General features: G+C 38.0%; 4 protein-coding genes and 1 long non-coding RNA gene across 5 annotated transcripts in view; all 5 read left to right on the top strand.

Annotated features, from left to right (window-relative positions):
* LOC118557519 overlaps positions 1-6307 on the top strand; it is a 12852-nt gene extending 6545 nt beyond the window's left edge. Inside the window, exons 2-6 of the mRNA XM_036127652.1 lie at positions 3563-3889; positions 5028-5375; positions 5470-5595; positions 5947-6008; positions 6088-6307. Coding sequence (XP_035983545.1) covers positions 3563-3889; positions 5028-5375; positions 5470-5595; positions 5947-6008; positions 6088-6204 — 980 coding nt within the window. The 3' untranslated portion in view covers positions 6205-6307. The remainder of the gene's footprint in view (positions 1-3562; positions 3890-5027; positions 5376-5469; positions 5596-5946; positions 6009-6087) is intronic.
* A 5965-nt stretch (positions 6308-12272) lies between these two features.
* Positions 12273-14969, top strand: LOC105922835. Its single transcript, XM_036127651.1, has 6 exons — positions 12273-12315; positions 12419-12745; positions 13644-14000; positions 14093-14209; positions 14718-14773; positions 14853-14969. Exons 1-6 carry the CDS (start codon positions 12273-12275, stop codon positions 14967-14969), a joined length of 1017 nt encoding a protein of 338 aa, XP_035983544.1.
* A 16791-nt stretch (positions 14970-31760) lies between these two features.
* Positions 31761-33856, top strand: LOC118557518 (signal-regulatory protein beta-2-like). The gene is made up of 6 exons (XM_036127650.1): positions 31761-31803; positions 31938-32264; positions 32790-33140; positions 33316-33441; positions 33521-33564; positions 33672-33856. The coding sequence occupies exons 1-6, from the start codon at positions 31761-31763 to the stop codon at positions 33786-33788; spliced, it is 1008 nt and encodes a 335-aa protein (XP_035983543.1). The 3' UTR covers positions 33789-33856.
* A 3716-nt stretch (positions 33857-37572) lies between these two features.
* Positions 37573-51947, top strand: LOC110367789. Its single transcript, XM_021314340.2, has 6 exons — positions 37573-37678; positions 49747-50070; positions 50684-51034; positions 51129-51254; positions 51654-51709; positions 51789-51947. The coding sequence occupies exons 1-6, from the start codon at positions 37573-37575 to the stop codon at positions 51903-51905; spliced, it is 1080 nt and encodes a 359-aa protein (XP_021170015.2). The 3' UTR covers positions 51906-51947.
* A 16863-nt stretch (positions 51948-68810) lies between these two features.
* Positions 68811-70022, top strand: LOC118557343. The gene is made up of 5 exons (XR_004927817.1): positions 68811-68831; positions 68919-69036; positions 69155-69280; positions 69600-69661; positions 69769-70022. It is a non-coding gene; the product is annotated as an uncharacterized LOC118557343 (long non-coding RNA).
* Positions 70023-72089: the final 2067 nt, after the last annotated feature.

Below are 72089 nucleotides of genomic sequence, written 5' to 3'. Positions count from 1 at the left end.
AACAGATTACCTGTCCATTGAAATGACATGGAAGGCCGAGGTATGTTTGAGAAGCTGCTTGATTATGTCTGGTGTCAGTCGTGAGCGTTGGAGGGTGGACAAGCAGGTGGAAGTTGATGGAGGTGAGCGGTTGAATCCGAGTGGGTCATCCAAGGAGAGACAAATTGAAGGAGGTAAGCGGTAAGTTTTTCTGAAACCTTCACAGGAAGATGAGCAGAGGGGCTTAAGAGCGACTCAGCTGAAGATTTCATCCTGTGAGAGCAGAGCGTGAGAGGTAAGCGTATAGATTGAGGAACAAGAAGTAGAAGACATGGAGGCCTAAGTACCACAATAAGTGAGAGAATTGTCTGGCATCTCCATCTGGAAATCCACTTCTCTAAATACTTCTCTTTTCGATCATGATGAGGATCAAGCTGCAGATTGTGTATAAAGATTGGTAAACACATAGACAGACACACGTATGCACGCATGCACAGCCTGTACACATCTCTGTGGATGCAACAATCATATGTCAGATGATAATTCCAGAGATTAGGCCCAATCCCTTGAATTTGTGACTGCCTCCAAGTACTGACAACAGCAAAAGGTCAGTTGACCTAAGAACACAAGGTGGCATGTAGGACTGTAAAAGCTCTAAGATGTACAGTGGAGCAAGGCAAAGAATTAAAAAATAACATTATTTTAAGATGGATCCTAAAATAGTTGGGTTAGTTGACAAACACTCAGATTTGTGTGTTTGTTAAAAGATGTGCAGCAGCATTCTGCACCATCTGCAGATGAATAATTAAAGACTCACCAACACCAAAATAAAATGTGTCACAGTAATCTCGATGTTTAGTCACAAAGGTGTGGATTACTGTCTCCAAGGGCTTCTTAGTAAGCATGGGCTTTATCTTGGCCAGGGCTGCCATGGTTGACACACCTCTTCAATGTGGCATGGAAGACTGGGATAACACCACTGGAGTGGCAGAATGGGGTGTGTTATAAGAATTATTATTCTGAAGTCCCTATGGCCTCACAATAAAAGTGCTGGAACTATATCACCGCCATCTCCTCATTTAGTAAAGATGGGAACTCAGTTACTAGTGTTTAGAATTCCACCCAAAACTCCCATAACAGGTGGTAGTTAAATTTTTTTAGAAAGAGAAACGGAGATTGTTTCAACTATACAGGGATCACACGTCTCAGCCTCCCTGGGAAAACTTACTTTTAACCGTGGAGAGGAGGCTCTGACCGATAGCTATAGCTGGATGGTATCTCAAAGCATAGTCACAGAGATGAGTCTGTCTGTTAAGAATATTGTTTTCTTGTTCATAAATGACGGTGGGGTGGAGCAGGAGATGCACAAAGGTATTGGGGCTGCATCTGTAGTAATGAGGGCCAAGCTCTCTGGTCTGGTGAGGTGAAGAAAGAGCAGAGCAAAAACGCAAAGCTCTTGATATACCTGTCCATCTATGATCCAACAATCACCTATGGTCATGAGATATGGATCACCACCAAAAGAACAAGATCCCTGACACAAGCAGCATCAATATGTTTCCTCCTGAGAGCGGCCAGGCTCAGCCTTACAGATAGGGTGAGCAGACGTTATCCAAAAGGGAGTTTAAAGTAGAGGTGGTGGTTTTCTGCACACATGCATCCTCCTCCATTTCGGATAATCCACCTGTGAAGACAAAAAGAATAAATAAGCACAACCAACACCACCGTCTGCCAGCCGCAGCTATCTTGTCTTCTGGACTCATCCTCTTCTGCCAGCCACAAGCCACTCATACTGAATCTTAATCATTGCACTCTTCAGCTTCCCTCTTCTAATCAGGCTCTGATTCTCTCCTGAGTTCATGACCAGTGCCTTCCTTACGCCTTGACATTTTTCCTTTTCTACCACTTATTTTGAATAAGTCATTTAAACTTTATTTCTAACTCTGTGTTTGTTGCCCGGTAAGAGTTAAAGAAATAACAAAAATGATGACACTGATATATAAATAATATTTAATTGTAACTGCTTTGAACTTTGCAAAATATATGTGCCACTGCTCCCCCATTTTTATGCCTCCCTTTACATTGTTGCACTGGTAAGGTTTTTTTTTGACACATATTATTGTTTGACGAACACATTTTCCATTGGAACTTAAACCTGAAGAACTTACCACTTCCTTTGTTCCCCCAGCAAACAGCATATATGCACAACTTCAGTGTGCATAGTTCAAAGAAGCCATACCTTTCTGTATGAGAGTCGTGCTCTAGTATGGTGCTTGCTTTTTTTTACCCGTAAGGTTGAGCAAACCATGGATAAGCTAACACTGTTGTTCCTGAATACATGACCCAGAAATGCTGCCACAATGAACAATAACCATTGCAATCTCTCCTCTTCACTTCCGTGCATGCTAAAAACAGTCTGAGAACTCTCAGACTCCACCACCTTTGAAGGGAAAAGCCTGACAATATATAATTTTACATATTTTATCAAATCTAATGTCAGAGTAAAAGTAAATTAAGTTATTTGACCTGGAACTTGTACTGTCAAAAACATTTCTATATAAGAACAACAGAAAGCTGACTGAAAAAAAGAAGTAAATAGTTACCAAAAGGAAAATCATTCACAAATGAGAGCCACTTAACACTGGGGTTTTCAGTAGAAATGAATGAAAACTTATGCTGTATAATGCTACTGATTTCCCTTCTTATTTGTATAAGAACAAGTAGATAGAGGCAAGAAGTGGCTGTATTGACAGATGGATGAAGGAGGGATGGTTTCATTATAATACAGAATATAAAATAACAGATTAAAGTATTAGAATGTGATTGACTTTCTCTTTTAAGCATGGCCTTCTGTGTATAATAACATTGAAAAACTGATTTAGAATGAAGAAACCATAAGGAAAACATACATCGTTTCATCTGATTTTGTGTTGGGTAAAAAAACCAAATTGTTTAACTAAAACACAGACCCTAAGATTGTTCTTGAGCAATAATTCAACCCCACAGTGCTCCTGATGTGTTGTTCATGTGCAAATAAATTTTAATGAAAGTGTGTAAGAAATCAAACCTTTTTTTACCGCTTTGTCTCTACCTGTCTCTAGCTTTATTTTTTTTTGCATTTTTGCTCAAAATTAAGTTGTAGGTAATAATTGCATACAACATCATGAATGTTGTATACAGTAATTTGAATTCTGCATTGCATAATAATTTCCTTAAAACTATCTAATTTTATGAAAAAATATCTAAATTGGAGAAATGCTCGTATAGCTGGAAAGCCCCAAATTGGTATACTTTGAGACAACCAATCAGATACCTTAAATCAAAAGACCACCTCCTACTTAAATATGAACAAGTGCTCAAACAAAGACAGTCTCAAAATGATCAGGCTCTGGATCACACTTCTTCTCCTTCATAAAGGATGTGAGTTACACAGTGATTTAAATTTCTAATTTCAGTGTTTGCACGTCTATCAGATTTGTACCTGCTAATGCTAACATTTTCCCCTTCTTTTTTCATAGTATTAGATGCACTTCCTTTACTGACACAATTGTTTACCATTTTCTTATTTTTTTGTCAAATGCAGGTGCTTTGCTTCCAGTGATCACAGTTGAACTTGGTGAAGCAGCAACACTTGCATGTGATTTGCCTGATAATAAAGATAGAAGTGGTAAACTTTCCTGGTACAGGCAAACTGTGGGAGATACTCTGGAACTAGTTGTAACATTTGTGAATCATGCAAATCCCACGTACGGACCAGCTTATTCTGACTCAAGAATGAACTATTCACATAGTGACAAAACGAGCAACCTAACAATTTTAAAAGCAGCTCACGAAGATGAAGGAATGTATCACTGTGCTTTCATCGACTGGAGCCAAAATATTTGGCATGGCACCTACTTGTTAATTAAAGGTACTGTCTTTCTTTAGATATCCGGCTTTTTTATGAAAAGAACGGCACATTTCAAAAGGGATTTTAAGATGTTTTTTTTTTAAATACAGGGACATACACAAATTGGCATCAGTTATGTGTATTTCTTCAATGCTAAGGAAAAGAACAGTTTTATGTCCACTTTAGTATAAAGAAAAATATCTTTTTTTAAAGTATGATTTATTCAGTCAAAAAATATGCTTTCTGTTGCAACTCATTACATGCATATTAAGGTGTAAATGTAATCTTGAAGACAAAATCAAGAAATGTTTTTCTTGCACATAAAAAAGTTTTTTTGTAAAATGTAGTGTGAGTAAAACAACACACTTATATCTTGCTGTAGCCAGGGGATAAAATATTGAGCTATGATTTAGAGTAGCAAAACTTTTATTTTGAGTTAAATTTCAATGTCTGAAAATTACAAACTGGTTTATTTCTCTGGTGTTGAATATATTATTTGATTGGTAGTTTCTTCCAGAAGACGGCAGAGGAAGAAAAGTCAGAAATTAAAATGTAATAGATTCTATTGTATTCTTTTCTTTTTTATTCTTTCTTTTTGAAGAAATTGGTCCTTGAGAGATGCCGTATACCCATTTAATAATTCTAGTCCTCAGGAGCCTGAGTAAAAACTAAATTTTACCCTTTAAAACTGAATAATGTTTTGGGGTTCATACATAAAGTATTGAGAGATTGTGAGAGATTTTGACTATATTTTTTAAAGGGCAAGTGTCTGTTGGTAAGTATTTCATAGGATCACATACCAAATGTCATTTGATGAAGGGCTTTATTTAAAAGACATGATATCTTGAGACCTATCAAACTTTAAGACACAAATCTTTACAAATGTGAGCTCAAACTGTTTTAGGTCCTAGCAAGAATCAGATGTCTTTTAAGATTTTTTATTTTTTTTCCTAATGTTATCACACATCTGCTAGTTTGAAAACTAATTGATTGTTATTTTCTTTTAATACACACAAGAGTTACTACCCTACCTTAGTGTGATCCTTAAAAGTTTTACATTTTAAATGTCTCCAAGCCTCTCTTACAATTCCAAAAGAAGTCAAATGTTTAAATTGCATTTTCTAACTTTTTTTTTTTTTTTTTTTTACAAATTCTACAGGAAACACTGTGGGAACATCAAACTACAGAGTAGTTCAGAGCTCCACGGTATCAAATTCTCTCCATCCAGTGGAATATGTGACTCTACAGTGTTCGGTCCTCTCAGACTTCGAGAGCAAGACGTGTTCAGGGGATCTTAGTGTCTTCTGGTTCAGATCAAATAACTCTGACACAGATATCATCTACATTGATGGAAACAAAATGGACAGATGTCACAAGAAAACTGATCAGACTAGATGCGTATATAACTTCTCTAAGAACATCAGCTCCTCTGATGCTGGGACATATTATTGTGCCGTGGCCACATGCGGAGAGATTCTGTTTGGAAATGGAACCAAGCTAGAAGCTGGTATGATTTTATGTTTAGCACTGAAGATTATATTTGTGAACGTAATGTTTTCCAAAAACAATGATTTTTGGCTAATTTTGTCTTTGCTTCACAGAGCCAACAGCAGACGCTGAATTCCCTGTACTAGGGATATCTGTATCCTGTTTAATCATTTCACTGATCATAAATACTGTTTTCATCTGTTTCAAAACTCCAAGAGCAACATGTAAACAATCTGAAGGTAACTATTTCTCACTGAATTTTGCAGATTTAGAAAATTACCAGAAGCTTTAATTGTTTGGTACTCTAAGTCGATAATATAATCTCTGCATACTAAGACTGAAATAACGTCTGATACATTATTTGCTTTGTGTGTCTGATAAAAGTAAACTACAAGCAGACAAAAAAACTGTTATAAAAGCATTTATATATATATATATATATATATATATATATATATATATATATATATATATATATATATATATGGTTAATGTTAAGTGCATTAAGATATTTGTGCACATAGATGACAATATGAAAACGCAAAGTCTGATAAAGCACATGCTATTCTTCATTCTCTCTTTATATTTAGTAGTAGAAAGTGCCTCTTCACAAGAAAGAAGGATGAACTTGAGCCAGCAAAATGATCATTCTGTAAGTAAAGTTATAAACTCAGGTCAATGGTTGACTCTGATCGGTATGCTATGTAATAATAATTTTTTTCACTGTACAGAATGAAGATGGCCAGGATCTTAACTATGCTGCACTGCACTTGACTGCTGGTAAAGCTAGAAGAGGAAAAAAATTTAATGAGTCGGAGGACAGCGTGTATTCCCATATTAAACTCTAAATTTGGGATGTTTTCAAGATCTGACCACTGAAAATGCGAATGAATAAATTTTGCATTAAACATTTTTTTGTTTTGTCATTTTTAAATAAACCCTTAAAAACAAGCTTGTTTCGTTACCTTTTGTAAAACAAAACTGTAATTAAGTATTTGGACCAGGAAACTACAATAGCAAGAGTGCTGGTAAAACTTAACCCTGAAATCTTGCATTTATCTCCTTTAATTTGGTCATTGTCCTTTTTTTTAATTTATCAACGTTTCCTGTTTATACTCACTCTCTGAATTTTTTTTGTGACTTTTATCTGGTCATAAAGAGCTAAATCATTGAAGTGGCAGATCAGCGAGATTTTTCTCACAGATGACGTCCACATAGCTATTTATTACTTCCAATAATTTTTTTTGGTCTCCTACCCACATCACACGTATTTACCGTTCGCAACATCCATGGTTCCAAAGTGATCTCGCTAGTGACGCCAGATCATGAGTCACCAATCCGGAAATTGGCACCTGCTATACTGTCTAAGTACTAAATCGAAAAAGTTATTTCGCTTTCACGGCTTTTTTACAAGATGCCTCGTTGTGTCGCTATGCACTATTCCCATGAAGATGGAAGATTGTATGAGTGGCCAAAGGACACACTTAGAGCCTGTTTGTGGACGAAATTCATTCAGACAAAACGTGTGGACTTCAAAGTCAATCGGGAAGTTGGCACACTTCCATTTCTCTGCTATCATCATTTTAAAGATGACTGCTTTCTAAATTTAAAACAATATCAGTCAGATTATGCAAAAAAGTAAGTTGTAACATTGATTTCCCCCACTCTTCCTCCTTCAAGACCCCCTGTCTGCTCCTCACCACCTCAATCCACATCCACCGACTCCACCCCTCCCCCCTTCTTCACATCACGTCCTCCACAACCTGAGGACCTTCCCCCTCCCCCTACTGTTACCACTACAGTGTCCTTCACTCCTGACCTGGTGACAAGACAGCTAACCAGACTCCACTCTGGCAAAGCTGCAGGCCCCGATGGTGTATTCCTCATGATGCTCAAAGCTTGTGCCTACCAGCTGTGTGGAGTACTTAGCCTAGTCTTTAGCCTGAGCATGCACCTCCAGAGAGTCCCCGTGCTGTGGAAGACGTCGTGCCTCGTTCCTGTGCCAAAGACACCGCGTCCCAGCGGCCCCCAGGACTACAGACCGGTGGCACTGACGTCCCATATCATGAAGACCTTTGAGAGGTTAGTCCTGGAGCAGCTGAGGCCCATGGTCAGGCCCTTCACTGATCCGCTACAGTTCGCCTACCAGCCCCGCCTGGGTGTTGAGGACAGCATCATCTTCCTGCTGAACAGAGTCTACACTCATCTGGACAAGCCGGCGAGCACTGTGAGAATCATGTTCATTTCTCCAGTGCCTTCAACACCATCCGTCCGGCCTTACTTGGTGAGAAGATGACGGCGATGCAGGTGGAGGCCCCCATCGTGTCTTGAATTGTTGAATACCTGACGGGCAGACCACAGTATGCACGCCTACAGAACTGTGTGTCTGACAGGGTGGTCAGCAACACTGGACCCCCTCAGGGGACTGTCCTCTCCCCCTTCCTCTTCACCCTTTTCACCTCAGACTTCAACTATTGCACTGAGTCCTGCCACCTTTAGAAGTTTTCTGATGACTCAGCAATAGTTGGCTGCATTGAAAAGGGTGATGAGAGTGAATATAGGACTGTGGTGGGCAACTTTGTCACTTGGAGTGAACTGAACCATCTGCAGCTCAACGTGACAAAGACTAAGGAGCTAATAGTGGATCTGAGGAGGACAATAACACCTGTGACCCCTGTTTCCATCCAGGGGGTCCCTGTGGACACTGTGGAGGAGTATAAGTACCTTGGAGTGTACTTTAACAACAAGCTTGACTGGTCCAGGAACACCGAGGCGGTCTACAAAAAGGGCCAAAGCCGACTCTTCTTCCTGAGGAGGCTGAGGTTCTTTAACGTCTGTGGGACGCTGCTGAGGATGTTTTATGAGTCCGTTGTTGCCAGCACGCTCTTCTTTGCTATCACATGCTGGGGCAGTGGATTGAGGGCTGCCGACAACAACAGACTGAACAAACTGATCAGGAGGGCTGGTGATGTTGTGGGGGAGGAGCTGGACACTCTGACGACTGTGGCAGAGAGGAGGATGCTGTCCAGGCCTTAGTCCATCTTAGACAATGTCTCACATCCTCTCCATGACACACTGACCCAGCAGAGGAACTCCTTCAACAGAAGACTCCTCTCACCCAGATGCACCACAGAGCGCCACAGGAAATCATTCCTGCCTGTGGTCATCAATCTTTACAACGCCTCCCTCAGTGATTCAGACACTCCCCCTCTGTAACTGACATTTATGCATTCTTTGCACTGTCCTTGCACAAGTCACTACCACTTTACTTGGATCTGTAGTTATACATATGTATATACTATATATATACAAATGTATATAGTATATACATATGTATAACTACATATGTATAACATATGTATAACTACATATGTATAACTACATATGTATATATGTATATATATATATATATATATATATATATATATATATATATATATATATATATACGTATATAGTATATACGTATATAGTATATACATATGTATAACTACAGATCCAAGTAAAGTGGTATATCTATCTATCTATCTCTATCTATATATATATATATATATATGTATATATATATATATATATATATATATATATATATATATATATGTATGTATGTATATTGACTTATATATGTATATATTACATTACCCTGTGTGTATATCTGGAGTATGTAACAAAAGTAATTTCCCTCTGGGATTATTAAAGTATGTCTGATTCTGATTCTGATTCTGATGACTCTATAGGCCTACTCAACATTTTAATTGGATTTTTATTTATCTCTCTTTTCCAATTATTCACAGACTGCTTCTTACTTACATAAACACTTATGTTATTTGGCCTAACAATCTGATTTGGACCTCAGCTAAAGAACTTGGACTCTTTAACACGATAAAAAAAAGCTAAATAATGTAAACTGTCAAAGCGTCTGTGTTCATGGTTTGTTGGCCCTGTTAAAAACATCTCTAGAAACAGGAAAATAGTGTCCAACGTAAATGACCATAATCAGCCGACAGAGAGCTGTGCAGAACCACAGGCAGCCTCGTCTTGCTGAAAGAGATGAAGTTTCACTAAGACTGCAGAATGTTACATCCAGAGGAAAACAAAAAAAAGACAGAAGAGGATAACCCTTTATCATTTATAAGCAAGCATTTACGAAATTGATTAAAAAGCAAAACATCTCTAAGGTTAAAGAAAAACATAATCCAGCTTTTTAACAAAAGCTAACAGGATGAAGGAGTCATTGTCAGTTTTTTTTTAACCACAGTTTTTCAATATCAATGTTTAAGCTGAGTATTGGCCAATGGGCTCAGTCAGCAGCAGAGACCGGTAGCTGATCACAACAACAAAGTCATAAAAGTCAAATAAGCTTCTACTCTGGAACTGGCACCAACTTGGAACAATGGGTCATAAACTCAGGAGGGGCCTTTGTGTGTAGGAAAAGATAGGAGAGGAAGAGAAAGATGGACAAAGAACAGTAAAATAAATCAGTACCCAGAATGCAAAGACTGTTATTATTACAGGTAAATTTGTTGATCCACTATGCAAAGGTGCCGTATATAAGGCAAAATTTACCTTTAACTCTATAGATAGATGCTTTTCCTATTTTATGACGTGTTGTAGTGGGCTGGGGGAAATTGGCTGTGTTGTCAACATGTTGTTGCCATAGACTGTTGCAAGAGAGAGGGACAAAATCTCAAGCGACCAATGCAATTTGGTGTGAATGCACCTTTGGCTCATTGCTGTGTGGAGCTGTTAGAAAACATATACAAACGACACAATTACGATCCTAAACTGTTCATCTAAACCTAGATATTAATCTTGCCTAGACAAAAAAGAAAAGGGAAAGTTTCCCTTGGGTTGTCCTGTGGGAGGTTGATTTGTCCTTGTGTTGCTCTGTCTTTTAGCCTGCAGCCTGCTTTGTCTCCTTGGGGGAAAAAACGGAACGTTAGCCACTTTTAGTCGACTTTCAAGGGAAGGAATACCATTTCCTTCTGAAATCTGTGATCAGATTCAAGAATGCTGGATGGTAGGCTGCAGATCTACATTCTTTGGTCACAAATGTACATTTTAAGACAGTTTAGGATTAATAGTTTTTGTTTTCAATAAAAATAACTCTGTTTGGAGACAAAATTCTACCATTTGTCTTATTTTATAATCATTTGATTGACATTATACTGTGCATAACGGTATTGTATTTCGATGAAACACAGGGTAACTCTTATGACCAAAGGCTTTGTCATATGCAGAAGGTGTCTTACAATGGAAATCTGCACTTTTATCTAGTGTTGCACCGATACCGATACCAGTATCGGCCGGGGCCCCGATACTGCACTAAAATGGTGGTATCTGTATCGGCGGGTATCAACAAATAGGGCCCCGATACCATTTTGATGTTTGTATGTCACCTGAACGCAGCCTTCTCTCTCCCGACACTCACTAGTTCTACTGGATTCACTTTGTATTAGTCTTTTTCCTGCTTTACAAAGGTAGCAGCTTGACAAAGTCATGATGGCAATTATTTTACATCCAAGTAGTTTGCAGTTCTTCATATATACACACACACATCAATTTCAAACAGATGGTATCGGTATGGAATCGGTATCGGCCGATACTGCACAGCCAGGCATCGGGTATCGGCATCGGGGCCAAAAAATGGCATCAGCGCAACACTACTTTTATCTCACCAGAACCCTTTTTATGGGTCAAAAAACACAAAACGGGCACAGTTTTGGCCAATTTTGGCACAACTGTGCCAAAATCACATGTCAGCCAGGCACACTACCCACTAAAACCTTTGTGGAACAAATATGCTTCAACTGATGCAGTCCAGATTGGTTGCCATTATAGTCAAGATGTTGATCTATAAAGTCTGAGGCTTCTCTTATATTTTCTAAGGGGCTTCCATGGTGTGTTGCAGTGTTTCTATGGGATAAAAATTATACAAGGCTCAAAACCTTAGATTTTTTTTGTTTAATCACCTACATGTCATACATGATGACATTTGCAGTAGTGTTCCACCTGAAAAATATTCTTTAATGCCTTTGTGTCATACAAAAACAAAAATTTACATCTCCACTTTTTGACTTTGGAACTGTACTTGATTTAAATCACATATTTAAATTCAGGTGACTTAAGCGGTTAAAACACAAAGTGATTTTCAGCTGTATATTGCGTTCTCTGATTTTCTGGTGCATTAATAATTATGCCACAGTGTGGATGGAATTCTAAACAATATTGCATGAAGTCGTGTCTGCAGAACTAATCTGTGTTTGTTGTCGAAGGTTGTCTGATGCCAAAGTCATATTCCTGCCATTGTCCATTTTCAGTCCAATGTCTGAGTACAGCGGCACAACATTCTCCTTCCCTTCAAGAGGCCATCCTCCAGTCCTCACGCCTGCAAACAGAATGAATTCTGCCAGTATTTTTTGCCAAAGAAACGGTCCATAGGTTGAAAAGAAACTACAGCAAAGCAGTCACAAACATTTTAACTACAGTGTTCCCTCTAAAATGGCAAACATAACATAGACGTTTTCTGTTTTTCTTTTCTTATGTTGTACTATGTACAGCATTTTGTGTTGCACACTGATGTGTTGGTGTGCAATTAAATTTGTATTAATGTGCACATTAAATCAAACCTATTGTACCACTTTATCTGTACCTTTATTCTCAGAGTTTTTGCATGAGAGGAAAAGTATGAAATATAATAATATTATGAATATTATAAACAATGATTTGACAATTGTGTAGCATAATAGTTACGTAAATAATCTAATTTAACGAAAGACATCTAAATTAGGGAAATGCTAGTGTAGCAGAGAAGCCCCAGGGTGGTGTATTTTGAGACAACCAATCAGACGCCATGAATCAGAACACCACGTCCTACTTAAATGTGAACAAGTGCTCAAACGAAGACAGTCTTAAAATGATTCTGTTGTGGGTCACACTTCTTCTCCTTCATCAAGGATGTGAGTTACCCAGTAATTTGTTTTATTTATTTTCCTCTTACACCACAATGTTCTTCCTATACCTAAATTGTTTACCATTTTCTTTCTTTTCCCTCTAATGCAGGTGCCTTGGTTCCAGTGATCACAGTTCATCTTGGTGAAGCAACAACATTTACATGTGATTTACCAGAGGATAAATATGGAAATGGCGCACTTTTCTGGTACAGGCAAACTATTGGAGACACTCTGGAACTAGTTGTAACATCTGTGAGTTATACAAACCCCACGTACGGACCACGCTATTCTGACTCAAGAATGAAAATTTCACATACTAAAAAAATTAGCAACCTGACCATTTTAAAAACAGTTCAAGAAGATGAAGGAATGTATCACTGTGCTTTCACCGACTGGAGCCAAACTGTTTGGCAGGGCACCTACTTGTTAATAAAAGGTAATGGCTTTCACGTGTTTAAATATTCAAGATTTTTATGGAAAGTTTTATAGATCTACTGGTACACATTTCACAAATGATTTTAAGATTTATTTAAAACAAGAAGATATAGCAATTGAGATCAGTTATATTTATTCCTACAATGCTAAACTAAACTAGGAAACATAATGACTTATGTCCACTTTAGAATGAAGGAAAATAGCATTGTTGTCACATGTCAGTTTGTTTTCTAAACTTTGCAAAAGCCCATTGCATTCATTTTTAAGATGTAATTTCTAGAATAATAATTTTGAGATAAAGAAAATAAAAATGTGCATATAACAAATAGTTTTTGTGAATTCTACCAAAAATAAAACACTAATTCCAAATTTCACATTAGCCATTGCAAAACATATTTAACTGAGATTTGGAATAGCAAAACCTTTACTTTGAGTGTAACTGGATATGCTAAAAACTAAAAAACATATTTTTTATGTGGTGTTGAATAAGTAATTGGAACTGTATTATATTTCAGAAGACAACGAAGAAAGCAAAATCAGAATCTTGAATTTTATACATTTTATCCTTTCTTCTTGGAGCGATTGGACCTTGACAGACCTAGACGCTTTGGGAAGCCCTGTGTCCATTTATTAATTGTAGTCCTCAAAAGGCTAAGTAAAAAAATTATAATTTTTAGCCTTTCAGACTTACTGGTGATTTAGGAATTCTAGATAACTTTTGATACTTACTTTTCTTCTAACGTACACAGATTTCACCACCCTACCTTATAAGTGTGATCCTTAAAATTCATACATTTTAAACGTCTCCAAGTCTCTCTTACAATTCTAAAATAAATCAAGTGTTTAAACTGCATTTTCCAACACAAAGATCTTCTAAAATGTTGTCCAATAATCTGCAGGAAACACTGTGGGGACATCAAACTACAGAGTTGTTCAGAGCTTGACGACTTCAGATTCCCTGCGTGCAGAGGAATATGTGACTCTACAGTGTTCTGTCCTCTCAAACTTTGACAGGACATGTTCAGGAGATAGTATGTTCTGGTTTAGAACAAATACATCTGACCCAGAAATCATCTTCATTGATGTGAACAAAACGGACAGATGTCAGAAGAAAACAGATTATCAGACTAGATGTGTATATAACTTCTCTAAGAACATCAGCTCCTCTGATGCTGGGACTTACTACTGTGCTGTGGCCGCATGTGGAGAGATTTTATTTGGAAATGGAACCAAGCTAGAAGCTGGTATGATTTTATGTTAATCACTGAGAAAAATATATTTACAAACCTAATGTTTTGCAGAAACAATTATTTTGGCTAATTTTGTCTTTGCTTCACAGAGCCAACAGCAGATGGTGAATTTCCAGTACTAGTGATAACTGTATCCTGTTTGATTATTTCTCTGATCATAAATATTGTTTTCATCTGTTTAAAAACGCCAAGAGCAGCATGCAACCAATCTAAAGGTAAGTGTTTCTCACAGAATTTTGGAGATTGAGAAATCTACCAGAAATTAGTTATCTGGTAATCGATGTTATAATATACTGAGACTGAAATAACCAGTGGTGCATTTATTGTTGTGTTTGTGACTGTTTAAAAGAACATGGGGAAAGCATACCACAGGCTGAGAAAATAAATATCGAAGGATTTTTGAACGTATACAAATATGATTTGCAGTTTACAACTAAACTGGTTAATAAGACTGCAAAAGCCCTCTATAGCACTTATATTCCCTTGAACCCCTTGCATTGCCAAACATTTTTTCCAAATAACAATTTTATAACAGTTCAATCACCTGCAAAAAGAAGCGCAACTTTTAGTATATACTATAAACTAAAACAAACGTGGTTTATGTTAATTCCTTTTAAATATTTGTGCAAAAAGTTTTAACAGGTGTAAATGGGTATAAAATTAAGATACAAAATCAGATAAAGCACATGCTATTCTTGTTTCTCTCTTTATATTTAATAATAGAAGGCACCTCGTCACAAGAAAGAAGGATGAACTTGAGCCAGCAAGATGATCATACTGTAAGTAAAGTTATAAACTCAGGTCAATGGTTGACTCTGACTAGTATGCAATGTAACAAACTTTTTATTTACTGTGCAGAATGAAGATGGTTGGGATCTGAACTATGCAGCATTACACTTCTCTGATGGAAAAGCTAGAAGAGGAAAAAAAATTAATGTGACTGAGGACAGTGTGTATTCCCATATTAAACATTGAATCTGTACTTGTGTGGAATGTTTTAGTTTAGCACTGAAAATGAAAGTAAATAGATTTTTGATTAAAAAACATTTGTTTTTGTTATATTTACTTTCAGAATAAACCCTTAAAAATAAGCTTCTGTTCTTATAATTAGCTTCATTTGTCATTACAACATAGATTCCGATGAAATGTGTCCTCGGCATTTAACCCATCCCTTAGGTAGTAGTGGGTTGCCACTGTATGCCCTGAGAGCATTCTGGGGCTTGCTCAGGGACCCTGAGTGTCAGTTTGTGGGATTCAAAGCTATAGCCTTGTAGCCTCTGCAAACTTATTTTTACAGCATAGAGTCCATTCACAATTACTTGTCCTCTCAAGGCACTTTGAAAAGGAAATGCTTGTCGGGACTTTGATGCAATCAACTGGGTTCCCTTATATAGGAAATGTTTGACCAATCTGTATAATCTGACCCAATCTGTACAATATGATTGAATTTGACTTTGTAAAGTGCCTTGAGTTGACATGTTTCATGAATTGGCGCTATATAAATAAAATTGAATTGAATTGAAAAAAATCAAATCAAATCATACAGACAGATTGGTTAAAAGATTTTCTAAGTAAACCCAGCATTTTGCATGGAGTCATTGACTTGCAGTATTCATTCCTACTACAAGCGTGCCTAGCGACAGTGTGAAGTCACTTGCAATGTGTCGTTGACTTTGCAGCAGTCTGTCATGCTGAGCATGCAGTGAAGAGGGGAAAAACACTTTAACAGGAAGAAGCAAGCAGAACCAGGCTCAGTATGAACGGCCATCTACCATGAACGACTGGGGTTTGAGAAGACAGCATACACACAAAAAAAAAACACAGAAGCACTGATCCAACGAATACTTTATATGTTAAAGAAGATAAAAGCTTCATAGGTGGTCAAGTCTAGAAAAGAAACACAGTTAAACAGAAAAGCTCTGAGCCAGTTTTTGGTCAAGAGGATGAAAAAGAGCACATACATATAGTTACAGTAAATGCTCAACCAAAAGCTATGCATAGGAAAGAAAGGTATGGACTCTGAGAGACGAGGCCAGACAACTTCTTACAGATAAAGTTGTTGATTTTTAAATCTTGCATTTGTTTTCTTTCATTTTGGTCATTGGTTTTTTTTCTTTCATTTTGGTCATGGTTTTTTTAATTTCACCTGCTATTCCTGGTTATACTTCATTTCTGACTTTCTCTGTGATTTCTATCTGTGTAATATGCTATTTAAATAAAGATAACTTTCTTAAACGTGATTATCACCAAGTATTTTTTTTACCATTTTGAAATAAAAAAATGTATTGTATTTTACGGACATCAGTGAGATAAAGAAAATATTTTTTTCATACTCTTTATTTACATTTCAGATCTACCTCTACAAAGCTATTTGGGTTACAGTGACACCTGGAAAACTTCTCCAGTTCTTTAACCCTAGTTGAAACAGATTTTAAGTTTTAAACTAGGGTTGAAACAAGTATCTGTTTCAACTAGGTAACTGTTTCCATTTTCAGCTAAGGAAGTAGCCAAGTTTAGAATTTTGTTTAGAGTGGTAGGATTTTGAGATGGCAGCGCATGATTTATTTAATTTACTGGTGTAATTGTAGCTGTTTAAGGAAGAAAGCATTTGACCTTCTCCACATGTTACAGAGCTATGCAGAAAAGTTTTTATTTATATTTTCCATGAAAAGAACTTGTATCACTCGAGGTTGTGCATCACTGCATTGAAATCAGTCTGAAAGTTTTTATTCTAACTTCTAGAGCCTTAAACCGAAAAGCCCTTTTTTATATATCAGATATACCTCAGGTACAAAGAAATGGAGTTTAGAGTCATGAAAAGACAATCATCTTATAACTGATTTAAAGACTTTTGGACTATGGATGTGACACAAACTCCAAGCAAGTGAGTTGAACCTGAAGAACTCACTATGTGATGCTGAATGGTCAAAGTTGCTGGTTCTTATTTGTAATGAGTGAAATGGTGAACCCGATACTCAAACCAGACAGAGTATGTTTTAAAAGTTTATTAAAAAGGATGGAGTAGATGACAGACAGGAAATGGCAGTGTAGACCGGAGATGTTTGAGCAGGCTGATCATGGTGATGGCAGGTTGGAACAAATAAAGATAGCTGGTGGTCATGGAGAATGGGCACGAGGAAACCTGTCCAGGTATGAACATAATCACAGGCCAATGGCTCACCAGAAAGGGCAGAGCTAACAGCAGAACCACACAGGAACACAGAGCAGTTTTGACTAGCACACAGAAACTGGAAAACCTTTTTCACTGAGGGCAGGTTATTTGCAGACGCCCAAGGTCTGGCAGGCTGAGCACACAAGACCTGGGAGAGGCATATAGGCTGTGCAAACAAGATGTTCTGGGAGTGAGTGTCTGTGAAGGGCAGGTATGAGTCGGTGGAGTGACAGATGAGCTGCATTGAGTCTGATTACTGCAACAGATGGAACCAATCAAGATGGCTGATGAGAGTGGAGTAGAAAATGGAGGGAAACAGACCGACAACATAAACAAAAAGCCCAAATCGTGACACTTATTTACCTTATTTGTTAATAATTTAGCCAATAATTATTGGACCACATGATGTCACTCACTGGATATTGTAATGCTACAGCTCTGTGTGTGTTTTGCTCATGCCTGCTCTGGCCCTCATGCTCTGCTTCCATCGTTAGCTCCAAGCAGCACAATACATATTGTCACTAATTAGTGGTAGTGAGGAAACCTGCACTCCGCCCTCCCTGTTTGTTTATAAGATTAGATCTTATAAAAAAAAACATTATCGTAGTCATTGTTGGACTATGGGTACACAAATTCCTTCCCTAGAATGTAACAACCTCTGTAGCAGAAAATGCCCTTTAATCACACATTTTGAGCTAACCAATCAGCAAGTCTGGTAAAAAAAGGAATATGCAAAAAAACAAAACAAAAAAAAAAACAGTTAGATGACTCTGTTTTGCTTCATACTGCTTTTCATGCACCAAGTAATTAAGTGTGATATATATAACAAACACCGCTTTTGCACTTTTTTGAAAACAAGGTTTATGCGCAAACTTAAGTTGTACTTTGAAATGTGTTTTTTTCCTTTTTCAATCTGAGCTGACTAGGGATGGGTACCGAGTTCCGTCGATATCACCAGGTACCGATTCATGTAAAATTTAAATTTAAACATGTTTCAATACCTAAACGCATCACTGTGACATTGAGGGAGAAGAAGAGTGGGTGATATTCTATGCTGAACATGAACACAGCATTGCACGCACAAGAGCATAATGACGTCTGTAGCTACTGTTCCAGTCAATAAAGCATGGCTGATAAAAAGAGCTTTTCAAAACGTGCTGCAGATTCAGATTGCTGCAATATTTGTGAGGCAAAGTACAAGCCCAACCGTGGGAATGCTTGTAATCTGAGGAAACATCTAGTGACTGCTGCCATTTTTGTGAATTTCTTGCATATTTACCGACTTTTCAGACCAATCCAGTGACCATTTTTCAAAAAAGCTACCAGAGAAAAATCTAGCGACTTCTTCTGAATTCACCGTGAAAATAACAACCATTCTGGAGTTATTGTCTTTGGACAGCCAAGCATTCTATAAGTTTCCCCAAGCACTGTCTCCCAGACAGACAGCTGCCTCGTCCTGAAACTCACCTGCAGTCAGAGCAAAGAGAGCAAAGAGGAAAGCTTCTTCCCTCATTGTAAATGTATACCGCCCTGATTTACAAAGCGAGATAAAATATGTTTTTAATATGTTTTTTTCTTGTCTGAAAACAATTCCCTGAATTTAATTCATACACAGCTTCAATCCCTTATTCGCCTGGTTCCCTCTGTGACTCTGATAACTGTTGTTTTTGTAAAACTTTGTTTTATTATTACATTGCTTTAATTATTTTCCAGATATTGTATTAAGATTAATAAATTATTTAATAAGGTTCATTTGTAGTTCCAAACAAGATTATCTTTTGAGAAATAAGTATTTTAAATGAATATATTTAGAGAATTTATTAATAAACTGACATTTGTTACTACATAAACACGCCAAGGTACTGAAGATAGAAACCGTTAAGTACCGGTATGTATTCCCAGGTACCGAGTATTGGTACCGTACCAGTACAAATATGCACCCATATTTACCCACTGACCGACTTCCAGTTGCTAGAATTTCAAAATAAGATGAGAAGAGAGACTAAAAACTCAGTTTTGTATTATTTGTTTTCACTATAAAGGAACAAAATAGGCACTTAAAGTAGTTTTAAGTGTCTTTAAAAATAACGATGTCAGTAAAGCATAATTATTGTCAATTTAAATATAATGGAAGGGAAAATGCAGTTAAAGCTGTATGAATAGCACACTAATTGTGACCTAAGCCAAGTAATTGCCTAATATAATGTAAGAAAACAGAAATTTAGTTATCAATGTTCCCCCATACCACCTTCTTCATGTGTCTCAGCATTCACTGGACCTCTGTGAGCAATGTCACACGTGCAAACTGAGGCTACACCAGTATTACGCCTGTCCAAAATCTGAGATTATAAGAAGTTACATGGCTTACTAAAAGAATCAAATTACAGCAATACTTTCTTGTTAGATCACTTACTTTACATACAACTGATTTTACTCAATTACATGAAAAATATACAAATCTTAGAATTTTTTATGAGCTGTATACTATGTTTTATGTTAGAATAGGGATCCTGCTAAGGAAGAACTGAGAGATATGTACATACCTCCCTGCAATGCCCAGGCGTTGCAGGGAGGTAATACAGGCTACTGAACCTCATTTTGACTTGTTTTAAGGACATTTCATCAAAGTTGGATCCGCCTGTAACGTTTTTTCTATTTTAATTTTGAGTGTGGCTCAAAATCCAGACCACCGTGGGTTAATAACTTTGATTTCAAGTGAATTTGTAAAGAGTTTAGGTAATGCATAGCTACAGGATATAAACCAGGGGTCATCAATCTTTTTTAAACTGAGAGCTACATCATTGGTGTTGTGTCATATGAAGGGCTACCAGGACAGACCTTTGAACTAGAAAATTCAAAGGTCCCCTTAAATTTATGTGAAATAAACCAATATTTTGCTTTATATATTGTCATTTTTAAATCTATATAAAATGTGAATAAACAGGAAGCGTAACGGAATAAACTAAACTTTCAGATGCAGCACACTGGTGGAGTGTGCTTTTTTTTAGGACAGACTCACGGGCACCACATGTGGTCCTTGGGGTCTACTTGGTGCCCATAGGCATCATGTTGGTGACCCCTGATATAAACCATTCAGCAAATCCTAATAGACCTCTATTATTTTGTGGAGAAAACTGACAACTGACTGATGGATGAGATTAATCACAAACCCGTTGTGGAGTTTTGCAGAAATAAATGCCACTTTGCCTTTGCAACTGTGATAATTAAAAATATAGGCATCTATCATAACAACAATTTGTGTGAATGTGTGAAATGTAATTTTCATGTAGTCAGTCCTTGTATTTTCATTTATGTAGACTGTACGTACACTGTTAAGCAAAATTTTTATTAATATACATTTTTAAAAATACCTATATTTATGGAGGGATTTCTGAGTGCATGTTAGCAGAAAACATTGCAATTCAATTATTAGCACTCAAACTGTTGAAAGACAAATTTGCGCTTGAAAATGCTCTCAATTTTGTGACCTACAAACCATATTAACATCAGGCCTGCCTTGCTGTTTATGTGGACCGGCTTGAAGCCTCAACCCTGTCTGCCTTTCTGCTCTCTGGATCGGTAGATTCCTGTAAAGGTTTGCCTTCCTGCACCAGGGCTTGATTAATTTAAATAAACCTTTTAAAACACAGTACAGTGTTGAGATAAATATGGCGTTCACTGATTATCTGGCACATTACAATAAAAGCCTGAAAAGTTTAAATTTTATGTTAAAAACAAAATATGGACCTGAGAACATTCAGACTGTTTAATCTCATGTTTTTAATCACTTTAAACTGTTAATAGAATTCCCCCATTTCAGTTTGTTGTCAAAATTTTGTTTCATAGGTCAGAAAACAAAATTCAGATTGCCTAACTAAAACATTGACACAAAGATTGTTCTGGGGCTATGTGTTAAACCCCACATTTCCCTTGGTGTGTTGTTCATGTGCAAATAAATTTGTACTAGAGTGTGTAATAAATCAAACCTGTTTTATCACGTGTTTACCTATCTCTACCTTTATTCTCAGCATTTTTCCACAAGATAAAGTTGCATGAAATAACTGCATACAATATTATAAATGATATGATATCATAAGATTTACCAAAAAATTCAAATTGAATGGAAGACATCTAAATCAGAGAATTGCCAGTGTAGCACCGAAGCCCCAGGGTGATATATTTTGAGACAACCAATCAGACACATGAATCAGAACACCACGTCCTACTTAAATGTGAACAAGTGCTCACAGGATGACAGTCTCAAAATGATCCTGTTGTTGGTTTTGCTTTTTCTCCTTCATCAAGGATGTGAGTTACCCATTAATCTAACTGTGTTATTTCAGTTTTTGTAACATGTTCCTCTTACTTCACAGTGTAGACTGCTCTTCCTTTACTTACACAATTGTTTAATATGTTCCTCTTTTTTCTGTCTAATGCAGATGCTTTGGTGCCAGTGATCACAGTTCACGTTGGTGAAGCAACAACAGTTACATGTGATTTGCCCAGTGATGAATATAGAGGTGGTAAACTTTTATGGTACAGGCAAACCGTGGGACATACTCTGGAACTAATTGGAACATTTTGGAAGTATGCAAACCTCAATTACGGACCAAGTTATTCTGACTCAAGAATGACAATTGTAGTTACTGACAAAATGAGCAACCTGACCATTTTAAAAACAGTTCAAGAAGATGAAGGAATGTATCACTGTGCTTTTCCCGACTGGAGCCAAACTGTTTGGCGTGGCACCTACTTGTTAATAAAAGGTAATGTCTTTCACTAATTAGATACTTAGATTTTATATGACAAGCATTGTAATACTGCACATTTCTAAGAATGTTTTGTAGATATAGGAATTGGGATTAGTTATATTTAATTCTGCAATTCTAAAGTAAACTAAGAAAAAATGAGAAGTTTTATGTCCACTTTAGATTAAAGAAAAATGGCATCGTTATCATATGGCAGTTGATTTTCTCGACTATACAAAAACCCATGGCATTCCCATTTAAGATGAAAATGTTATCTTAAAAATATTTTGAGACATAGAAAATATTTAAAAAATTTATAACATAAAGTGTTGTAAATTGTAATGTTAATAAAACAATGCATTTTCTACATTTTGCACTAGCCATGGAAAGAAAATCACCAAGACTTGGAGTAGCAAAGCTTTTATTTTCAGTGTAAATGGATATGCTAACAACTACCTTTTTCATCCGGTATTGAATATCTAACTGGAACTACAATATCTTTCAGAAGACAATAAAGAAATGCCAGAAACTTCTAGCTTCTATTCTGTTTTTTTTTTTTTGTTTTTGTTTTGTTTTGAGGAAAGATTGTTCCTTAAGAGAGTTTCTACATGCTTTGTATGCCCTGTACCATTTAATAATTTGGATTGTTTTTAAAAGCCATAAAAATGGACGTTGTGTGAATGTCTGTTAGTAACATTTCATAGGTTCACTTAAAGATATAATTCAATAAAGCGCTTAATTTAACATACATTAAATAATAAGACCTATCTGACAAACTTTAAGATGAGTGGACCTTGACAAAAGAGATGGCAGTAAGTTCAAACTGTCCTAGATGTTAGTGAGAATTGGACACTTTGTTTTCTAATATTAACACATATCAGCCAGTTTGAAAACTAATTCACTGTTGCTTTCCTTTTGACGCACACAACTACCTTACCTTATTAGAGTGATTCATATAATGCATACATTTTAAATGTCTCCAAGCCTCTCTTACAATTCTAAAAGCAGTTAAGCGTTTAAATAGCATTTTCTAACAAAATTCTAAAATGTTGTGCAATAATCTACAGGAAACACTGTGGAAACATTAAACTACAGAGTCGTTCAGAGCTTGACGGCTTCAGATTCCGTACGTGCAGAGGAATATGTGACTCTACAGTGTTCTGTCCTCTCGGACTTTGACAGGACAACGTGTTCAGAAGATCTCAGTGTCTTCTGGTTCAGATCAAATACACCTGACCCACATATAATGTTCATTGATGGGAACAAGACAGACAGATGTCAGAAGAAAACAGACTATCAGACTAGATGTGTATATAACTTCTCAAAGAACATCAGCTCCTCTGATGCTGGGACTTACTACTGTGCCGTGGCCACATGTGGAGAGATTTTATTTGGAAATGGAACCAAGCTAGAAGCTGGTATGATTTTAAGTTTATCACTGAAAAAATACATTTACAAACCTAATGTTTTGCAGAAACAATGATTTTTGGCAAATTTTGTCTTTGCTTCACAGAGCCAACAGCAGATGGTGAAATTCCTGTACAAGTGATAACTGTATCTTGTTTGATTATATCACTGATCATAAATATTGTATTCATCTGTTTCAAAACTCCAAGAGCAGCATGCAAACAGTCTGAAGGTAAGTGTTTCTCACAGAATCTTGGAGATTGAGAAATCTACCAGAAATATTAGTTATCTGATACTCTAAGTCGATGTTATAATCTCTGCATTACTGAGATTGAAACAACCAATTGAATATTTATTGCTGTGTGTGACTGTTTAAAAGAACAGGCTGAGAAAATCAATTGTGCAATCAAAGGATTTTTGAACATAGGTAAATATGATTTGCAGTTTACCATGAAACTGTTCAATAAGACTGCAAAAGCCCTCTATAGTACATATATTCTTTTAATTCTTTAAAAGTGCAAATGGGTGTGAAAATAAAGATCCAAAGTCAAATGAAGCACCTGCTATTTTTGTTTCTCTTTATATTTAGCAATAGAAGGCACCTCGTCACAGGAAAGAAGTATGAACTTGAGTCAGCAAGATGGTCATACTGTAAGTAAAGTTATAAATTCAGGTGAATGGTTGACTCTGACTAGTATGCAATGTAACAAACATTTTATTTACTGTGCAGAATGAAAACGGGAAGGATCTGAACTATGCAGCATTACACTTCTCAGCTGGTAAAGCTAGAAGAGGGAAAAAAATTAATGTGAAGGAAGACAGTGTGTATTCCTATATTAAACCTTGAAACTGTACATATATGTTTTAAAGATCTAACCACTGAAAATGAGAGTAAATAAATTTTGGATTAAAAATCTGTTTTTGTTTTCTTTACTCTCAGAATAAACCCTTAAAGGCCATTGTTTGTTTTTATATTTATCTTTATTTATCATTGCAACATGGATTCCAATGAAATATATCCTCTGCATTTGACACATCCCTTAGGGACCAATGGGCTGGCACTGTGCAGAGCCCGGGGATCATTCTGGGGCTAAGGATCTTAAAACAAGCAGAACCAGGCTAAGTATGAACGGCCATCTGCCATGGCTGACTGGGGGATTGAGAAGACACAGCGGAGACACAAAACAAACAGAACCAATCTAGGAATACTTTCTATAGAGGGGTATCAAGTTTGTGGACATCTCACAGTCAAATATTCAAAGATGAAGGAATTATTTATTAAATGAAGAAGGCTTACAAAATAACAAGGATGACAGGAACCAGAAGTACAGCACAGAGGACCTGACAACTGACAACGGCTGAACTGATTAAACTAACGAAAAACAAGCGGAAAATTAACATCTAACTTAACTACTGAAATAATGAACAGAAACTGACTAAAAAAAGGAACTGAATCTAATAGATACAATAATACACTAATAACATAAATACTGAACAGAAAACTAAACTAATGACATAAAGTTTCAGCTGTACCATCTATAAAAGGAAGTTGTTGATTTTTATATCTTGTATTTTATATCCACAAATTGGGTCATTGTCTTCTTCTCCAGTCATTGAAGTTTAGTTCGGATACTAGTTACCATTTTCAGCTACAAAAATAGCTCAGCTTAGAATTTTGCTTTCAAAGGCAGGATTTGGAGATACCAAAACATGCTTTCTTTTCTTTTAAAGAGTAATCACAATTATTTAATTAAGCTCTAGCCCTTTTTAACAATTACAAACAATTCAAGTAATCATTATATTAATAATTATGCTTTTCACAAATTTGACATTTCTGTGGATTCCATACGTCTGTGTTTAAAATGCAACTCACCCTAAAACAAAATTTTTCTGCAGATCATCGGTATAAACTGGACCTAAGGGTGCAACTTTAATGTTACTATTCCTTTCTTACATCTTTGTATAAACTTGTTTAATTCTTCAATATCTGTCTTAAAACCATCTTAGTGCTGCCCTTTTAGGATTGAAGGGTGGCTACTGCAGTTGAATTTTCCTATTGGTTGAAACGGTAAATGCTTTCCTCACCATATCCCTGGTGCTTTATACAGAAAGATGAGCCGGCAGTAGGAAAAGGCATACAGCCGCTGCCTTGTACCACATGAGGTGGATGGATGGACATTTCCGAGACAAAACTAAAACAGGTTTCAGTGTCAAATTAGAGAAAGTCTTGATAAATCCACGGATCTGATACAGCTCGTCTGGGTATAGAAAGCTGAAGTTTCAGTTTTCTTTTTCTTTTACCCTTCTTGCGTAAGTCATGGTTTGAAAATAATAAAATAATATTTTGGTATGACTGACTCTGTTCATTGTGCTCTTTATTAATGTCATCACTCTTCAGTTTTTCTGGACTGCCTCGGAAAAAACCTTCTCATTTCTCCTTGCCTTGGGCCCAATCACTGAAGTGAGCTGCGTTCACTCAAAACTCCTCTCGAGTCGGCTCGCATTGGCTTTACTCCTCAGCAGACCTGCAGAAACCCGCGCTGGCCCTGAAAGAAAAACAATTGCTCCTGGAACACTTGAAAGTGAGCAGAGCTGTGCGGTGCAGTCTATTACAAGCCAGTGGAACTGGACCTAAATTCAGCCAGTGGCTCGAACTCGAGCCCAGCAGTGACGAGGGGGGTGAAAAATCCTCCACCTCAAAAGACTGTTCCATGACTAAACCACCCAGTGTCGTATTTTTCCCTATGTTTCAACAAGTCACCTTCCCTCATCCTGACTGCAGCCCGAGCCCCACATAACGGAAGGGCTCCAGACACCTAGGGGGAGTTGACCACCAACCATTTCGGGACCAGACCCACTGGCTTTAGTAAACATTAATGGGATATCCAAAGGAGACTTGGATAGAAGAATGTGGTGGACCATTTAATCAAACCTTTGGTGCTGTAAGTTGTCAGGCTGCCTACCTGAACAGCATCCGCTTTAAAACAGCATTAGGTGGCAGCACCTTTGAATAGGAGACCAGTAAGACACACAAAACAGTTATGTATTTAATTTTGACTTTGCACATTTTATTGCCGTATTATTAATTAAACAATACAGTTGAAACAATACAATCTAAAATATTGTTATACTAATCGGTATCAACATTACAGACTTTTAGAATTATTTTCCATAAGATGATGGTTTGTAAAAAAAAAAAGATTAGTTATTAGACACTGCAACTTGGAAATGCTTCGTAGAAAATTATCAAAAGAACATTGACTGGGTTTATACAGGAATTCCAGAGATACATTTACTACCTTTTACTACCTATTTTCCTACCCCTACAATATTTTTACTGCCAACATAAAATTGAGCAGCAGCCTATTTTGGGGAAGTGATGGATAGTATAGGACTTATGTATCTACCAAGACCTCACACGTAAATGTTCCATAAAACACATTTCCAAAAGACTTGGAAGATTTGTTTTTTTAAGAACATAAAAAATGCCATAACGCTTACAAGCCAATGTTTTATGTCCAATAAATATCTATAAAATTGCAAATGCTCAACTAAATAATCAGCTGGAAGAACATGAAGCAACCAACATCACCAATTGCAATGCAAATAACAGGTGGCAGTGTGAACATGCCCCAAAATGAAAATTCCATTGCAATTTTAATAAAAATGCTGAAACTTTTATGAGTACAAATAGAGCATTCAACAGCTGACACCATTTAATATTACAGTAACATTAAGGAGTGAGAGATACCATGGTATGGGGACTGAAATGGCAGAGGAAAGGAGACAGTCCAAATAGAAGAGACAGACAGCTAACAAGAAGTAGAAGAGAGAAAGAGAAACACACTCCCTCTCACACAGACAGATGCACAGAGTGGAAAACACAAATAAAATCAGAAAGAAAAAGTACATAGATAGGAGACAAGCAAAAGACGAATGGACAGGGAGGGGGACACAGGTGGGATGAAGAATGAGCTCTAAGAGAAGAAGTTTACTTCTTCCCACTGCGTAGTACCTGATGCTGGGTTTTTAGGTCCAACAGCTCCTCCTCTGCTGCCTTCCTCTTCACATCCTGTGTTGCATACTCATTTTTACTTTCATTTTCCAGGTACAGTGTGCATTGAGATCTTGCAGAAGCAGCAGAGAAAAGGAGCTTCGTCAGAAGCCCTTTAAAAACACCCCACAACTGCAGGAGATATCCTAACCAGATGCCCGAGCCACCTCAAATGGCTCCTCTCGACGTGGAGGAGCAGCAGCTCCACTCTGAGTGCTCTCCGGATGACTGATCTCCTCACCCTATCTCTAAGGGAGAGCCCAGACACACTACGGAGAAAACTCATTTCAGCCGCTTGTATCCGGGATCTCGTTCTTTCGGTCACGACCCAAAGCTTGTGATCATAGATGAGGGTAGGAACGTAGATCGACCAGTAAATCGAGAACTTTGCCTTTTGGCTCAGCTCTCTCTTCACCACAACGGACCTGTACAGCGTCCGCTTCACAGCAGACGCAGCACCAATTTGCCTATTGATCTCCCGCTCCATATTCCCTTCCATTAGTGAAGAAAACCCCAAGGCACTCAAACTTCTCCATTAAGGGCAGCACATCCTCCCCAACCCGGAGGAGGCACTCTACCCTTTTCCGGTTCAAGACCATGGTCTCGGATTTGGAGGCACTGATTCTCATCCCGGCCGCTTCACACTCGGCTGCGAACCGCTCTAGTGAGAGCTGTAGATCACACCCTGATTAAGCCAATAAAACCACGTGATCCGCGAATAGCAGAGACGCAATCCTAAGGCCACCAAAACAGATCCCCTAAACACCTTGGCTGTGCCTAGAAATTCTGTCCATAAAAGGTATGAACAGAATTGATGACAAAGGGCAACCTTGGTGGAGTCCAACTCTCACCGGAAACAAGTCCGACTTACTGCCGGCAATGCGGACCAGACTCTGACACTGGTCATACAGAGACCTGACAGCCCTTATTAAAGGGCCCGGTACTCCATACTCCCGGAGTACCCCCCCCACAGGACCCCTCGGGGGACACGGTCGAATGCCTTCTCCAGATCCACAAAACACATGTAGACTGGTTGGGCAAACTCCCATGCCCCCTCCAGGATCCTGCTGAGGGTGTAGAGCTGGTCCAGTGTTCCACGGCCAGGACGAAAACCACATCTGGCCCTCCCTACTGAAGCTGCTACCCCTGCGACTCGACCCCGAATAAGCGGAAGACGATGGATGGATGGATGGAAATTCATTCACTATCTCAGCCATTTCATTCAGGGTTTTGTCATTATATACAACATATTCAGAGTGGGTAGTTTTAGAGGAATTATCTATCATCAAGCTCTATAATGCTTTCCATATTCCTTTAATGTTTTGTTTATTTACTTATGTTTTTTAATGACATTAAAAAACATTCTGACATACTTTTTTATATAATGTTAGTGCCCTCATTTACTTTTCTGCAGACCCCTTCAAGGATCACACAGCTTGGCAGATGGTCGCTGATAGCATTTATAAGAAGTCCACTCTTGAACTTATTTTCCATAAATATATCAATCAGAGTTGAACTGTGTGTCACTATTCTGCTTGGTTTTGTAATATGTGGATGTCACCCTAAACTGTGCAGGGTATCAATAAACTCTTCTGTCCTTTTAACCTTGTTGGAATACAACACATCTATTTTAAAGTCATCACAGATGAAAATGACCTTTTGGTAAATCTTAGGAAATATTGTTTTCATGTAATTTCTAAACTTTAGTGCCAGGTGATGGTGCTCTGTACGTCTAGCTAATGATGATATTTTTCTGCTCCTTAAGCTGAATCTCAATAGTAATGCATTCCATTACATCATCTATTGACATTGAGATATTTTCTACAACCTTGTATTTGACTACATTATTTATGTACAAAGCTACACCTCCCCCTTTTTAATTCATCCATCCATTCATTTTCTGACCCGCTTAATCCCTCATGGGGTCGCGGGGGTTTCTGGTGCCTATCTCCGGCATTCACTGGGCGAGAGGCGGGGTACACCCTGGACAGGTCGCCGGTCTGTCCTTTTTTATTCTTTCTGTTTAAATAATTTAACTCTTAAACCCTCAGAGGGAAATCTGCTCCCTTTTCAGAGTTGAGTCAGGTTTCTGATAGTGCTACAGCACTGAAGGACCTTTTTAGTTGATATAAGTACTTATAGTTGATATAAGTAATTAAAAACCTTTTAAAATGCAATATCGTGTCCAGATGAATATCAGGTTCTCAGATTTTCGGTCGCATTAAAATATAGGCCCAAAACCAACGTTTGATTTCATGTTAAGGACTAACTATGAAACTAAAAGCATCCAGGTTCTTTGAAAGACCACTGTTTTTGAATTTATTTAAACTTAAATGAAAAATTGTTTGTTTAAGTTTATAGTCCAATTTTTTTTACCTGCATTGACAATGCCACTGCAATGCAGTTTTCTAAGTTTGTCCTTCCTTATATTCAATTCATGTACAGCACTTTGAGTAGTCTTGTCACTAAACTGTGCTATACATTTTAACTTGTCTTGCATTGCCGATAAAGCATGTGCAGATAAATTTGTATTAAAATGTGCAATAAATCAAACCTATTTTACCATGTCGTCTCTACCTATCTCTACCTTTATTCTCAGCATTTTTTTACAAGATGAAGTTGCATGAAATAACTGCATACAATATTATAAATATTATATACAATAATATGATAATTGTGTAACATAAGAATTACCTAAAAATTAGAATTTAATTGAATACATCTAAACAGGGGAAATGCCAGTGTAGCAAAGAAGCTTCAGGGTGATGTATTCTGAGACAGCCAATCAGACGCCATGAATCAGAACACCACATCCTACTTAAATGTGAACAAGTGCTCACATGAAAACAGTGTGAAAATGATCCTGTTGTTGGTCTTGCTTTTTCTCCTTGATCAAGGATGTGAGTTACACATTAATTCAACTGTGTAATTTAAGTGTTTGCATGTCTACCAGATTTGTGCCTGCTCATGCTAACATTTCCTTCTTACTTCACAGTGTGGGGTGCTCTTCATATACCTACAAATTTGAAGCCCTTTGGTTTCAGTGATCACAGTTCACCTTGATGAAGCAGTAACCCTTACATGTGATTTGCATGATGCTAGATACAGATGTGGTAAACTTTTCTGGTGCAGGCATACTGCACCAGAACAGTGCATATTCGAAATACTCTCAAACTTGTTGGAACATTTGTGAGTACAGACCCTACGTACGGACCAGATTATTCTGACTCAAGAATTAAAATTGTATGTACTGACAAGATGAGCAACCTGACCATTTTAAAAGCCATACAAGAAGATCAAGGAATGTATCTATCACTGTGTTCTCACCGACTGGAATGAAAATATTTGGCATGGCACCTCCTTGTTAATAAGAGGTAATGTCTTTCACATGATTAGATATTTAGCTTTTATATGAAAAGCTTCATAGAACTGCAAATTTCAAAAGGAATTTTCGGAAATATTTATATTTATATATACCAAATGGGATCAGTTATTAATTTTTGCACTGCTAAAATAAAGTAAGAAACATTAATAGTTTTATGTTCGTTTTAGAATGAAAAAAATATTTTTTTGTTGTCACATGCCGGTTGATTTATTCAACTTTACAAAAAACAATGGCATTCATATTTTAAATGAAAATGTAATCTCTAGCAGATTTTGAAACAGAGAAAATGAAAAATGTGCATATAATAAAGTGTTGTTATAAACTGTAACGTTGACAAAATAACACAACTTCCACATTTCACTCTAGCCAGAGAAAATAAATATTTCAGTTGAGATTTGGAGTTGTAAAACTTCACTGTAACTGGATACACTAAGAACTAGCTCTTTTAGCTTGTGTTAAATATTTAATTGGAATTGCAGTATCTTTCAGAAGACAGCAAAAAAAGGAAATAAAGGTCAGAAACTTAAATTTGATAGAATCTATTATATTTGTTTAGAGAGTAGAAAGCTAAATTAAATTATTAGAATGTTACTTCTGCGTAAATAAATGATAAAAATAATAAATTAGTTTTTACATCACCAGATACAAGTACCCTGGGGTTATTGCCAATTATGTGCTAAAAATTTCCATATCTAAGTTGAACTTAAACAGAGCCCACTTAAAGTAATACAATTTAATTGATTGTTATACCAATTGGCATCAACATGAACATCTTTTAGAACGATTATTTTCTGTAAGATCTTTAAAAAGGTTATTGGTTATTGTTAAACTATGGCTACAAGAACTGCCCCTTTAAAACAAAAAAAACCCTCTGCAGCAGGAAATACTCTTTGATCACACATTTTGAGATAACCAATCAGAGAATCTGGTAACCACGCCTCCGTCTGTCACTGGAAAAAAACTAATAAAAAGCAAGTGTTTCATTGAAAACAGTTTAAAGATGACTCTGTTATGGCTCATACTGCTTCTCCTGCACCAAGGATGTAAGTTTTATATACAATGAAAATGACTTTTGCGCTTTTGTGAAAATAAGGTTTATTCTCAGATTTTACTTATTTCTTTGGGTTATATCTTGTTTGTCTTTTCTGAATAACATTTGTTGTTCTTTATAATGCAGATACGTTGGTTCCAGTGACAATCGTTCAGCTTGGAGAAACTGCAACTATAAAATGTTCCTTAGAAAGTGATGAAAAGACCAGTGATGAACTCCACTGGTATAAACAAACTACAGGAAATTCGCTGAAAATAATTGTGAAGCTATTAGAAAATGAAAAGCCTAGTTTTGGATCTGAATTTTTGGCCTCAAGATTAAACGTCACATACAAAGGGAGGTTTAGCAATCTGACCATTTGGAAGACGACTCAAGAAGATGAAGGCATATATCACTGTGCTCTCATTAACTGGAACAAGAACACTTGGCGAGGGACCTATTTGCTTATAAAAGGTAATTTATTTCTTAGAATTATTACAGCAAGGAAAATCCTTACAAAGTGTATTTTTTGTTTGATTTGGTATTATGTATATAATACAGAACAATATGTCAATAAATAATTCCAGTACAATTATTATTTCAAACACAAATTTTGTCACAAATATTATTCTTTCAAATCTTCCCCTGGATATAAACACCAGCTAAACTTCGACCCAGAGTACGAATGCATGTGTGTTGAGAATGAATGGATTGCTGGGTGATTTGCTAGAATTGATTCACTTCACAAAAGTACAAAACACAAAATAAAACTATCGAGTAAGCAAAAAGAACTAAACAAATTGTAAAACATTGAAATGTAAAACTGTTGTTTGATGGCACAGGGATTAACCAAGAGTTCAGGTAAGGCATAGCAACAGTATGTAAACTTTCTTAAAAATATTTAAAATTTATACATTATAAACGTCTCAAAGCCTCACTTACAATTCTAATGCAAAGTAAAATGTTTAAATTGCAATTTCTAACATTTTGTATCTACAGGAAACAACGTGGGAACATCAAACTACAGAGTAGTTCAGAGCTCCACGGTATCAGATTCCCTCCATCCAGTGGAATATGTCACTCTACAGTGTTCGGTCCTCTCAGACATTGAGAGCAAGACGTGTTCAGGTGATCTCAGTGTCTTCTGGTTCAGATCAAATACGCCTGACACAGATATCATCTACATTGATGGAAACAAAACGGAAAAATATCAGAAGACAATTGATCAGACCAGAAGTGTATTTAACTTCACTAAGAAGATCAGCTCCTCTGATGCTGGGACATATTATTGTGCTGTGGCCACATGTGGAGAGATTCTATTTGGAAATGGAACTAACCTGGGAATTCATGGTAAATATATCAAATGATATAATTATATATTTTTAGTATGCGATTGAATAAAGATGTAATCTTAGCTATTAGAATTCCAACTAAAATCCCTTAGTCAGATTTTAGCCAATCCAAACGTGACTAAAAATGTTTTTTACATCTGATGTTTATTGTTTTTTCTTTTATAATGTTCCAGGGTTATCCTGGTCACCGGAGCCCATCAAAGTTATTTATTCACTTTCTGCAGTCTTAGTCATAAGTCTGATTGGTATGGCTGTCCTCATGAGCTCCATCAATGGGATCAAATGTGGACATTGTCAAGGTAATTTAAAATGCTTTTCTTGTACTTTGCTTATAGTAAATTATTACATCTTTATTTGTCTATTTTTTTTTAAATCCAGAGTCTGGTAAGGTGCAGGGAAACTGTGGTCAGAACAGGCAACAGGTAAAGTATAAGGGGTTCTCTTATCGGATGTATTGATGCATTTTTAAGTAACAAATGAGTTTCATCGATTCTTATTTGCCTCATTATTTTTCAACTGATCTCCTCAGAGGGATGAAGACAGAGCAATGTATTCTGTTGCCATCTTCACCATGATGAAAATTGACAACAAGAAACCAGCAGAGAGAAAGATGATGTTTGCTGCAGTTAAAGCCTTTGGCCTTTAAGAAAATGTTCTTCAACCTTGGTGTTGATTTAATTCATGGCTGTTTTGAACTATATATTATAATGTGCATTAAATGTATTGGAACACTTTTAATAAACATGATTACCAATTGCTCTTACTTAATATAGACATATTTTCATTTTGTTGATATGAACATTACTGAAATCAAGCTTGTGTTGTATACACACAATATTCTCAACTTTATTCAGTAATTTGAATATTTGGTGTTTTGGATGCTTAAAAACACAACTCCCAAAACAGAAGTTCATTGTACAAACAGGAAAGGCCCTTTGATGGTAACCAAGCAGATGCATTTGAATGTCTGGATCACCACACCTCAGCCTGTTATTAAAAAGATCCAGGGTTAGTGTCAGAATTATGAAGAACCAATCTGGCCTTAATTAAGAATATATTCATTAATAAATTAAGCAATAAAACACCGGGCCAAAAAGTAGATACAAATTAAAATGTGTGTAACATTAAATGCAAGACATAAAAAGAAGACATTCCAATATTTCATCAATTAATCAGCTATAAATATATATTTCAATTTAAAACTCTGACATATTTTATCTCTTTGCTTTTATGGTTATTTTATTGTATCTCTTTGTGTTAATGCTTGTCTTTTTGAGAATAGTCAGAAAAATTATAAATATAATACATGCAAAGATGAATAATTAATGATATATGAATTAATCATATTAAATGTACAATTTAGTCATACACATTTTCAGACATGAAAAGGGAACTGAAGAAGGGAAAGTTATTTAATCATACCCCTTCTTCATACTATAGGTATTAACACCAGAAACCTTTTTGATTCCTTTTTACTTATAAGTCAATACTACTCCAAAGTACATTAAGTAAATAAATACATAAATAAATGTTTTATTTCCTGACACTAGAGATACATCTTTAAAATAATACTTATTTTGTTTGGAAATGCTAATCTTTAAAGTTGCCAATTTTTGCAGCAATAGTAAAGCAGTTTGTTTGACAGAAAATACAAATATGTTTTTGCATATTTTTTCACAATTGCCGGCTTAGTACAGCATCAGTTACAATAGATTACTTGTCCATTGCAATGAAGTGGCTGTGGCCTGAAGGCTGGAAGGCTGGAAGGCTTCCAAGCAGTAGTGAGCGTTCGAGGGTGGGCAGGCAGGTGGAAGTTGATGGAAGTGTGCAATTGAATCCGAGTGGATCATCCATAGTCTGGCCAGCCAGACTAACTTTTGCCTCTTTTCGATACGGCTGATGTTAGACTGGAACTGCTCCCAAAGAGGCCTTTTTCAGGGGTGGGGTTAAAAGTTGCAAAGTAAATCCCATGAGAGAAACTGAAGACATGATGTAAAAAACACATATACATCGATGATGGTCCTTCCTTATGCATTCTAGGCGTGTAGGTTAATAACCATAAAAATACCCATCTGGATATAACCAGAACAAGATGAGAGCCTCACCAGACTCCCCCACCGTGGCAGATACTCCAGCCTGGCTGGATCCCCGCCGGGGATGTGGTGGAGCAGGCTGCTGCTCCACCACATCTGATGGGGCTAGTTCCACCTGGAGGGGAACATTTTTATCAATTCTGTGAAATCAAATTGTCCACTTAAGAAGCAACACTGACTGACAATCAATTTCACCTGTGGTTGTGCAAATGGAATAGACAACAGGTGGAAACTAGAGGCCATTAGCAAGACACCCCAATAAAGGAGTGGTTCTGCGGGTGGTGACCACAAACCACTTCTCAGTTCCTCTGCTTTTTTGGCCACTTTTAAATGCTGGCGATGCTTTCACTTTAGTGGTAGCATGAGAGGGAGTCTGTAACCCACACAAGTGACTCAGGTAGTGCAGCTCATCCAAGATGGCACATCAACGCGAGCTGTGGCAAGAAGGTTTGCTGTGTCTGTCAGCGTAGTGTCGAGAGCATGGAAGTGCTACCAGAAGAAAGGCCAGAACATCAGGAGACGTGGATGAGGCCGTAGGAGGGCAACGCTACAGCAAGACTGCTACCTCCACTTTGTGCAAGGAGGAACAGGAGGAGCACTGCCAGATCCCTACACAATGATCTCTAGCAGGCCACAAATGTGCATGTGACTGCTTAAACATTTAGAAACAGACTCTATGAGGGTGGTATGAGGGCCCAACGTCCACAGGTGGGGTTAGGGTGGGTTTAGAGTTAGGGTTACTGGTTTTACAGTGACAGTTGTGAAGAAGATGAGTCATATCAAGAACCTTCCTGGCAGCTAAGATCTGTCTCAAGACCTGGGAAGCTCAAGGTTCTGTCTGCCCCAAGACAAAGGAGAAGCTTATCCAGACCAACAAAATGAGGGAAAATAGTTTCAAAGCAAGTTAGTCAGGCTACACCACTGTCTGATGACAACAAGGACATGTGGCACAGTCCAGGTGACCCTGGCACTGAGCCACTTGTACCTACGTTTATGTTTTTGTCAAATTAGGATTGATAATTCTTGTTTTCAATAACATACCTCTGTTTGGAGACACAATTCTACAATTCATCTCATTTTGTATTAATTTTATTTATATAACGCTGTGCACAACGGTACATTTTGATGAAACACAGGGTAAATCTTATGACCAAAGGCTTTGTCATATGCAGAAGGTGTCCTACGATGGAAATCTGCATTTTTATCTGATCAGATTCCCTTTTATGGGGAGAACAACACAAAATGGGCACAGTTTTGGCCCATTTTGGCACAACTATGTCAAAACACATGTCCGCCTGGCACACTACTCAATAAAACCTTTGTGGAACAAATATGCTTCAACTGATTCAGTCCAGATTATTTTGCTGTTATTGTCAAGATGTTGATCTATAAAGTCTGGGGCTTCTCTTAGATTTTTCTGAGGGGTTTTCATGGTGTGTTGCAGTGTTTGTTTAGGATAAAATTTAGAAGAGGCTCAAATTATTTTTCTTTGTTTAATCACCTATAAATCTGACATTTATAGGTGACATGGTGACATTTGCAGTAGTGTTCAACCTGAAAAATATTCTTTAATGGCTTTGAGTAATAGAAAAACTAACATTTACAATCTTTATGATTTTGGAGGTGTACTTTATTTAAATCATATTTTTAATTTAAGGGGAAAATTGCCCCTGAAACCCTCTGGACTTAAGGGGTTTAAACACAAAATTATTCTGATTTTGTGGTGCATTAATATATAGGCCTAAAAGCAATGTCTGATTTTATATCAAGGACTAAATATGAGCTGAAAAGCATCCAGGTTTGAAAAAGCACCGTTTTAAATTTATTTAAAATGTTACTTGAAACATTACTCGTTTTCTTTACCTGCATTGATTACGTCACACCAAAGATGTTTTCTGTTTTTCTTTTCTTATGTTGTACTTTGTACAGCACTTTAAATTGTATTGTCACTAAAATATGGTACTCAAATAACCTTGCCTTATTCAATTTTTTTTATTAACTTAGAAAACAAAATTCTGATAACTTAATTAAAACATTTACACTAATATTCTTCTTGGGCAACATGCCCCTGGTGTGTTGGTGTGCAATTAAATTTGTATTTCTGTGCATGTTAAATCAAACCTATTTTGTCTGTACCTTTAGTCTCAGAGCGTTTGCATGAGAGGAAAATGTATGAAATATAATAACATTATGAATATTATAAACAATGATTTGATAATTGTGTAACATCATAGTTACCTAAGTAATGCAATTTAGTGAAAGACATCTAAATTAGGGAAATGCTAGTGTAGCAGAGAAGCCCCGGGTGGTGTATTTTGAGACAACCAATCAGACGCCATGAATCAGAACACCATGTCCTACTTAAAGGTGAACAAGTGCTCAAACGAGGACAGTCTTAAGATGATCCTGTTGTGGGTCACACTTCTTCTCCTTCATCAAGGATGTGAGTTACCCAGTAATTTAACTGTTTTATCTATTTTCCTCTTACACCACAATGTTCTTCCTTTACCTAAATTGTTTACCATTTTCTTCCTTTTCCCTCTAATGCAGGTGCTTCAGTTCCAGTGATCACAGTTCATCTTGGTGAAGCAACAACATTTACATGTGATTTACCACATGATAAATATGGAAGTGGTGAACTTTTCTGGTACAGGCAAACTATTGGAGACACTCTGGAACTAGTTGTAACATTTATGAATTATGCAAACCCTACGTACGGACCACGCTATTCTGACTCAAGAATGAAAATTTCACATACTGAAACAATGAGCAACCTGACCATTTTAAAAACAGTTCAAGAAGATGAAGGAATGTATCACTGTGCTTTCACCGACTGGACCCAAACTGTTTGGCATGGCACCTACTTGTTAATAAAAGGTAATGGCTTTTCAAAACCATTTTACGAAAAGCTTTATAGAACTACCAGTACACATTTCAAAAATGATTTTCAGTGATCAGTTATATTTATTCCTGTAATGCTAAAGTAAACTAAGAAAAATAACGACTTATGTCCACTTTAGAATGAAGTAAAATAGCATTGTTGTCACATGTCAGTTTGTTTTCTCAACTTTACAAAAGCCCATTACATTCATATTTAAAATGTAAATGTAAATTCTAGAAGAAGAATTTTGAGACAAATAAAATAAAAAATATGCATATAATAAAGTGTTTTTGTGAATTCTCGCAAAAATAAAACATAAAACTAGCCATTGCAAAACATATTTCACTGAGGTTTGGAATAGCAAAACCTTTACTTTGAGTGTAATTGGATATGCTAAAGACTAAAATACAGCTTTTTAAACTGTTTAAACACTAATCGGAACTGCATTATCTCAGAAGATAAGAATTTTATACATTTTATTCTTTCTTTTTGGAGCGATTGGACCTTGAGAGACCTAGATGCTTAAATAAATGGGCCCTGTGCCCATTTATTAATTGTAGTCCTTAGGAGGCTAAGCAACAAATAATACTTTTTAGCCTTTCAAATTTACTGGTACTTTTGGGTTTCTAGATAACTTATTATTTTAAATAAGGACTGATTTGAACTATATTTTTTAAAAAACTCAACAAAAACGAAGTGTTGTGTGAATGTCTGTCCGTCACTTTTTCATAGGTTCACTTAACAAATGTCATTCATCAAAGTTGTTTTTTTTCCTAATATTAATCTGCCCTTTTGAAAACTAATTGATACTTACTTTTCTTTTAACACACACAGATGTCACTACCCTGCCTTATTAGTGTGATCCTTATAATTCATACATTTTAAATGTCTCCAAGCCTCTCTTACAGTTCTAAAATAAATCAAGTGTTTAAACTGCATTTTGCAACACAAAGATCTTCTAAAATGTTGTACAATAATCTGCAGGAAACACTGTGGGGACATCAAACTACAGAGTCGTTCAGAGCTTGACGACTTCAGATTCCCTACGTGCAGAGGAATATGTGACTCTACAGTGTTCAGTCCTCTCCAACTTTGACAGGACATGTTCAGAAGATGGTATCTTCTGGTTCATGTCAAATAACTCTGACACAGATATCATCTTCGTTGATGGAAACAAAACGGACAGATGTCAGAAGAAAACAGATTATCAGACTAGATGTGTATATAACTTCTCTAAGAACATCAGCTCCTCTGATGCTGGGACTTACTACTGTGCCGTGGCCGCATGTGGAGAGATTTTATTTGGAAATGGAACCAAGCTAGAAGCTGGTATGATTTTGTTTATCACTGAAAAAATACATTTACAAACCTAATGTTTTGCAGAAAATTGGATTTTTGGCTAATTTTGTCTTTGCTCCGCAGAGCCAACAGCAGATGCTGAATTTCCTGTACTAGTGATAACTGTATCTTGTTTGATTATATCACTGATCATAAATATTGTTTTCATCTGTTTAAAAACTCCAAGAGCAGCATGCAAACAATCTAAAGGTAAGTGTTTCTCATTGAATTTTGGAGATTGAGAAATCTACTAGAAATATTAGTTATCTGATACTCTAAGTCGATGTCATAATATCGGCATACTGAGACTGAAATAACCAAAGGCGCATTTATTACTGTGTGGCATGCTGGGACATGGGAAAAGCATTCCACAGGCTGAGAAAATAAATTGTATGTTGGAAGGATTTTTGAACGTATGTAAAAATTATTTGCAGTTTTTTCAGACTGAAAAAGCCCTCTATAGCACTTATATTCCCTTGACCCCCTTGTATTGCCAAACATTTTTTCCAAATAACAATTTTATAATAGTTCAATCACCTGCAAAAACAAGAGCAATTTTTTTGTATATACTATATACTAAAACAAACATGTGGTTTGTTAATTTCTTTTAAATCTTTAAAATTTTAGTGCAAATGGGTATGAAAATGAAGTAGCAAAATCAGATAAAGCACATGCTATTCTTGTTTCTCTCTTTATATTTAATACTAGAAGGCACCTCTTCACAAGAAAGAAGGATGAACTTGAGTCATCAAGATGGTCATTCTGTAAGTAAAGTTATAAACTTAGGTGAATGGTTGACTCTGTCTAGTATGCAATGTAACAAACATTTTTTTGCTGTGCAGAATGAAGATGGGCAGGATCTGAACTATGCAGCATTACACTTCTCTGATGGAAAAGCTAGAAGAGGAAAAAAAATTAATGTGACGGAGGACAGTGTGTATTCCCATATTAAACTCTGAAACTGTACTCATGTGTGGGATGGGTTAAAGAGCAAACCACTAAAAAATGAGAGTAAATAAATTTGGATTAGAAAATCTATTTTGTTTTCTTTACTTTCAGAATAAAACCTTACAGACTACTTTCTGTTTTTATATTGATCTTTATTTATCATTGCAACATAAAATTCAATCAAATTTGTCTTCTGCATTTAACCTGTCCCTTAGGGAGCAGTGGGCTACCACTGTGCAGAGCCCAGAGATCATTCTGGCGCTGAGGATCTTGCTCAGGGACTTAGAGTTGCAGTTTGTGGGATTCAAAACCGGAGCCTTTTGGGCTCTCCAGGATGCCAGTGCCCTGCTCTCTAAATTAGCCACGACTCCCCTCTTTTGTTTTGTTACCCTTTGTGAAACAAAAATTGTAATTCAGTATTTTAACCAATAAACTTGTGTAGCAAGATAGCTGAAAAAACTGACCCTGAAATCTTCAAATCAGTTCAGTTATTTATTTAGAACCAATCCACAATACATCTTGTTAAGGCTATTTTACAAAGTCAATTTAATCATATCATACAGCCAGATTGGTTAAAGTGTTTCTAAGATAACCAAACATATTGCATCAAGTCATTGACTTACAGCATTCCCTCCTCATTAAAGAGCAAATTGTCACAGTGGACAGATGGTCGCTTTTTACAGTAATCCCTCATACCAAGCATGCAGTGTTTGGAAGAAACAAGCAGAACCGGGTTCAGTATGAACGGCAATCTCACAACTGACGGAGGGTTTGAGAAGACACAGCAGACACAAAACAAACACAGAACCGATCTAGGAATAAGTTTGTAGACATCGGCCTGAAGAACTAACCAGAGCTTCGGAGTTGAATATTAAATGATAAATAAATTATTTATTAAATAGAGAGGCTTACAAAATAACGAGGATGACAGAAACCAGGTGCACAGTACAGAGGACCTGACAACTGGCAACGGCTGAACTGACTAAACTAATGAAAAACAAGCTGAAAATAAACATCTAACTGAACTACTGAAATAATGAAAAGAAGCTGACTAAAAAAATCAACTAATCTAATAGATACAATGATACATTAATAACATAAATACTGAACAGAAAACTAAACTAATGACAGGAACAAGGATCCATGCAGAGACAATACAAAAACTGCAAAACATAAATAGACTGCAGGATGCCCAGGAGATACAATAAGTAATCAAACCCCTGGGGCTCCTGATAAGACTAGCTCCATAAGTGGTTGAGTCTAGTATAGAAACACAGTTAAATAGATAAGCTCAGAGCCAGTTTTCAGGTGAGGAGAATGAAAGAGATTACAGTTATTTGCAGTATAAGCTTAGCCAATGGCTATGCATAGGATATAGACAGAGTTACACTCTGAGAGACAGTTCCAGCTGTACCATCTATGAGAGGAAGTTGTCGATTTTTGCATCTTGCAAAGGCAGGATTTGGAGATTCCAACACATTTCATTATTTAATTAAGACCCAGCCCTTTTCAACAAATACAAACTATTTAAGTAATCATTATATCAATATCAATTATGTTTTTCAAAAAAAATTTAATTTCTGTGAATTATGTGTTTAAATTGTAAATCACCCCAAAATAAAAACTTTTCTGCAGACCAACTGTATAAACTGGACTTAAGGGTGCAACTTTAATGTTACAGTTCATTTTTTTTTTACATCTTTGTATAAACATGTTTAGTTCTTCAATATTTGTCTTAAAATCATCTTAGTGCCACCCTTTTAGGATTGAAGGGTGGCTATTGCAGTTGAATTTTCCTATTGATCCAAATGGTACATGCTTTCAGTTTCATCACCATAGCCCAGCATTTAGTTATATATCTACCAGACAGCGTGCTGCTAAGCAGAGCCCCGCTGGGCTCCCTCAAACTCCAGTGATGAAGGGGGGTGAAAAATGCTCCACCTCAAGTGTGTTCAAAATGTGTCTAGGGGTGGAGTTATTCCTTTACATTTGGTTACACTTTAAGTGGAGTTTGTAATTGCTGAAGTAAACATAGTTAGATTTAAGCATGTTATTTTGAGCACAAATTCAGGATAATCTTCATTTATCCATTTCCATGTTATTCATAGCAACGCAGCAAATATTTTTAGCTATACTTTCCATTGAAAGAACATTTAGTACTCTAGGTTGTGCATCCGTCCACTGGAGTAAGTGTGTAAGTTTTTGCTCTAACTCTTAGAACCTTAAACTGAAAGGATCATGGCAGCAGTGCCATCATAAGACAGTTACATTCTGATCAGCTTGAAAACTACAGACTTGTTTTCCAAGTAGTAGCAAATAATGGAATACCCTGCCTTTGTCACTTTACTGCCTAGTTTTATTTGACCCCCTTTATATGCAGCCGAAAACTTTGCTTTTTAAACAGACTTTTAGCTAAATAAGGCCATTCTTTGGCTGTTAATTGCTAAGTTTTATGTATTTTAGCTTTTCTGTTTTACTTTATATTTTGCCTGTAATGAATGATGCTGGTGAACCTGATATTCAGCCAGACACAGAGTTATGTTTCTTTAAAAGGTTTATTGTGAGGGGATGAGGCAGACAAGCAGAACCAGACTTGAACAGATGAGTTATGGCTAATGATACAGGCAGGCAGGGATTACCAGGAGACCAGAGGATGCAGGTAGTGAAAGACAAGAACAGGCGATGTGGACCGGGGAACCACCAGAACGGGCAGAACAAGCAGCTGGAACTCACAGGGAACAGGTAGAACTGCAGTATGCAGACACAGACAACTTTTATCTGAAGAGTCCATCTGGTTGAGCACACAAGATCTGGTAGAGGCAAGGTACATCACACTGGAAGAGAAGAAACATTTTGGCAGGGATGAGTTGGCTGAAGCAGGTATAAGTAGACAGATGCATATGTGAGCTGAGTTTACCAGTTAGTGACAACAGGTGGAGCTGATCTAGAGCAATTGAGTGGTGACTGAGTGACAGATTCAAGAAATACAAATACATTTTTAATTGTTTTTAATTTTATTGTCTTTCCATAGTTCCTAAAGAGTGTTTCTGTCATGATCCTGAGGTGTTTGAGGTTTAGTTTTTTGTTGATGTTTTTTTTTGCTACCATTCCAACACTGGCCGAGAGGTGCAAATGCACTGCATTTACATAAATGCGCTGCAAACACAAAAAGTACTCAAAACACAAAATTGATGCTAACATACCAACACATAAAGCACAGGCAATGGAACAATGCAGTAAAAGAGACACACTGCCATCACAGAAATTAGACACACAAACTGCCACCATGCTGCAAACACAAATAATGTTGACAAACCAAACACACAAAACACATGCTAAGGCAAAATGCTGCAAGTAGCAAAAACAACAGCAACTTAAGAAAAGCTGCAAACTAGCTCCGCATAACGAACGGCTCCAGGCCACTAGGGAGAGTTAACTATCAACCATTTCAGGACCAAAACCAGCAGCCTTAGGGAACATTTACCGGATGCCCAAAGAAACATGGATAGAAGAAAGAAATGGTACCACATACCAACTAACGTGGTGGACCATTTTTCTCAATTGTTTACACACAATTTCTGGTACTCGAGACACAATGACCACAACATGTAACTCATTCACCAACCCCCTGAACCATTCCTGCTGAACCACAAGCACAATTCCTGCTTTACACTCAAATTGCAGTTCTAAAACACGCTTTTTCCAAAACACTACACACAATTCCCTGCTTTTGGCACAAGTTTCATGCAGAAAATGTCCAGTTTTCACAAGGAACACACAGCCATTCAAATATGCACACTGACTCATCACAAGAGCAAACACCCGTCACACAGTTTTCCATTTAGCAATCAGAGCTTTAGCATAAAAGGGCAACAGGTGCAATGGAGCAATGGATGGCAACTTTGCAAACAGAGGCAGAGCCAGAGGAGTGAGCGTAAGAAGAGGAGGACATTCATCATAGCGTTTTACATTGAGCTCATCAGTGTTCAACTGGTTCTTATGAATGTCTAATCATATGAAGGTTTGTGTGTTTCATTTGAAAACAAAATACCATTTTGGGAAGAAATAACATTGTTTCAAATGTAAAGTTTCATTTTGCAGGAGAATTGAGGGATTTGCCCACTTTACAACAGCATTAGGTGGTAGCACTTTTAAATAGGATAGCAGTAAGACACACTAAATGGTTATGTATTTAATTTTGACTTTGCACATTTTATTAGTGTATTACAGTTTTTATTGGTTGCTTTGACACAGCAATCAACTCAAAACCCACATTTTTCAAAACAGTTAACGCAGAGGTCTAAACAGTGGCACCAATGGTCAAAATTAAACATTTTGTTTGCAAAAGGCTCCAACACTGCCAAAACATTTAAAATATGATCCAAAAGCACATTTTGCCCTCAAACAACACAACATTCACACAAATGTTTGAGCCCTTCCAATCATTCGTTACACAAGGGGCAACAAAATACAAAACACCACACTCAGTGTGAATCAGTGCAGCATTGCTGGTTCATTGTAGCCAAAGACTCTACGCAGCTTACATGGCAGCGTCATTTGTAATCAAATGTGCCTTTTTGCAAAAAATGGACCCAGAAGCAAATATGTTGTGATGCAAATTTTATTGATTCTTCATTCTTTTTTTCCAGATAAACAAATGAAATATTCCAAAAAATGAAAGATTCCAACAGAAAATACTAGGGCTGTTTGTTCCTTCTAGTCCATTCTGTCCTGACGAATAGGCCACATGGCCTCATCTTCATCACACTCAATATTTTCACTTGCGATGTACCTAGGGAAAAATCTTCTTGCATGCCTGATCCATCCTTGACATGCCTCTGTATCTATATCATGGGCAGCAGCAGACATTGCATTGAGCAAGGGCATCTGCTCATAGGGACAGTGATCATATACTTTCCATCTCCATGCACTGATGAATTCCTCTATAGGAATAGATAGAGACGTATATACTGTATAGCAGCAATACCTCCTGTCCTGTGGAAAAACTCTTACAATGGATGCAACCTTGTTTCTATTGAAAAAAGGTTGAACTCTTTGTCCTGCACCTCTAAGTGAAAGGCCATGATTTACCACATGATCAATCATAGTTGCCCAAATTTCATCTGTAACTTGAGCCCTTCCAGCTACACTGCCACCTCACACATGGATTCCTCTTCCTCATAATCTTCTTCCCCTGACCCATCTACCTCTTACTCTGACTCTCATCTGCCTTAGACCATTCATGCTTGCAAAGAACAACACACAACATGGCACCTTTTACGTAAAGACTGCAAACTGACTGCAAATTGAAAAATTGTGTAAAGAGGTGTCAATCAGGTGCCTCAGTGATTTCATTCTGATCAAGAAGTTTCTAAGAGCTTGGAACATATAGTTTCTGTTTTGCTACCACAGCTAAAGCAATGGAGTTTGGACTGCATGAATGACATGTGCGTTAACTGTTTTGCAAAAGGGTGGGAAAATGAGTCAAACCAATGAAAATGGGTTAACTCATTTGCAAGAGGTGTCTTTTGCTCTGCAGAGATGGTGATGCTGAAAACTGAGAGGTTGCCAGTTTCTTCAAACAGGTCAAAGCAACCAATAAAAACTGTATTAATGACATCTGGCACCCTCTGTAGCCTGTAGCTCGGCGCCTCCTGAAGCCTGTAGCTGCGCATGCTCTTTTGCATCCTTTGAGGTTTGTAGTCTGGCACCGCTTAGCCAGGTGCCATCAATGGCCTATAGCCAGACGCCATCTTTAGTCAGTTGCCGGCAGTGGCGGCTGGTGCTAAAAAAACTGAGGGGGGCGCACACAAACAAACAAATTAAAAACAAATCTTAAAAAATAGCACTATTTGAACATGAATTTTGCCCTCCTTTCCTTGTGCCCAGCCAATTTCTCAATTATATTCTTGTTAAAGTCAGTCATCTCTGTGACTAGTCTTTTCTCCATTGACAACATGGCCAATGCATTCAGCCTGTCCTGAGTCATTGAGTTTCTCAGAAAAGTCTTGATTCTTTTCAGAGTTGAAAAGCACCTTTCAGCTTCTGCTGTGGTCATGGTGTGGTGATGAGGATCTTCAAGAGCGTGACAGTTTCTGAAAAGACTTCTTCTAGATTGTTTTCCTGATTTTAATAACATTTGCTGCCATTTTTTAAGGCTGTGTTATGAAATGTGTTACAGCATTTTTGTGGGACAAGATTATACAAAATTCAGTAACCAAATGTTTTATTCCCCATTACCCATAAACTTCAGTACAACTTAAATAATACAATATCTTGCTGACAAACATTATATCAACATACCTACACAGCATAGACACAACTAAAGGTATTTCTAACTACAACGCACATCTTCCTAATATATTAAATAACATTACTATAAACCAGTGTAACAGTGATTTTCCACAACAACTCACCTCTGCAGCAATCCTTTCATGGTCTTCTACACTGAGTGTCCGACGCTTCTTCACTGGCTGACTACTACCTACACTGCTTTGTCCAACCATGGAGTGGAGAGATCACTTGCCTGCTGCTGAATTTGTAAATTAAGACAATCCGGTCCAAGCTCCTTTATCCTGTTTTTTTCTTCAAGTGAACGCTTTGTAAAAGCATTTTTTTGTAAAGACAAAACAGAATTTTCTCTCATTTTGAAACTACTCCACTTTGCAAACGTTAACGTGAATCAACCTAACGAACTGCAGCTGCGCTAATGAGTCGAATCGGGTATTGTCCAATCACACAATGTTTTTAAAAAAATTAGCCAGTACTGACACTCTACCAGTAATGACACAACAGAATGGGTGTGTCCGGGACGTAGAGCGATGCGCCCTGTGGAAAACCCTAAATAACCAATTAAAAGTCAGCCTCAGATCACGTGCTTGCCCAAGTTGCTGCGCCTACATTCATTCTCATTAGACCGGCGCCCTGCACATAGGAAAGGAAGTGTGCACAATGTAAGCAATTACATAGAATTATGTATTTACTATTTTAATAAATTCTAACATGTCTATTGGACACACAGTATGAATAAACACATTTCTAAGTACTTTGCAGTTCAGAAATCATTAATTAACTAAATGATTTAAAGGGGGCGGCGCCCGAGCGCCCCCTACTGGCCAGCCGCCACTGGTTGCCGGTCTCCAAGGATCCTGCTCTGTCGCCGCCCGCCAGACTGCCTGATTCGCCGGGGCCGTCCTCCGGGACACCCGCTGGACATCCTGAGACGTTACCCGGGATGTTCCCACAGATTTAGTTCACCCTGTTGGGGTTGTTTTTGGTTTAGATTTTTTTTTTGGTTGGACATTTTTGGACTCATTCCCTCCGCCCTAGGCCCCCCTCCGCCGGCCCTGTCTGGGTTGTTTTATGTTTTGACTCTGGCCCTCCGTTCATAGCCTACCTCCACCCACCCGGTCTGGATTGCTTTTGTGCTTTGGACTCCCGAAGACATTGAAGGGCGTCTGGAATCCGCCCTTGGGGGGGGGGGGGGGGGGGTCTGTGTCTCAGCACTGGTGCTGATCTAATCCTCAACTCAGCACACCTGCTCATCTCCACCTCAGTTTTTCAAGCCTATCTGTTTCTCTGTTCTCTGTTTCCGAGCCTGCCTGATTACAGTCTGATTTCTGTCTGACTGCCTAAAACCTGCCTGATTGGTTTCTCGACCCAGAACCTGCCTGTCCATGAGTAGCTGAGCCTGACGAACTCTCTGGTGCTTTTGGGGCCCTGCCAGCTACCCGGACCTGGACTGGACTTGCTGCTCATACCACTCCGTCAAAACTGCTGCTGGAGCTCTGCCTTCCCTCCTCAGACCTGCCCTCCGCCAGTGTCTGCTCTTTGCAGCTCAGTCTGCCTGGTCTAGCCTGGACTCTGTTCTGTTTCTGTCTGCCTGCCTCGTCCGTAAATAAAACCTTTTAAAGCGAATGCTGTCGGGTTTTCTCCAAACAAATCATTACAGAGATTAATCATAAACTTGCTGTGGAGTTTTGCAGAAATACATGACAATATAGGAGGGCAGCTGTGATAATTAAATATCGACGTCCATCACAACAATAATTTGTATGTATGTGTGAAAAGTAACTTTCAAGCAGACAGTTTTTGTATTTTCATTTATGCTGAGAAGTAGACTGTTAAGCTCAATTTCTATTAATAATCTATTTTAACAGTGGGATTTCTCAATGTATGTCAGCAGAAAAAAATGGCAGTTCAATAAGTAAAATTCAACCTGTTCAAAGACAAAGTTGTGTTCTAAAATGCCCTCAATGTTGTGGTCTACAAATCACATTAACTTATTTCTGTCTGCCTGTTAGCCATTAAGCCTGCCTTGCAGACTTGCTTTAAGCCCCAGCCCTGTCTGTTTGTCTTCTCTCAGGCTTGACAGACTCCTGCAGAGGTTTGCCTACCCACTCCGTTAAATTAAAAAAAAACTTTTAACATAACAAAACCAATGTTCGATTTCATGTTAAGGACTAAGTATGAGCTTAAAAGCATCCAGGCTCTTTGAAAGACCACTGATTTTGAATATATTTAAACTTAAATTAAATATTGTTTAAGTTTGTAGTCCAACTTTTCTTTACCTGCATTGACTTTATCACTGCAATGCAGTTTTCTCAGTTTTTCCTTCCTTATATTCAATTAATGTACAGCACTTTGAGTATTCTTGTCACTGAACTGTAATATACAGTTAAACTTGTCTTGCATTATAACAATTTAGTATTTGTAATAAAACAAAATTCAAGTTGTATAACTAAAACATTGACACTAAGGTTGTTCTTGGGCTATGTTAAACCCCACATTTCCCCTGTTGTGTTGTTCATGTGCAGATAAATTTGTATTAAAATGTGTACTAAATCAAACCTGTTTTATCACGTTGAGTCTACCTATCTCTACCTTCATTCTCAGCATTTTTCCACAAGATGAAGTTGCATGAAATAAAATATGATCAATATTATATACAATGATATGATAATTGTGTAACATACAAATTACCTAAAAATTCTAATTTAATTGAATATATCTAAACAGGGGAAATGCTAGAGTTGCAGAGAAGTTCCAGAGTGGTGTATTTTGAGACAGCCAATCAGACGCCATGAATCAGAACACCACATCCTACTTAAATGTGAACAAGTGCTCACGTGAAAACAGTCTCAAAATGATCCTGTTGTTGATCTTGCTTTTTCTCCTTGATCAAGGATGTGAGTTACCCATTAATTTAACTGTGTAATTTAAGTGTTTGCATGTCTACCAGATTTGTGCCTGCTCATGCTAACATTTCCTTTTTACTTCACAGTGTGGGGTGCTCTTCATATACCTACAAATTTGTTCACTTTCTCCTTTTTTATCTAATGCAGGTGCTTTGGTTCCAGTGATCACAGTTCATCTTGGTGAAGCAGTAACCCTTACATGTGATTTGCATGATGGTGGATTCAGACGTGGTAAACTCTTCTGGTACAGGCAAACTGTGGGAAATACTCTTAAACTAGTTGGAACATTTGTGAGTACGGACCCCACGTACGGACCAGATTATTCTGACTCAAGAATTAAAATTGTACGTACTGACAAGATGAGCAACCTGACTATTTTAAAAACCATTCAAGAAGATGAAGGAATGTATCACTGTGCTCTCACCGACTGGAATGAAAATATTTGGCATGGCACCTACTTGTTAATAAAAGGTAATGTCTTTCACATGTTTAGATATTTAGCTTTTATTATTTCAACTTTACAAAAACCAATGGCATTCATATTTACAATGAAAACGTAATCTCTAGCAGATTTTGAGACAGATAAAATTAAAAATGTGCATATAATAAAGTGTTTTTATAAATTGTAATGTTGGCAAAACACATCTTTCATATTTCACCCTAGTCAGAGAAAATAAATATTTTACATAGATTTGGAGTAATAATATTTCACTGTAACTGGATACACTAAGAACTAGCTCTTTTAGCCGGTGCTGAATATTTGATTGAAATTGCAGTATCTTTCAGAAGACAGGAAAGAAAGAAAGGTCAGAAACTCAAATTTGATAGAAACTATTGTATTTTTTTGTTTCTGGAGAGCTTGGTCCTTGAGAGAGTACTTACATGCTTTGGAAAGCATTTTGGAAAGTTTTCTGTGAATGTCTGTACCTTTTTCAATAAGTACCTTATATATGCTATCTTATTAGTGTGATTCTCAAAATTCATACATTTTAAACATCTCCAATGCAAATTTTAAACGAAGTTGAGTAATGACATTGCATTTTCTAACATAAAATCTTCTAACATTTTGTACAATAATTTGCAGGACACAATGTCGGAACATCAAACTACAGAGTCGTTCAGAGCTTGACACCTTCAGATTCCCTACGTGCAAAGGAATATGTAACTCTACAGTGTTCTGTCCTCTCGGACTTAGACAGCAAGACGTGTTCAGAAGATCTCAGTGTCTTCTGGTTCAGATCAAATTCATCTGACACAGATATCATCTTTATTGATGGAAACAAAACAAACAGATGTCAGAAGAAAACAGACTATCAGACTACATGTGTATATAACTTCTCTAAGAACGTCAGCTCCTCTGATGCTGGGACATATTATTGTGCCGTGGCCACATGTGGAGAGATTTTATTTGGAAATGGGACCAAGCTAGAAGCTGGTATGATTTTATGTTTATCACTGAAATAATACATTTACAAACCTAATGTTTTGCAGAAACAATGTTTTTGGCTAATTTTGTCTTTGCTCCACAGAGCCAACAGCAGATGCTGAAATTCCTGTATTGGTGATAACTGTATCCTGTTTGATTATTTCTCTGATCATAAATATTGTTTTCATCTGTCTCAAAACTCCAAGAGCAGCATGCAAACAATTTGAAGGTAAGTGTTTCTCACTGAAATTAGTGAATTTAGAAAAATGCCAGAAAATTTACCCTGCGTCGATGGTTTAATCTCTACACACTGAGACTGAAAATTTGCTGTTTAACTTGAAAGTAGTTAATAAAACTACAAAAGCCCTCTATAGTACATGTATGCCACTAACCACCTTGTGTTGCCAAACATTTATTCAGAATAATACTTTATAACAGATTAATTATCTGCAAAAAGCAGAGCAAATGTAGTATATGCTATATACCAAAAGAAACATGCGGTTTAAGTTAATATCATTTAAATCTTTGTGCAAAACATTTTAACAAGTGCAAATGGGTGTGGAAATTAAGATGCAAAGTAAGATGACGTACATGCTATTCTTGTTTCTCTCTTTATATTTATTAATAGAAGGCACCTCTTCACAACAAAGAATGATGAACTTCAGTCAGCAAGATAATCATACTGTAAGTGAAGTTATAAACTCAGGTCAGTGGTTGACTCTGACCAGTATGCAATGTAATGAACATTTTATTTACTGTGCAGAATGAAGATGGGCAGGATCTAAACTATGCTGCGCTGCACTTGTCTGCTGGAAAAGCTAGAAGAGGGAAAAAAATGAATGCGATGGAGGACAGTGTGTATTCCCATATTAAAATCTGAAACTGTACTCAGGTGTGGGATGGGTTAAAAAGCTAACCACTAAAAATGAAGGTGAATAAATTATGGAATAAAATGTTGTTGTTCTTTTTTACTTTTAGAATAAACCCTTAAAGACTAACTTCTGTTTTTGTTATTATCTTTGTCAGTTCAACATTGCAATGAAATTTGTCCTCTGCATTTAACACAACCCTTAGGTGGCAGCGGGCTGCCACTGTGTGGTGTCTGGGGAGCATTCTGGGACTACGGGTCTTGCTCAAGGACCCTGGACGGCAGTCTGTGAGATTCAAACACAGAACCTTCAGTAGAAAATAGAAAAAAGGAGGTGCAAGGCACTCTTTCTTCAAAAATATAAAAAGCCTTTATTTAACTGGCTAATTCATCATAGAACGTTTAAAAACATAAGGAGAAGCAACAAACCTTCAGTATTCAAGCACCCTACTCCCTAACTTCTACTACTACTACTACTACTAATAATAATTATTATTATTATTATTGTAATAATAATAATAATAATAATAATAATAATAATAATAATAATAATAACATAAGGTTAATTGGCCTCTCTAAATTTTTCTTAGGTGTGAGTGTGTGCGAGAATGATTGATTGTCCTGTCTGTCTCTGTGTTGCCCTGCAACAGACTGGCGACCTGTCCAGAGTGTACCCCGCCTCTTGCCCATTGATAGGTGGAGATAGGCACCAGCACCCCTCGCGCCCCTATGAGGGAGAAGTGTGTAAGAAAATGGATGGATGTATGGATTTGAAGGGTTTTCTGACAAGTTGCACAGGACGTGTAAAATAACTTAAAAAGCTACATTGAATCACAAAAATGTATTATATATTAGCTAAATAAATAAATTAGCTTTTACTTTGCTACACACAAGTACCCTGGTGTTATTTCTAATTATGTGTTTAAGTGAAATTATTTCCAGATCTAAATTTTAACGAAACAGGGCCCGATTATTGTAATACTAATTGGTATCAACATAACAGACTTTTAGAATGATTATTTTCTATAAGATGAGAGCTTTTAAAAAAAATGTTTTAGTTATTAAACTATGAGTACAAGAACTACCCCCCTGGAAGAGAGCTACTTCTGTAGCAGGAAATGCCCTTTGATCACACATTTTGAGAAAACCAATCAGCGGGTCCGGTAACCACGCGTCTTTCTTTCACTGATAAAGCTAAAACAAGTGTTTCGTTGAACCTGTTAAACCTGTTAAAAGATGACTCTGTTATGGCTCTCACTGTTTCTCCCAAACCAAGTATATGATACATACAATAAACATAACTTTTGTGAAAAAGTATGTATGGAGAATGAGTATATTGTTGGCTGAATTTCTAGAAATAATTTTATTTGTAAAAGTGAAAAAAAACATCTGTTAATAAAACTACTGGGGAAGTAAAAAGAGCAAGAAATTATTTTACAGTTTTTTTCTGAATGCTTAAGCGCTAATCGTGATTCTTGTAGCACAATTTCTAAAATTATTAATACGTATAGCAAAACCACTCACTGAGTTTGCAAAACTAAAAGCACAAACACTGCATTGCACTCAGTTTGCAATTTTGTACCACACATTTTACAAAACTGTAGGCATAATTCACTGCACAACACTCTTTTTGCAGAACTTTAAACACAACTCACTGCTTACACTCAATTACCAAATTTCCAACACACTCCTAGCGAAATTATACACATGTATGGCTATCATTAGCAATATTTTGCCAACTGTTTTAGATAATTAGTCCACTTTGCAATCAGCCTAAGCACTATAAATAAGCCACAGGTAAGCTGTCTGTGTGGAGTACAATAAATAGAGCAGTAAGAGTGAGAAGAGTGAGAATCAGAGGAGGCTGAGGGAGAGGACGTGGAGTTGAAGAAGCAAGAGGGTTAGAGGAAGTTAGAGGAAGAGGACAAGGAGGAGCAAGAAGAGGACGAGGAGGGGAAAGATGAAGGGTAAGAAGAGTAAGAAATAGAATAACTGATGACATCAGAGCTACAATAGTGGACCATGTCATCAACCATGGGATGACCCTGAGGGAAGCTGGCCAATGGGTTCAGCCTAATTTGAGCCGCTGCACTGTGGCAAGCATCATTAGGACATTTCGAAATGAGAATCGGTAAGTACTTTGTAGCACTGCCATACTCTAATGAGAAACACAACAGTACCATACATGCAAAAATTCTGAAATTATTACTTTACAGAATTGCTAGATGTCCAGATGTTGGGGGCAGAGGAAGAATGTTCACTCCAGAGCAAGACACCCATATAGTGAACATGTTGATTGCCAATAATGCAATAAGACTGCACGAAATACAGCAGCGCATAATTGATAATGACACCATCTTTCAAAATATACACAGTGTAAGCATTTCTGCACTAAGACAAGTACTTGCGCGCCACAGAATAAGAATGAAGCAAATTTACAGAGTTGCTTTCGAGAGAAACACAGAAAGTGTAAAGCAACTGCAATATGACTATGTGCAAGTAAGCTATAGTGTCATTGGTTCTGAATTTGGAAGTGCATACTGTAGTGCTGTGCATGGGCCTGATGTGATGCATTTGTTTTGTCTTGTCCAGAGAGTGATGGAACTAGAAGCAGATGCCCTTGGAAATGAGCTACTTTTTGTAGATGAAGCCGGTTTTAACCTCAGTAAAACCAGGAGACACGGCAGGGACATTATTGGACACCGTGTCATCATCAATGTCCCAGGACAACATGGTGGTAACATAACCATGTGTGCAGCTATAAGCCAAAATGGTGTTGTTCACCATCATGCAACCATAGGCCCATACAGCACTGCACACATTATTGCATTCCTGGACACCTTACATGACATGCTCACTGTTCAGAGACCAGAGCATACCCGATATGTCATCATCTGGGACAATGTTAGTTTCCATAGGGCTGCTTTGGTCCGCAACTGGTTTACAGACCACCCATTCTTCATGGCACTCGACCATTCTTAAATCCCATCGAGGAGTTCTTCTCTGCCTGGTGCTGGAAAGTGTATGACCGTCATCCTCATCAACAGGCAATGGAGGAGGCATGTGGAGATATTGACCAGGCATCATGTCAGGCCTGGATAAGGCATTCAAGGAGATATTTTCCCCCGTGCCTTGGATTGGAGGATATCGCATGCGATGTGGACGAAATTTTGTGGCCAGACCCAGAAAGACGACATGATGTAGGCTGATTGTTTTTTTGTTTTTTGTGAAATTACTATTTTGAGTTCTGACTTTGTCTTGGTTTTGATGAGTGTGAATAAACACCAATACTTGAAGTTTGGATCCTTGTATGTTTACATGACACTATGACAAAAGTATGACCTCAAATTGACATCTGTACACAGAGAAAGAGAAAGCCAGATGTGTTTTGTATTCATACCATCAGTGTGTAGTTGGCACATTGTGTGCTTAGTAGATGATGGCTTGTGTTTACTGTTTGATACGAAAACACCATTTTTTCCCCCCCAGTTTCCTGTCTAGCAATGTGGCAATAAGAATTGATATCTTAAAGCCAAATAGAGCTCGACAGATTTTACTTTCACAAGTGGGACCCATAACCCCGGACTCCCAAAGGGGCCCCCAAAGCAGTGCGCCCGAGAGGGGCCTTCACAGGAAATCCCCCCCCCCCTCGAGGAAAGAGGAGAGACGACCCCGTGGAAATCCCCCAGCCACCATAATGCCGACGCCCCCAAGAGCCGCGGGGACGAGCCCGTGGGCTCCGCCGGCAGCCGGCCGCGCTGAAGTGGTCCTGGCCATGGGCCCTGGGAGCCAGAGGCCCCAGGGGCGCCTCGCCCCCGCTGCATGGGCCCCGGCTGCCCCCCGGGGGGCCAGGCCCCGCGAAGCCACCGCAGGGAATGGGCCGGCGCCCACCCGGGAACCCGCCCCAAACCCGAGGACCGTCAACACGCCAGAGGGCCAAGGCGCCTGCCAACGCAGAGGAGGAGGGCAGGACGTGGGGGGATGGGCTCCGCACCTATTGGAGACTTGAGATGTTCTTGGGAGAGGGAGCGGACCGGACCCGAACCTGGAAAAAAAAAAAAAAACTCATTCACACCATCCCTCCCTTGTGCCCCACTCGCCACACACAGACACAAAAAAAAGGACGCTGTACACACATTCCCACATAGCATTCGCATCCAAAAATCCCAAGTGGGGGGGGGTCACCACAATTCAACAATACGACTGCCTGTGCCCGACCCCCGGCCCCGCCCCCGGACCAGACGCCCCCCGGATCACGTCTTGTGAAGAGTTAATCTAGCTCTGTTCGCTTTTGCAAGAGAACTACAATGTTTTGATAATTGGGTGAAAAGTTTTCTTATTTGTGTGTAGAGTTTTGCAAAAATGGCCAATAGCTACAAAAAATGTGCTTAAGCAATCAGACAAAACTGTAATAGGAACTGACAGCAGGTAGATGGATGAGGTTAATCATAAACTACTGACAATATAGAAGGGCAGCTGTGATAATCAAATATAGAGGTCCATCATAACAACCATTTATTTGCATGTGTGAATTGTAATTTTCATGATGAGATTTGTTTTATTTTCATTTATGTTGAGAAGTAGACTGTTAAGCTAAATTGTATTAATATTCGTTTTTAGAACTTAGTATTAGGGATGCTCGATATTGCCTTTTTGCCAATATTCGATATGCCAATATTTCAAACACTGAATTTGCGATTCAGATATAAGCCAATACTTATATATAACCTAATTTCACACCATGCCAGTCACAAAATTTAAGCATAACCCCCCCTTTACGCCCCACTAGATGCTGGATATTCCACAAATAATTACCATTGTAGAAGATATGAACAGCATTTCAACTTCAGGTAAATAAAAAAATTAACATATATTTTCAACATTTTGGAATATGCTCTTTCTGAGCTTAACCTGACAATGGCTATTGTCAGGTTAAGCAAACAAGAGATAAATCTGTTTTCTTCACAAATAGCAAAAAAAAACAACTCTGTAGGAGTGTAGGATCGCTGATTAAATCAAAACCTCTACATTAAGGTACAAAACATAAAAGTGCAAAGTCAGAGTTCTTAGCCCATTACCTGGGCTAAGAAGTGTAAACTGGGCTCATCCTGCCTTGTATAAAAAAAGAACAGGCATATTAAAAAGGCACCTGTCAGGATGCAGCCTGAAGGCTGCACTCTTAGCAGTTCCTGCCTCCTCCTGTCTCTGCGCAGCTCTGATTGAAAGCACCTGTCAGGCTGCAACCACAAACAGTTTATTAAATGCCCAACCAGAGAGGACAGCATTCTGGATTACTGCTATACCACAGTCAGAGATGCTTATCACGCCGTCCCCCGTGCTGCACTAGGCCAGTCTGACCACGTCATGGTTCACCTGATTCCTGCTTACAAGCAGAAACTAAAGCTCTGCAAACCTGTAGCGAAAACATCAAAGATGTGGACCAGTGAGGCTGTAGAAGATCTTCAGGCGTGTTTGGATTCTACGAACTGGGACATTTTCAGGGCTGCAACCACCAGTCTAGATAAGTTCACAGAGGCTGTGAAATCATATATCAGCTTCTGTGAGGACTGCTGTATTTCGTCACGAACCAGGGTGTGTTACAATAACGTCAAACCCTGGTTCACAGCCAAACTCAGAAGGCTAAGGTTAGACAAAGAAGATGCCTTCAGATTGGGGACAAATGCAGATTCAGAGATGCAAAATACAAATTTAGAAGGGCAGTAATAGAAGCTAAACGTGTGTACTCTGAGAAGCTGAAAAACCAGTTTGCAGCCAACAACTCTCAGGCAGATAAGACATTACAAGCCTAAAACCCCCCTCTCTATGAACGATCGACAGTTAGCAAACGACCTTAACACCTTCTACTGCCGTTTCGACAAACAAAGGGACAGTACTGCAATCACCCCCCACAATTCCACCCAACAGATTACCTCCACCTCCTCCCCAGTGACAACTCTTTCGATTCATGAGAGAGATGTTAACAAACTCTTCAGAAGACAGAACCCCAGGAAAGCTGCTGGACCAGACTCTGTCTCTCCATCCACCCTGAAGCACTGTGCTGACCAGCTGTCTCCAGTGTTAACAGACATTTTTAACACCTCACTAACGACATGTCATGTGTCAGCCTGCTTCAAATCCTCCATTATCATCCCTGTTCCCAAAAAGCCAAGGACCACAGGACTTAATGACTTTAGACCCGTCGCTCTGACCTCTGTGGTCATGAAGTCCTTTGAGCGCCTTGTGCTTTCACACCTAAAATAAATCACCAACCCCCTCCTGGACCCCTACAGTTTGCCTACAGAGCCAACAGGTCTGCAGACAACACTGTCAATTTGGCCCTTCACCACACCCTCCAGCACCTGGACTCTGCAGGAACCTATGCCAGGATCCTGTTTGTGTATTTCAGCTCTGCCTTCTATAGACCAGTTAACGCGTGACGTCAGTGCTACATCCGGGTCCCGCAAGTAGGCAAAAAACCGTACTGTTCTGGTCTACTACATGACAAAACGGGTGATTTAGAGCGTACTTTTAGTTCATTTATTTTTGGAATCTAAACAATGCCTATGACTTGTGCTCCCGGTTGCACACAGAGGCATTCCAAATCGTCGGATGTACGTTTCTGTCATTTACCGAAGGACGAAGAAAGAAGAAAGAAATGGATAATTTCAATGAAAAGAGCGCACTGTGGGAGCCATCATACCACGACAGAATTTGCAGTCTACACTTCATCTCCGGTAAATACAACTTAATTCTGCACTAGTCATTGTTCTGCTTAAATAGCGGCGGAGGGGAGGTGGCGATCGCTAGACGGGGCTGGGAGAAGCGGAGTCGATGCGCTGCAGCAGCAGCACGCCGCATCATTTTAGTTTTCTTCGTGCAATCAGTGTGCAATAATGTTCATCAGACAGCGGCTGCATTACACCCCTGTTCACACGCGCTAGTACGTCTGTGTTTACGCTGCAATGTCGCCGACACCCCCACCCATTTTAACAAGACAAAAACACCAAAATAATCCGTAGTGAACACTGTTTTTTTTAACCTACCGGTGGCGGGTCTTCCTCTCTGCTGAGGCGCGGTCTGTGTCCGACTCCGCTTTCTGCTTTTACACAAACATGTCTGAACATCCATTCATCTATCCATCCTTTTCTGACCCACTTAATCCCTCATGGGGTCGCGGGGGTTGCTGGTGCCTATGTCCCGATATAAAATAATTGTAGCCGTCCAGTGGTTTCATGGCTTTCGTGCTCTCTCGTCTGTACTGGCCTGCGTGTTTATAGGGCAGCTGTATATGCTGCGGTACGGAACACTTGGCCAGCATTTCACAGACTCGCTCCGTCCCTTCAGGCTTTTGCTGTGTGGATCTGGCAATCTGATACCATCAACCATCAACTTACTCTTAAAACGATCTTGTGATACGTTATCTAAAGAAGAAAAATACGTGGAGAACTCGTCAGTTTCTGTTTGCGTCCGCCATTGTGTTCGCCTTTTGCCTACCAGTCCGGCGCGCATGCGCGAAAAACCCGCATCAAAACAATAACAATGAACTGGTCTGTACAATCCTCCCAGCTCTGCTTCAGGAGAAGCTCTCCCAGCTGAACGTGCCCGACTCCACCTGCAGGTGGATTACAGACTTTCTGTCTGACAGGAAGCAGCACATGAAGCTGGGAAAACATGTCTCTGACTCACAGCTCATCAGCACTGGTTCCCCCCAGGGCTGTGTTCTTTCTCCTCTGCTTTTCTCCCTGTATACCAGCAGCTGCACCTCCAGCCATCAGTCTGTCAAGCTCCTGAAGTTTGCGGACGACACCACTCTCATCGGACTCATCTCTGATCGTGACGAGTCCGCCTACAGGTGGGAGGCTGACCATCTGGTGACCTGGTGCAGGGAGAACAACCTGGAGCTCAACACTGTAAAAACAGTGGAGATGGTTGTGGACTTCAGGAAGAACTCAGCCCCAGCTACCCCCATCACCCTCTGTGACTCCACCATTGAGACTGTGGAGTATTTCCGCTTCCTGGGAACTATCATCTCCCAGGACCTTAAGTGGGAGCTGAACATCAACTCCCTCACCAAGAAAGCCCAGCAGGGGATGTACTTCCTGCGGCAGCTGAAGAAATTCAAACTGCCAAGGACAATGATGGTGCAATTCAACTCCTCCATCATTGAGTCCTTCCTCACCTCCTCCATCACCATCTGGTACGCTGGTGCCACCGCTAAGGACAAAGGCAGACTACTCGTGTATATATCCTTTTTACTTCTTATTTTACTGTATTCTTATTTTTTGTCTGCACCATCAATACCAAGTCAAATTCCTTGTAAGTGCAAACCTACTTGGCGATTAAACTTGATTCTGATTCTGAATGACTAGTTCCACCTGTTCACACCCTACATAAGCTCACCTCAGTCTGTTCCTTGTCGCCGGCTCGTATTCAGTCAAACCAACACCACGCCTGTCCGTTCCTGTCCTCCCGTCTTAGTTCCCGTCTGTCCTGTTATGTTCCTGTTTGCTGCGCTGCTGTACTCTGTACCTCCGTTCCTGTCTTCATGGTCTCTGGCTTTACTCCCGGTTCTGCTGCAGGTAAGCTCCTCTGTTTCCTGGTCAGTCTCTCCGCTCCGCTCCGTTCCTGTCAGTAAGCTCCTGCACCCTACAACTCCGTTCAGTAACTGACTCTGGTTCATGTCATCATTCACTGTCTGCAATAAACTCTCTTAAACCAGCTCTGTATGCGCGTGCTGTGTCCGGGTTCATCCAAAGACAAATCATGACAGCACCAAAAATAAAAACAGCTTAATTTGGTGGTGAGGTGTTCCAGGCTGGGGAGAGGGACGTCTGGGCCTCCCTACTGAAGCTGCTACCCCCGCAACCTGATCCGGATAAGATCCATAAGAATGGATGGATGAATAATTTGAAATGTTCTTTTTTCTAGAAAAAACTTAGGTAAACAGTCCTTCCTATGAAGCACAACAAATGAGTATTAAGACAGTCCTTCTTTGGGCTCTTTGCCTTTAAGTTATACCGTTGTCCCAAAGTGCGAGAGGAAGGTTTTTCTGGATGAAAATCAGCATCATTGTCGCAATGTATACGACTCCTCTTCTCATCAATGACATGAGAAACAGCACTAAACAGCCAGGCCAGAGCAAGGAAGCGGGTTTGGTTGGATTTCCAGTACATCAATGGGCTTGCTGTATTGAGGATGGTATATCTCTACGAAGTATGTCTGCACCTGACAAAAAATGAAAGCAAAAACAGATTTCTGTTAACCTTCAAAGCACACCAGAATGTTTATTTTATATTTTACTATCTATATTTACTAGTTTATATGACAAAAAATGGATTTCTGAAAACATTCAAAATACACCCAAATGTTCACTTTACATTTACTAAAAGTGAATAATAATATGATTGTTTCCCTTTTTACTTAATTGTTTATAAATTATTAACTCACCTGTGAAGCAGTTACACCTGTTGCAGCTTGTTGTACATCATCATTCTCTGTGAGGATTTCTTGGTACCTGTCCTGCAGGCTCTCATTTCTGACCTTCTTTGATAGTTGGTTCACATCCTCCTGGCTTGGGTCATCTGCACTGGCACCAGCAGCCTCTTCCTGTTGATCAATACCCCCACAAGCCATTTCATCCACAACACACTGCAGCATAGTCCTGGAACCCCCCGTCTTGCAAGAGTCAAAATAACGTTCTTTGTATCGAGCATCAACCATTGTTGCAATGACATACAGTGGTTCATCCCACACACCATTAAAGCGATTGCAAACAGCTTCTATTAGAGTGCACTTGGCTGTTTGCCCACCTTTGTCTGTTTCATCAACCATGGCCAGCAGCTGATTGAGGGACATCACAGCGGGAATGACATCTGCAGCAGTGGCTGGAAAGCTGATGTTTTTGGTAAGTTGTTCAAAGGGTTCCAGTAGAGGTCATCTTTTCTAAAATTCCCCACTGAGTTGCAGTCAATGTTGCTGGGAGCTCATAATCAGCAACATATGCACTTGGGTACCTTTTTTGCTTTATCAGGCTTTGCAACATGTAAAATTCCACCTGGTAGCCATGTCCTGTTGCAGCCTTTTCACCGGCATGTTTAGTTATTTTTGTATGTTCTCAAAACGACTGCATGCAAGTGGTGAGTGTTTGAAGTGTCCAACCACTCGCCTCCCCACAGCAACTGCGTCTGCTATGTTGCGTGAGACAGGGCCTTTCGATTCAATGCCAGCTGAAAAGTGTGTGCCATGCAGGGCAAACTAGGCACACCAAACTCTGACGTAGCTTTAGCCATGCTGCGTGCATTGTCCCTGATGACAACATGGACCTTTTCCTTGGAGATTTTCCAGCTTTCAAACATGCTTTCAAATGCGCATGTAATAGTTTAGCTCAAAATCAGGATCTAGCCATTGCACTGTCAAGCTCAGCATGCTAGTTTGATTAACACTTGTGGACCAAGTGTACGTTGTGAAACTAATAGCTACAGCATCAGATATTAGCTTCTTGACGTTTTAAGTACTGTGATTTTATGCTTTCTGTATGTTTGTTAATGTATGAAAGAACTCTAGTTAAAAATGTATTTAGCTTTTTCTTTGTTACTGTAATGTTTTTTTTCTTTTCCTATGTAATATGTCCCTATGTAACGTTTTTCTGTTCAATTACAGCACTTTGAATCGTCTTGTTACTGAAAAGTGCTAAATAAATAAACTTGCCTTACCTTGCCTTACACTGGCTCCCTGCATCTCACAAAATAGACTTTAAAATACTTCCTAGTCTATAATTCACCTAATGGCTTAGCAACAAAATACATTACAAACCTATCTGTGTATCAACCCTCCAGACTACTTAGGTCTCAAGTGTAGTCAAGTGTAGTCTGCATACACAGAACAAGAGCTAAACATGGAGAAGCTGCATTCAGTTAAAGGCATACTATGCAACATTTTTCAGTTAATTAATGTGTTCCATACCGTTTTGGACGATTAAATGAGTCATTTCAGGTCGAGCAAAGGTTTTCTCGGCCGCCCTGGTGGTCTGTGGGGGAAATACCGCACTTGCAATTGCAAGAGCTCTCGGCCCGCACACACAGGCTCAGAACTCTCGCTTTACGGCGAGAATTTCATGTGTTTTTGCCCTGCCATTCACTATATGCGCAACAACAAAGAACCGCGTGTTGACGTCAAATAAACATGCAAGCATATCGAGTTTTATTATTATTATTATTTTTATTTTATAATTTTTTTATGTTGGCGAGACGCTACCACGGCGGGGGCGGCGAGGCGGCGGCGGCGAGGCGGCGGCGACTGCCGCGGCTTGGCGAGGCGGCGGCTGCCGCGGCTTGGCGAGGTGGTGGCGGTAGCGTCTCGCCAACATAAAATAATAATAATAATAATAATAGTAATAATAATAATAATAATAATAAAACTGGCGAGGCGGTGGCGGCGGCCGCGGCCGCCTCGCCAAGATAGCGCTGCGGGAAGCCTGATGTTCATACTTTCACTGTGTTAGTCATTGTTTGTACTGCCGTTTTTTCCACTTTTCGTTGCGTTCGCCTGTCTGCTAAGCTCAAAACAACCGCGCCTGGCTTGACGGAGAAGCCAGAACAGCTGAGCATCTTTACGACAGTGCACTTTTACTTTCGCCCTCTGAGGGGAGCCTCGCTGGAAAATCAACCCCGGTTGCATAGTATACCTTTAATATGCTCCACTCGTACTAAAAGTGCTGAAACCCAGCGTTTTCTTTAAATCAAGGCTAAAACCTATTTCTTTAGAGTTGCCTTTAAATGTTAACGTTCAATTCAAACTTTTGAAGTTAATTAAACTATAAAGTCTGTTGTTCAGCTTATCCTGACCTGCTGGTTTTATTATGTACTTTCCTGTACTTATTATATATGTTTTCTTTTCTTATGTTCTGTTCATGTACAGCACTTTCAAGCCTTGTTACTGAAATGTATTATATAAATAAATCTGCCTCGCCGTGGCTTTTCTGGATGATGTTTAGCTGTCATGACCCTGTTGTTTTCACCACCTGTGTTTTTTTTTCCACCAGTTGTTCCTTGACCTTGTTTGACAAGTTTCTTATCATTAAACCTTTGTTTTTTTCCACTACCACACTCTACCATTTGGCTCACATCAAAAGAAACCATGATGGGGTTTAGTTTATGTGATCTTAAGAGTGCATAAAACATTGCATGCACTTTTTGGGTTGATATTAATAGAAAAAAAACTTTACCACCCAATAACACTATTGGTTCTCTGCCATGCATTTCGATAAATAACACACTAGCACTGCTTTACTATGCATCTGGTACTGTAACTTACAGAATCTGTACACTAGTTTAGTCATAGTGCCATGCATTTTATGACAAAATTCAGCTGCTTGAGTGTGACAAATTCCTCACCATTGCTAAAGTATTAGTGCAAGTACTACTCAAATAACACCATAGTTAGTTATTAACATAGTTACTTACTCTTTTGCTAGCCAGTTTTGTATTCTGTTCTGTTTCTGGTCCACTTCTCTTATTGGCTGCCATGTTTGCAAGCTGCTGCTCTTTTTGTCAACATAAAATACCAAATGCTGCACCCTTTTGTGGGATCCCAAGGAACCAGGAAGTGAACACAGGCTACACACTGCACCAAAGTCATTCCAGACCATACCGGTAGGTTTGAAAAGAGAAAAACCTCACTAAGACATTGTTGGAGAGAGGACCGATTGTTTATAGAAAATGTTACTTCCATCCCAGGTGATAAATGAGAATGATTTAGATCAATTTTACAGTAAATATCTTACTTATTGTGCCTTTAAATATATAACACATAAATTAAATAAGACAATTGGTAAAATAAGTGCAATTATTTAAAAAATAGCCTATCCCCATCCTTCTTATGCAAAATACTGTATATGCTCAAACCTTGAATAATACACACAGACAAGCAAACACATTCTTCAAAGATGTAAGTCAAAATATTGTTTTATTTCTTCTTCTTTAGACGCACATAAGAGGGATTTTTGGATATTGTAACTGTAAGGTAGTGTGATGGCAGTTTTTCTGAATGGTGAATGTCTCAGATAAGCTACAAAGCCACATCCAATACACCACTTACCAACCAATGTGGGGGACCATTTTATCAAACCTGCGGTGTACTAAGTTGTACTAATGTTTATCTGAACAGCATCTACTTTACAACAGCATTAGGTGACAATACATGTGAATAAAAGAGCAGTAAGACACATTAAACAATTATATATTTAATTTATACTTTCACTCCACATTTCATTTTCTTATTATTAATTAAATCTTATATAAAATTGTGTTCTGTAAATCCAAATATATCATTTACTGCTGTTGTTCACACTACAGTTCAAAGCAAGAGATTTGCAAACATTTTCAGTCTTTCTTAAAACAGGACATACCAGGGAGATAGATTGGGCACACTCCAGAGAACATGATTTATGATGATTACAGTGGAGATTGCAATGTTTTATCACAGTGGTTATAAAAGTGCAAACAGGACCATAAAACTTTTATTGACTCCTGCAACCAATTATAAAAATTTAAAACCAACAAGAAGATGTTAAGAGCAGCTTACAGGAAATGGAAAATGTTTACTATGATGCACAAAATGTACGGGGTGGCCCGTACCGGTCATGTTGGCCCCGTTCCCGGGGGGCTTGTACTGGGATGGGGGGTCGGGATCGAAGCAGGAACCAGATGGATTGGATTGTGGTGGTTACACCGCCCCCTCCCCCCATCTGGACTTCAGGGTTCACCTACTGGGTCCGGGGGCCTGGTACCCCCTTTGGGGTGCCGGTGCCCGGACCAAGGATTATTGGATGTGAATGTGTGTAAACCGTTGTTTTTTTTTTTAAGAGTCTGTGCATTTCGAGTGGGGCCACTAGGGTGGGAAGGTGTGTATGTGTATGTCTTTTCTTTTTTTTTTTTTCTGTTTACTTGTCCGGTTCGGGTCTTGGGTTTTGGGTCCCCCGGTGCCTGCGTCGGTGCTCTGGGGTGGGGAGGGGTGGGTCTTTTGCTCTTCACAACCACTATTGAGCATTATTCTTTTGGATAAACTTCACAATTACAGGTGCTGGGTTCCAGGTATTTAGAGATTCACTTCCACAAAGAAAGCCCGTATTTTTGTCATCAGCTACCACATTATACATATCGAATTAAATAATACTACATACACTTCAGCGATGGTATCAAAGTGTTACTTTATTGTATCTGTTTTGCTATATCCGTTGGTTGTGCTGTTCTTTTTACATCTCTCTTTGCAGGTGATGAAGCAGACTGAAGACGTTTTATCATTCTCTCCCTTTTTTCTCCTCTTTCTTTCACCTTTTCTCCTTTTTTTCTTGTTTTTACTTTCCTCTTCTACTTTTCCAATGCAGTGTCCATATATTTTGAAATATTCCCTGCATGAATTATAAAAAAAACTATTTACATGCATAAATCAAGCACTTGTGAAAGTAACAAAAAAGCAAATAAGACAAGGGGGGAATTTGGAGTTCACAGCCTTTTGAGACATCGCTTTAGGATGACATAAACCAAGCATGATTTACTGTTGCATTTGTGTCACACTCTTTGATTTAAAAGGATTTCTGATGAATACCTGTATTTATACCTTCAACAACATTCTGGAGTTGCAGACGATGTCTGAAAAAAGTAGAAAGCTAAATTAAATCATTAGAATGTTACTTCTGCGTAATTAAATGATAAAAATAATAAATTCGTTTTTACATCACCAGATACAAGTACCCTGGGGTTACTGCCAATTATGTGCTTAAAAAAAGATTTCCATATCTAAGTTGAACTTAAACAGAGTCCACTTAAAGTAATACAATTTAATTTATTGTTATACTAATTGGCATCAACATGATCGTCTTTTAGAACGATTCTTTTCTGTAAGATGAGATCTTTAAAAAGGTTATTGGTTATTGTTAGACTATGGCTACAAGAACTGCCCCTTTAAAACAAAAAAAACCCTCTGCAGCAGGAAATACTCTTTGATCACACATTTTGAGATAACCAATCAGAGAATCTGGTAACCACGCCTCCGTCTGTCACTGGAAAAAAAATAATAAAAAGCAAGTGTTTCATTGAAAACAGTTTAAAGATGACTCTGTTATGGCTCATACTGCTTCTCCTGCACCAAGGATGTAAGTTTTATATACAACGAAAATGACTTTTGCGCTTTTGTGAAAATAAGGTTTATTCTCAAATTTTACTTATTTCTTTGGGTTATATCTTGTTTGTCTTTTCTGAATAACATTTGTTGTTCTTTATAATGCAGATACGTTGGTTCCAGTGACAATCGTTCAGCTTGGAGACACTGCAACTATGAAATGTTCCTTAGAAAGTGATGAAAAGACCAGTGATGAACTCCACTGGTACAAACAAACTACAGGAAATTCGCTGAAAATAATTGTGAAGTTATTAGAAAATGAAAAGCCTAGTTTTGGATCTGAATTTTTGGCCTCAAGATTAAACGTCACATACAAAGGGAGGTTTAGCAATCTGACCATTTGGAAGACGATTCAAGAAGATGAAGGCACATATCACTGTGCTCTCATTAACTGGAACAAGAACACTTGGCGAGGGACCTATTTGCTTATAAAAGGTAATTTATTTCTTAGAATTATTACAGAAGGGAAAATCCTTACAAAGCGTATTTTTTTTGTTTGATTTGGTATTATATATATAATACAGAACAATATATTAATAAATAATCCAGTGCACTTATTATTTCAAACACACATTTTGTCACAAATATTATTCTTTCAAATCTTCCCCTGGATATAAACACCAGCTAAACTTTGACTCTGAGTAGGAATACATGCGTGTGGAAAATGAATGGATTGTTGGGTGAATTGCTAGAAATTATTCACTTCACAAAAGTACAAAACACAAAATAAAACTATTGGGGAAGCAAAAAGAACTAAACAAATTGCAAAACATTGAAATGTAAAACTGTTGTTTGATGGCGCAGGGATTAATCAAGAGTTCAGGTAATGCATAACAACAGTATATAAACCGTTTAGCAGGTCTTAATAGACCAACAGGACCTGCCAGAGAGGAACTGACAACAGGGTAGATGGATGAGATTAATCAGAAGCCTTTTGTTGAGTTTTGCAGAAATAAATACCAATGTGAGAAGACAGCTATGATAATTAAATGTAGATCACAAAACATTGTATGTATGTGTGAACATTTTATTTTAAATCATGTTGAGAATACAGTTTAACTGACAATTATTTGCACAACAGGTAAATTACGTTTTATAGTTTTTTCTATATGAGCAGTGTGTTTCTTCGGACTGGAAATAACCTTCATGGTGTAGAGATTAGGCCTATGGCATTTTTTTTTACTTTAAATCAGAGGTCTCATTTTTATAAAGTTAACTTCAGTCAGTAATGAATTATAAAACCTAATTTTTAAAAATAGCTAATTTAATGGAGGGATTTCTAATTGAAAGTTAATTAAAAATAAGTCAATTTAATAAGGAACACTCAACCTTTTGAAATGATATATGATCTTTACTTGTACGGCGCTTTGTCGAGTATGATGATTCGTTCAAATGCTGATGGTGGTGAGCTACTATGTAGTCAACTCCTGCGGCACTGTCTCCACAGACAAATCTGTGTTTAAAAAAAAACACTTAGTCTAACCAGATATGAAGGTATCAGTCATGATGTTAACCCACATTATCTAACTGGATTAGATCTATAAAACCTCCTTATAAGGTTAATAATGCTTATATTTATTAAACATGTTTAACTAAGCATTTTATTGCACAGGAAACACTGTTGGAACTTCAAACTACACAGTTATTCAGAGGCCGGCGATACGAGATCCAGTCCATGTAGGGGATTTGTTGACTCTTCAGTGTTTGGTCCTCTCTGATGCTGACAATAAGACATGTTCAGGACATCTGAATTTGTTCTGGGTAAGAGCCAGAGATAAATCTCCTCCTGGTATTATCTATACCGATGGAAAGGGACAGAACAAATGTGAAGAGACAGTGGACTCTCAGCAGAGGTGCGTTTGTAAATTCTCTAAGACGATCAACACATCTGATGCTGGGACTTACTACTGCGCTGTGGCCATATTTGGAAACATAATATTTGGGAATGGAACAAAAGTGGATGTTGGTATGATTTTATGTTTAAATATAATATTAATCTGAACAGATAATACAATTTGATGTACCATGATTTCTCTTTTCTCAGAAAATTTGACATGGTCTTTTTTTTTATCTTTTAATTACAGAGTCTACATGGGAGTCTAAATTTATTGAACTGGTGATAACAATTACCTGTTTGGTCATTTCTGTGATTATAAATATCACTTTCATCTGCTGCCAAACCCCAAGATCATTATGTAAACTCCTTAAAGGTAAGTGCAAAACAATTCATGTTAGAATCAAATTTTAAATGCATTTCTTTATTAAAATTTTCTAATAGTGTGTTTGGACAAACATTTATTACTTTGTGTTGAACGTACGCTTTAACATATTCTCACTCCCAGTCTTGAGTTATCACATCGGAATATAATTTAACAGAAATGTAATAGCAGAATCTAAGAATTTTAACATAATTAGCTGCTTAGCTTTCAATGTTAAAATTCTTATATTCAGCTCATGAATTTAACTGTGGATGCTCTTTAAAATGTAAAATTTTATACGTAACCTTTTGTCTTTTCTGCCGATACTCAGGGAAAGAGGCTTCATTTTCTCAAGCAAAACAAGCTACCTTCAGTCAGTCTGCAGTGTTTACTGTAAGTAAAATTACAAAACCAAATTAACTGTTGGAATATATTAAAACATTACTCGGCAAACTGATTCAGTAACAAGGTTTTTGATAAGCCTTTCATTTATTTCACAGAAGGAAGAGGACACTGACCTTAACTATGCTGCTTTACATTTCTCTGGAGCTAAAAACACAAGAGGAAAGGCTAAAAGAACGACAAAGAATGAAGAAAGTGTGTATTCCCAAATTAACCTCTAAATTCTTAATATCTTCTTGGAATCTTTTCCTGCACCATTAGCTCACAGTGGGAGTGAATAAGATGTTGATGTTTTATTTGTTGTGTTGAAAAATAAAGAAAAATATGTCTATAGTCTTATAAGTGTTTTAAAAGAATGTAAAGTTTCTTGGTTTTATTCTGTAATCATTGAAAACATTTCCCAGATGGATATTTTGTTCAAAAAAAATCTGTTTAAAATGAAAGATTATGACATTTGTTGTTGTTTTTTTAGAACCACTGAATATTAAAAATAAAATGAAGGCAGTTGTGATTATATTTTGTTTAAAAGCTGATATAATAATGGCTAATTAGAAGTGTGTCTAAACATCTTTATGATATATCTTTATTTATCTAATTAGCTTTGATAACACATAAGCCTCATAAAGTGTATCTTTTATGATACAAATTAAATACATAGAGATACCAGCTACCATATTAAACAATGTTTTACATCAAATCTGATTACAACATGTCATGTTTAAAACTTCCAGGCTCAGTGTGACTGCTAGAGTCACTTCTCGTGTAGCTGCCACATTCTTGCTTTCCCTCTGCTTAGTAAAAGCACACTATTGCAATATTAGAGTGTGATTCCCAGAATAAATATCTAAATATGCAAAATGTTGTAAAATTCTAAAGCAGGGAGGTTCATGAAAAGCCAATTTAATTTCTGTAACCAACTGTAGAACTAATGTAAAATGGAGTGAATTTTTCAGATGATAACTGATCTGGCTCAGCCTTGTTTAAAAGACAAATTCCACCTTTTTTAAATTTTATCTAAATCTTTCAGCTATCCAGCCAGGCAACCTCAGAAATTGTATGTATGTCAAAGCTGCTTATTTCCGGCATACAGGAACGCTGTTCGAATTTGTGCCGTCAATCCTTCTCACAAAAATAACAGCACACAATTTACTCACAGAGACAAACATGTTTTATAGACCATCAACCCACACATTTAACATAAAGATCCACAAAACTGAATAAACACGTAACAAGCACACACAAGTTTGATTTCTCTATTTCCTATCTATACAGATCTGTGTTTTTTGTGCTATGGTTGTATAAATAATTTCCAATCATTTAAGCCATTCTGCAATTTGTTTATTAAGCATTTAACAGGTCAGGCATACAGCTTTCATCCCACATACTCCATCCACAGAGATAAGATTCACTCCACCACACTTAACACAACACAAGTCATCACAAGGGAATTTACAAAATCGAATTTAATCAAATCATACAGATTGGTCAAAAATGTTCCTATCTTAAGAAACCCAGCAGATTGCATTGAGTCTTGACAAGCAGCATTCACACCTCCTGAAAGATCGCAGAGCCACAGTGGAAAGTCGTCTGCATTGTCGATGGCTTTACAGCAATCCCTCATACTAAGCGTGCATGAAGCGACAGTGGAGAGAAAAACTCCCCTTTAACAGGAAGGAAAACCTCCAGCAGAACCACGCTCAGTGTGAATTATCATTCACCTCGACCAACAAGTGACTTAGAGAAAACAGAGCAGAGATAACATCCTCTGGGGATTTCATGACCAAAACATGTTCTGTCAGGCTGTGTAGCACTAACAATTGCTGTCTTAGTGTGAAAGAGAGCCCAACCAATTTTCTCTCACAAGCTTTCACTATAGTGCTGTGCTTGATATATATATATATATATATATATATATATATATATATATATATATATATATATATATGCGAAAACCTTAATTTTGGGATCATTTCAAGATCAGTGGACACAGAAATGGATAAAACTGAAAAAAAGGTGACAGAAATAGAGCAGAGGAAGAAGAGGGTACAAAATAGCATCCTGAGAGTCTGCTACTACACCTGCAGTAAGAGATATTAAAAGAAAAGCAAAACCAAATGATAAGGTGTCACAGGTACAAACAACCAAATTCTTGATAACGTCACTAAAAAAAACACAGTATTATTTAATACGAGATGTAGAGAGTGACTGCTAAAGCTAATGATAGGGTTTATTCTGTATAGAAGTGAATAAGTAACCAGCTGAATCCAAACACTTATAGGTGTTTGTTACAGTGCACTCATGTATGGAAGGTTTATCCATAAGAAAAATGCTCAGTAGTAGTTGTGAGGAGCCAAAGACCCGCCCCTCCTGAACACCGAGTAAGACACCAGGGAAACCCGAACCCCAGATGCCTGAAAGG

Source organism: Fundulus heteroclitus, chromosome 23 (genome assembly GCF_011125445.2).
Source record: "Fundulus heteroclitus isolate FHET01 chromosome 23, MU-UCD_Fhet_4.1, whole genome shotgun sequence".
Classification (NCBI taxonomy): Eukaryota; Metazoa; Chordata; class Actinopteri; order Cyprinodontiformes; family Fundulidae; genus Fundulus; species Fundulus heteroclitus.
The sequence above is the reverse complement of the archived record's forward strand: the minus strand, read 5'-3'. Positions and strand labels throughout refer to the sequence as shown.

Excerpts from the sequence above, each read along its gene's own strand:
- LOC118557518 (XM_036127650.1), top strand. The coding sequence starts at position 31,761 with ATGACTCTGTTATGGCTCATACTGCTTCTCCTGCACCAAGGAT. Across the intron at positions 31,804-31,937 it reads GCTTCTCCTGCACCAAGGAT|ATACGTTGGTTCCAGTGACA; the intron begins GTAAGTTTTATA and ends TTTATAATGCAG. Across the intron at positions 32,265-32,789 it reads GACCTATTTGCTTATAAAAG|GAAACAACGTGGGAACATCA; the intron begins GTAATTTATTTC and ends TTGTATCTACAG.
- LOC105922835 (XM_036127651.1), top strand. The coding sequence starts at position 12,273 with ATGATTCTGTTGTGGGTCACACTTCTTCTCCTTCATCAAGGAT. Across the intron at positions 12,746-13,643 it reads CACCTACTTGTTAATAAAAG|GAAACACTGTGGGGACATCA; the intron begins GTAATGGCTTTC and ends AATAATCTGCAG. Across the intron at positions 14,210-14,717 it reads AGCATGCAACCAATCTAAAG|AAGGCACCTCGTCACAAGAA; the intron begins GTAAGTGTTTCT and ends ATTTAATAATAG.
- LOC110367789 (XM_021314340.2), top strand. The coding sequence starts at position 37,573 with ATGAATCAGAACACCATGTCCTACTTAAAGGTGAACAAGTGCTCAAAC. Across the intron at positions 50,071-50,683 it reads CACCTACTTGTTAATAAAAG|GACACAATGTCGGAACATCA; the intron begins GTAATGTCTTTC and ends AATAATTTGCAG. Across the intron at positions 51,255-51,653 it reads AGCATGCAAACAATTTGAAG|AAGGCACCTCTTCACAACAA; the intron begins GTAAGTGTTTCT and ends ATTTATTAATAG.